Raw genomic sequence first — 72089 nt, 5'->3', positions numbered from 1 at the left:
ATCGAAGCATGTGGCGCTACAGAAGAATGGTCAAAATTAGGTGAACTGATAAAGTAAGAAACGAGGAGGCGCTCCACAAAATTGGCGAGAAAACATTGAAAAGAAGAAGCAACAGGATGAGTCACATCTGTTAAGACTTCAGGGAACAACTTACAGGGTATTAGAGGAAACTCTAAAAATTGTTGGGGAAGACAGAGATTAGAATACATTCAGCAAGTAATTCAGGAGGTAGGGATTAGTGTGCAATTGTTACTCTTAGATGAAGAAGATGATGCAGGACAGGAATTCATGGTGCGCCACATAGAAACAGTTATAAGACTGATCGCTCAGAAAAAAGGAAAAAAGCTGTAATTTATAATATTAGAAGGCAAGATCGGGTCATATAGATACAGACATACATAACGGTACGCTCGCATCTAGAGCAAAAGAAATTATTACGTTACATGATTGACTGCTAGTAAATCTAAACATATCAATATTGTTAAGTACTAAATACACATAAAGGTAGAAAAATGGGTTTTAGGGAATAGCAGCTCGTTATATAAAAATATATAACATTGTAATGTAACTTAACAGTAGAAGATAAGTTAATAAAAATATTTCTTCCACACAAAACAAGTACATAACCAGGCGTAGGGTCGTATCTAAGGATGCGCACTGTCGTAAGCTTTTTTTATGTATGTTACCATTTATTGGCTGTCAATTATTAACGTAATAATATCTTTTGCTCTAGATATGAGTCTGACATCACGTATATGTAATACATATATATAGAGACCTTTGGAGAAAAGAGAGCCACTTGTATGAATATCAAGAGCTCAGATGGAAACCCAGTTCTAAGCAAAGAAGGGAAAGCAGAAAGGTGGAAGGAGTATATAAAGGGTCTATACAAGGGTGATGTACTTGAGGACAATGTTACGGAAATGGAAGAGGATGTAGATGAAGATGAAATGGGAGATACGATACTGCGTAAAGAGTTTGACAGAGCACTCAAAGACCTGAGTCGAAACAAGGCCCCGGGAGTAGACAACATTCCATTAGAACTACTGACGGCCTTGGGAGAGCCAGTCGAGTACAGATGTAAGTGTCTGGAAGTCGTTTCTGAAAGTATTTGTATGGAGTGTAGCCATGTATGGAAGTGAAACATGGACGACAAATAGTTTGGACAAGAAGAGAATAGAAGCTTTCGAAATGTGGTGCTACAGAAAAATGCTGAAGATTAGATGGGTAGATCACATAACTAATGAGGAGGTATTGAATGAAATTGGGGAGGAGTTTGTGGCACAACTTGACAAGAAGAAGAGACCGGTTGGTAGGACATGTTTTAAGGCATGAGGGGATCACAAATTTAGCATTGGAGGCAGCGTGGAGGGTAAAAATCGTAGTGGGAGACCAAGAGATGAGTACACTAAGCAGATTCAGAAGGATGTAGATCGCAGTAAGTACTGGGAGATGAAGAAGCTTGCACAGGACAGAGTAGCATGGAGAGCTGCATCAAACCAATCTGAGGACTGAAGACCACAACAACAACAACATATATAGTAATCATCGATATCTGTACTCTATTCGACCCATTGCCTGGTTATGTACTTGTTTGATGCTGGGAGCTGTGGCAGTGTGTATTGTCCAGTTGGAACTACGTTCCCGTCTATTGATCTGTTATGTATCATGGTTCAAACTGTTTTTACGTTAAGAGTTGGTTAGTACAGTCTTCGAAGTAATCATATACGCATCGTGGCCTAAGTGCGTGGTGCTGCCTGGTTTGAAACCATTTAACATGGACTCTGAAGCGCATTGGCTCAGTCTTCCTTAGTTGCCGTCGACGCATCATCTTTACTGATGTATGCGTTTTTGCTCCTGTACTCCTTATTGCGCCGGCGGGAGTGGCCGTGCGGTTCCAGGCGCTGCAGTCTGGAGCCGAGCGACCGCTGCGGTCGCAGGTTCGAATCCTGCCTCGGGCATGGATGTGTGTGATGTCCTTAGGTTAGTTAGGTTTAAGTAGTTCTAAGTTTTAGGCGACTTATGTCCTCAGAAGTTGGGTCGCATAGTGCTCAGAACCATTTGAACTCCTTATTGTTGCTATGGATATTTTATTTAGCAAGTTTTATGCCTGTGACAAGCCAATGTGGAGCTGTCCCATTAAAAATGGAGCATGTTCTCAGCTTGTCAACGAGAGTGACATGCCGGAAGGCATGTAATGTTTTATTATTATTCAGGTAATCTAGTTCCTTGTGTATAACTGTTGTCCGTTCACGCAGATTACTACATTAACGTTATTCTATATGCACATTGTAGATTTGAGAATCTGAGGGTGACTGCTAGTTATTGTTGAAACTCGTCTTAAAAGAAGTTGTTTCACATCTAGCGATCTTGGTTTCTAATACGACAAAATGTGTAAATTACATAAAAATCTGTAAAGTCGCTTGTTTGAATCTCTCTAAGAGGTACTTCCCTTTACTTTTGTTTACGTTCTCCATATACAGGGTGTAAATTTTAAGTGGACAAACCAGAATAGCTCGAAAAATAAGTTTCACACGAAAAAATGTGCAGAATCCAAAGTTGATTATTTTCGAGGGGGACATCTTCTGGTGCTAAAATTATCCCACCATGCCAGCCCCCTGGGGGTGGGGCGGGAGGCAACTTTAAAATTTCAAATGGGAACCCCCATTTCTTTTATTGTAGAATGAGATTCTACAGAAAAAACTACGTACATTTTGTCATAAACATTTGTTTTGATTCTTGGTAGTTGGCACTGTAATTCAAGAAAATCCATGTTCTCATTTTTGCGTGGGAAATGGTCACTCATAAACAAAAAATACTTATTTACTTCGTAAATTTTCATTCGCTAAAACTAAAACTCTCCCTCTCTCCCTATAGGGTGGGCATTGAGAGAGAGAGGAATTAGAGTTTTACAAATGTTGACCCAAATATTTTGGTCAATATTTGTAAAACTCTAATTCCCACTCTAAAACGCAAATATTTGGGTCAACGTTTCAAAAATGGTTCAAATGGCTCTGAGCACTATGGGACTCAACTGCTGAGGTCATTAGTCCCCTAGAACTTAGAACTAGTTAAACCTAATGAACCTAAGGACATCACAAACATCCATGCCCGAGGCAGGATTCGAACCTGCGACCGTAGCGGTCTTGCGGTTCCAGGCTGCAGCGCCTTTAACCGCACGGCCACTTCGGCCGGCTGGGTCAACGTTTGTAAAACTCTATTTCCTCTCTCTCAAACCCCACCCCATGGGGAGAGAGGGGCAGTTTTACTTTTAGGGAATCAAAATTTACAAAGCAAATAAGTATTTTTTTTATCTGTAACCATTTTCCACGCAAAAATGAGAACATGGATTTTCTTGGATTACAGCGCCAACTACCAAGAATCAAAACAAATGTAGCTTTTTATGTGGAATCTGATTCTGCAATAAAAAGTGGGGGTTCCCATTTGAATTTTTAAAGTTGCCTCTTGCCGCACCCCCAGGGGGCTGGGGTGCCGAGCTAATTTTAGCACCAGCAGATGTCCCCTTCGAAAATAATCAACGTTGGATTCTACACATTTTTTCATGTGAAGCTTATTTTTCGAGTTATTGTCGTTTGTCAACTTAAAATTTACACCGTGTATACAAGTGGAAATGTTGATTAACAGATGTTGTATGTGCTGGCGTACGCTGGCACCAGCACACCGTGCGGAATAGAGGTTACTAGAGTATCAAAAGAGGCCCACGACAAGACTCGCTGGTAACGCGCCGCCAAAGCCCTCTCAGCTGCTAGTGTTTAGTCTTTGTACATCCATAGTTGAAATGGAGGACAGTGGGTCGCCACTGCGGACCGGAGGGCCAGTTAGCCAGTCAGTCAGTCAGTTAGTTCGAGCCTGTTACATCAGTTGGTTCGAGTGCATGCTCTGTGGAGTTCCAGCGTGTCACTGAGACTGAGTCGCAGACTTAGCCTCCAGCACGGAGACAGGCAGCACATAGTAAGGTTAGTAGTGAACATAGGGGACTTCTATGTCAACAGCAGTCTGGCTACGTGGACTATACAGAAGAGAGCTTGTACCACAGCACACGGAAACTTAAGTAGCTCTTTGTATATGAATAAAGAACCCAGTTATTAATCGTCTGCATTTTGTGTTACAAAACGAGTATACCGGCCACTAACCACATGCACTCCTTGATTCCCATGGTACAACTCTACAGAGAGAGCTTGTACCACAGCACATGGAAACTTAAGTAGCTCTTTGTTTATGAATAAAGAACCCAGTTATTAATTGTGTGCATTTTGTGTTACATAACGAGGATACCGGCCACTAACCAACATGCCCTCCTTGATTCCCATGGTACAGCTCTACAGAGAGAGCTTGTACCACAGCACATGGAAACTTAAGTAGCTCTTTGTTTATGAATAAAGAACCCAGTTATTAATTGTGTGCATTTTGTGTTACATAACGAGGATACCGGCCACTAACCAACATGCCCTCCTTGATACAGCTCTACAGAGGCAACGAGATGACATAAAAGCGGCTAAAGAGAATACAACATTGAATTACAATTGTTTAAACATAAATAACGTGCTTTTTAATTTTTACACTACTGGCCTTTAAAATTGCTACACCACGAAGATGACGTGCTGCAGACGCGAAATTTAACCGACAGGAAGAAGATGCTGTGATACGCAAATGATTAGCTTTTCAGAGCATTCACACAAGGTTGGCGCCGGTGGTGACACCTACAATGTGCTGACATGAGGAAAGTTTCCAACCGATTTCTCATAAACAAATAGCAGGTGACCGGCGTTGCTTGGTGAAACGTTGTTGTGATGCCTCGTGTAAGGAGGAGAAATGCGTACCATCACGTTTCCGACTTTGATAAAGGTCGGATTGTAGCCTATTGCGATTGCGGTTTATCGTATCGCCACATTGCTGACTGTTAGCAGAATATGGAATCGGTGGGTTCAGGAGGGTAATACGCCGGCCGGAGTGGCCGTGCGGTTCTAGGCGCTACAGTCAGGTTCGAATCCTGCCTCGGGCATGGATGTGTGTGATGTTCTTAGGTTAGTTAGGTTTAATTAGTTCTAAGTTCTAGGCGACTGATGACCTCAGAAGTTAAGTCGCATAGCGCTCAGAGCCATTTGAACCATTTGAGGGTAATACGGAATGCCGTGTTGGATCCCAACGGCCTCGTATCACTAGCAGTCGAGATGACAGGCATCTTATCCGCATGACTGTAACGGATCGTCCTGCCACGTCTCGATCCCTGAGTCAACAAATGGGGACGTTTGCAAGACAACAACCATCTGCACGAACAGTTCGGAGACCATGGCTGCGGTTACCCTTGACGCTGCATCACTGACAGGAGCGCCTGCGATGGTGTACTCAACGACGAACCTGGATGAACGAATGGCAAAACTTCATTTTTTTCGGATGAATCCAGGTTCTATTTACAGCATCATGATGGTCGCATCCGTGTTTGGCGACATCGTGGTGAACCCACATTGGAAGCGTGTATTCGTCATCGGCATACTGGCGTATCACCCGGCGTGAGGGTATGGGGTGCCATTGGTTACACGTCTCGGTCACCTCTTGTTCGCATTGACGGCACTTTGAACAGTGGACGTTACATTTCAGATGTGTTACGACACGTGGCTCTACCGTTCATTCGATCCCTGCGAAACCCTACATTTCAGCAGGATAATCCACGACCATATGTTGCAGGTCCTGTACGGGCCTTTCTGGATACAGGAAACATTCGACTGCTGCCCTGGCCAACACATTCTCCAGATCTCTCACCAGTTGAAATCGTCTGGTCAATGGTGGCCGAGCAACTGGCTCGTCACAATACGCCAGTCACTCCTCTTGATGAACTGTGGTATCGTGTTGAACCTGCATGGGTAGCTGTACCTGTACACGCCATCCAAGCTCTGTTTGACTCAATGCCCAGGCGTATCAAGGCCGTTATTACGGCTAGAGGTGGTTGTTGTGGGTACTGATTTCTCAGGATCTATGCACCCAAATTGCATGAAAATTCACATGTCAGTTCTAGTATAATATATTTGCCCAATGAATACCCGTTTATCATCTGCATTTCTTCTTGGTGTAGTAATTTTAATGGCCAGTAGTGTAATTACTGATAGTATCGAGATAATGAAAACTGATAAAAACATAGAGCATTAGAAATTTGGATGAAAAGAAGGGCCGGCCGCGGTGGTCTCGCGGTTCTAGGCGCGCAGTCAGGAACCGTGCGACTGCTACGGCCTCAGGTTCGAATCCTGCCTCGGGCTTGGATGTGTGTGAGGTCCTTAGGTTAGTTAGGTTTAAGTAGTTCTAAGTTCTAGGGGACTGATGACCACAGCAGTTGAGTCCCATAGTGCTCAGAGCCATTTGAACCATTTTTATGAAAAGAAGAACTGCTAAAGAGTGGAAATTAATGACTGCCAGATAAGGATCTGTCACCAGTGAACTAGTTCCTAAAGAAGAAAAACATTGCCCACATCCATAGGTTATTGGTGACTCATCGGTCAAGCGCGGAGAGCACGTCTGCACAGTCGTGCTCGGCATTTCGAAATGAGTGACGCAGTGTAGCAGGGGAAGGGGGTTGCTGGACCAGAGGTTGTATAATGGAGGCCGCAGCTGTCCGTGTTGACAGCTGGCAGCGCTGCTGTCGCGTCACGTGAAGGCGCAGCGCGGTCCCACAGGGGGAGGGAGCTCGCTCCACAGTCCACCCCGCGCCCGTAACTCGCAGCCTGCAGAAATATTGTGATACATATATTTCATCGGCGGACTGGACGCGCCTTTTGAAGTACGAAATGAAACCCGTAATTTAGCGGCGGCGCGAGGCAGTCTGAACGCGAGCGGTTTTGAGCGGAGCGGGGCTGCACGGTTTTATGACGCTGTCCCGTCCGGCAGGCCTGCACACGCGGCTCCCTAGGGGCGTCGGGCTAACGCGTCAAAACACGTGGCGCACCGCACGTGTCTGTGTGCAGGATGCGGGCTCCTCACTGGCGCCGATTGTCGAGGTTATCTAGCAGACAGACAAATACGCCCATCATTTTAAATAATTATGAAAAATCCGCCTCGATTGCACAAACTACCTGGTGTTTACTTAGGTTTCAGCGTGGGTAACCACGCCCTCATCAGAACAAATACAGGGTGTTACAGAAAGGTACGGCCAAACTTTCAGGAAACATTCCTCACACACAAAGAAAGAAAATATGTTATGTGGACATGTGTCCGGAAACGCTTACTTTCCATGTTAGAGCTCATTTTATTACTTCTCTTCAAATCACATTAATCATGGAATGGAAACACACAGCAACAGAACGTACCAGCGTGACTTCAAACACTTTGTTACAGGAAATGTTCAAAATGTCCTCCGTTAGTGAGGATACATGCAGCCACCCTCCGTCGCATGGAATCCCTGATGCGCTGATGCAGCCCTGGAGAATGGCGTATTGTATCACAGCCGTCCACAATACGAGCACGAAGAGTCTCTACATTTGGTACCGGGGTTGCGTAGACAAGAGCTTTCAGATCCCCCATAAATTAAAGTCAAGAGGGTTGAGGTCAGGAGAGCGTGGAGGCCATGGAATTGGTCCGCCTCTACCAATCCATCGGTCACCGAATCTGTTGTTGAGAAGCGTACGAACACTTCGAATGAAATGTGCAGGAGCTCCGTCGTGCATGAACCACATGCTGTGTCGTACTTGTAAAGGCACATGTTCTAGCAGCACAGGTAGAGTATTCTGTATGAAATCATGGCGGTGAATCGAGGAAGTACAGTACATACTGACGAAACTAAAATGAGCTCTAACATGGAAATTAAGCGTTTCCGGACACATGTCCACATAACATCTTTTCTTTATTTGTGTGTGAGGAATGTTTCCTGAAAGTTTGGCCGTACCTTTTTGTAACACCCTGTATAAAACAGCTTTGAGCTCTGTGGAGAGCCTGTGGCCATCGTACGTTAGCTGGGGCGAGGCAGCACACACAGGGTTGACATAAGTAATATTATTGACTTGGTACAAATGTACCGCGTATTTGTAAAAAAAAAAATGTTATAGGGTCTTGCCGCTGTAGGTATTGATTTTAGCCTTTGACTATGCCTATTTAGGCAAGATTTTTTATATTTGTTCTGAAGAAGGCGTGGTTACCCACGCTGAAACCTAGGTAAACACCAGGTAGTTTGTGCAGTCGAGGCGGATGTTTGATAGTTATTTCTATACCTACGATTGCTGACGCGCTGCAATGCTGAAAGTTCTTACGCCCATCATTTACCGAGAAAGAACTGACGTCTGGGCGCACCAGTCTGCAACACACGGCACTCAGTAACAGGCTGTTTCTATCGTCAGCATGGTTTTCGTGGTACAAACATGTTGGGGATTGTAGGGAGTGGACAAACTGTAGCAGAACACATACATATCTAACTTAAGGAATTTCCCATTTATACTGCGAAAGGAGATCGACAGGAAGTGCAAAATGGCTAAGCAGGGATGGCTAGAGGACAAATGTAAGGATGTAGAGGCTTGTCTCACTAGCGATAAGATAGATACTGCCTACCTTTGGAGAGAAGAGAACCACTTGCATGAATATCAAGAGCTCAGATGGAAACCCAGTTCTAACCAAAGAAGGGAAAGAAGAAAGGTGGAAGGAGTATATAGAGGGTCTATACAAGGGCGATGTACTTGAGGAAATGGAAGAGGATGTAGATGAAGATGAAATGGGAGATATGATACTGCGTGAAGAGTTTGACAGAGCACTGAAAGACCTGAGTCGAAACAAGGCCCCGGGAGTAGACAACATTCCATTAGAACTACTGATGGCCTTGGGAGAGCCAGTCATGACAAAACTCTACCATCTGGTGAGCAAGATGTATGAGACAGGCGAAATACCCTCAGACTTCAAGAAGAATATAATTATTCCAATCCCCTAGAAAGCAGGTGTTGACAGATGTGAAAATTACCGAACTGTCAGTTTAATAAGTCACAGCTGCAAAATACTAACGCGAATTCTTTACAGAAGAATGGAAAAACTAGTAGAAGCCGACCTCGGGGAAGATCAGTTTGGATTCCGTAGAAATGTTGGAACACGTGAGGCAATACTAACCTTATGACTTATCTTAGAAGAAAGATTAAGAAAAGGCAAACCTACGTTTCTAGCATTTGTAGACTTAGAGAAAACTTTTGACAATGTTGACTGGAATACTCTCTTTCAAATTCTGAAGGTGGCAGGCGTAAAATACAGGGAGCGAAAGGCTATTTACAATTTGTACAGAAACCAGATGGCAGTTATAAGAGTCGAGAGGCATGAAAGGGAAGCAGTGGTTGGGAAAGGTGTGAGACATGGTTGTAGCCTCTCCCAGATGTTATTCAATCTGTATATTGAGCAAGCAGTAAAGGAAACAAAAGAAAAATTCGGAGTAGGTATTAAAATTCATGGAGAAGAAGTAAAAACTTTGAGGTTCGCCGATGACATTGTAATTCTGTCAGAGACAGCAAAGGACTTGGAAGAGCAGTTTAACGGAATGGACAGTGTCTTGAAAGGAGGATATAAGATGAACATCAACAAAAGCAAAACGAGGATAATGGAATGTAGTCAAATTAAATCGGGTGATGCTGAGGGAATTAGATTAGGAAATGAGACACTTAAAGCAGTATTTAGGGAGTAAAATAACTGATGATGGTCGAAGTAGGGAGGATATAAAATGTAGACTGGCAATGGCAAGGAAATCGTTTCTGGAGAAGAGAAATTTGTTAATATCGAGTATAGATTAAAGTTTCAGGAAGTCGTTTCTGAAAGTATTTGTATGGAATGTAGCCATGTATGGAAGTGAAACATGGACGATAACTAGTTTGGACAAGAAGAGAATAGAAGCTTTCGAAATGTGGTGCTACAGAAGAATGCTGAAGATAAGGTGGGTAGATCACGTAACTAATGAGGAGGTATTGAATAGGATTGGGGAGAAGAGAAGTTTGTGGCACAACTTGACTAGAAGAAGGGATCGGTTGGTAGGACATGCTTTGAGGCATCAAGGGATCACAAATTTAGCATTGAAGGGCAGCGTGGAAGGTAAAAATCGTAGAGGGAGACCAAGAGATGAATACACTAAGCAGATTCAGAAGGATGTAGGTTGCAGTAGGTACTGGGAGATGAAGAAACTTGCACAGGATAGAGTGGCATGGAGAGCTGCATCAAACCAGTCTCAGGACTGAAGACCACAACAACAACAACAACTGCGAAACTTTAGTGAAAATTGCTTTTATCTGCAGTTCACGCAAGGAAACAATGGTCGTGTTAATGTTCCGATACTCTGCATGCAACGGAAATATTACAAGCTGTGAAATAACGCCTCCTATTAAATAATTAATTATTTATGTCAAAAGGAAGATATGTTTTGCGTTAACTGCAGCGATCATGTAACGGTGATTGTCTGAGTGTTAATGACAAGCTTACTGTGATCGGCGCGGCGTTAACATCTCTGTTACTACTATAAATTACGATGCGTGACGGATTTTGCGCTCTCTATTGTTCTAGCGCTTTTCTGTTAGCCCTTCGCCCATCTATCAGATTCTATATTGTCAGACATTTTAGCTGTAGTGAGCTCTATTTCTTAATATTGTAATTATTATTTTTATCTTAAGACGTATTATTCATCGTAATTACCGCGATATTATTATTTCCCACAACGTTTTGTTCTGCTGATGAAAATTCTAATTTCTAGACAGGAAATATTAAACTTTATTAACGATAACTAATTTTCGCCGTAAGTCGGCAGATCCCATTGCGTTTTCTTTACAGAAGATGTCTGCCATGAAACTTGCAACTGTACGAAATTTTTCTAAATAATAACCTGAATTGTTGTAAGAGAAGTGTTTTCACAAAATTATTTAGTAGTTAGATTTCCAGAATCTCAGATATTCTATATTTCATCATTAGTCGACCCCACTTCTGGACACTAATAAGAAAAAATACTTTTGTTTGCAAAGTTTTACCCTGATTTTTAAAAGCTAGCCATCATACAAACAAAAAAAGATATATTTACCGCTGAATGACTTCTTCCAGAACTTTGCTACTGAAATTACAAAAGATAAATCTCATTTTCATAACTTAACTTATAAAAGCTACATTTACTCTTAATAGAAGTCATCGCAATTCTCTTTGTTTAACAAGATTTTACATTCTTTCAAGTAATATAAATAGGAAGTTATATTTTAGAGCTGCTTTTGTGTCTCGAAAACTTAGTATCAGTGGGTACCAGTTCATGCAACACTTAACAACTTACCCACTCACCAGATTAAACTCTAAAGAACCAATCTGGGTTAACACTGGTCAACTCTCCACAGAATCTAGAGCGGCATTACACGACGCACCTAACGTGTACAAGTCAGGTGTAAATGGCCTTCCACCTAACGGCAGAATTGCTGAAGCAGCGATTTCAGCAGACTGTGTATCCGTCGTGGCCAAGTAAGACACATTCCACTCTGCCGTGGATCCGTGCAAGCGCAATAGAGGAGGTACGCGCGCACACGCAGAACGCAGCATTTCGAACGGACTTTCTGCTTGTTGTTATTTCCACTCGTGGTCAGCAGATGAGAAATACGTGAGCTCTTGAGGACTGTTTTGGCTGTTGAGCGAGATATTCTAAATTTTTTCAGGGAATTTTTCATACAGACAGTAATAAAAGAAATGCAAATTCTCTCTTTTGTATTGCCCTTGAAAAAAGCTTTATAACTAGACTAAGGATAGCTTCTTGCAGTAGAAATGAAATGAAAGCGTGCACCATGAGGCATACATCAACAAAAGATGTCAATATGATCCTCTAGTTATGTTGTGTGATCATAAGGAACGCCTACAAACGTTTTGTTCTAATCTTACGTGTGTATGTATCACCTTAAATGGTCTGAGTACCGCATGTGTTCGATTTGAGTGCCTCTTTTGCATTTTTTCAGCATGCCAGGATTCACAGAATAGCCCCAAGAGGCAGAGCAGTTGTGCCAGCCATGACCTGCGAGTACTGTAACAATCGTTTTCATCTCTGCGGTCGCACTATTGTGAAACAGCATCCATGATTACTGTGTCATTTGCGTGAATACCCTCATGAACGATCCACAACGCACATCCCTTCTGACGAAGTTCCTAAATTCCTTTGAATCTTCAGGCCTCAACTCCAGGAAGCATGTGTCAAAGTCTTCATTCCGTTTTCACAGCGCCGGTATCGAATCTAATTCCTGCTCCTGGGATTACGTCAGTAGTGGGACACTGACAGTGCTGACACACTTTTTATATAAAATTGATATCAAATTAATTATGAAAATTAATTAATTAATTACCCCCACCCTCTCATGACGTCATGGGTTTTCCCCAGCTGGCACGTTGGTCCCTTCCTCGTCCTTCCTCCCCTCCTGCTCCACCCCCACCCCTCCTGTCATGTAATCCAAGACAGCAGTGCAGGAAAAAATAAAGGACCACATATCCCCCTCGCCCCCCCCCCCCTTCCTAAAATTGTGGGAAATTGAAATTTTAGTGAAAAATTTAAAAAATGACTGCAAATTGAAATTTATTTGCAGGAATATCAAATGTTGTGTGTTCACCTTGAGGTCCAGAGATTAATTGACGTAGTTCACAACACCACCACTACCAGAGGGCGCTGATGGCCCTCCCACACTCCCCTCTCCCCTCCTCTATCTGGAAATTGGCAGTAAAAGGACTCAGTCTGTGCTGGTTTGCCAGATATGATGGCATAAGTCTTTATTATTTTGTATACAGTGTGGAATAATATTTATTTAAACAATTTGAGTTGCTATTGATCAAGCAACAGACAACAGCTCCATCCAGTTTCATCAACAACTGCTAGATGTGGATATTTTTCCTATGGGTCTAGGACTGGAGAATTGCTTCAGCCGTCTAGCCAATAGCCCTTTATGGGATAGATGGGTACTGGTAATAATAATAGGACAGCCAGTTATCACTGAAATACAGGACAGCAGTCCTGTCAATCTTCAAGTGCTGCTGGGAGGAACATAAAGACGGGTAATAATGATATTGGAACAGTGGCCAATTATCCCACTGCACCAGTTTTTTTCTTTATTTTAATTTCATTCCTTGGCCTCATATGGACAGGGGAGGGCTGGCAGTAGCACAGTCCACCACTCTTCAGCCAAGTGATACATTTAATAAGAAGTTGAAAACGAGTCATATAAAAGGTGATAAAAAGGGAGTCATAAGGAGGGGAGACAGTGGGGGTTAAAATATACACTTACATGGATGGAGACACTTATTGTGGGACAGTTAAAAATGTCGACATAAAGGTAAAACACGGTCGGCGATTCGTGGTGCATGTAAAATGCACTGAAGTCACACACACGTTAAAAGTTGGCCACAGTATTAAAACATTCCAGAACGAAGACACTTTAAAACCACTGCACAAGATGGAGCACACGTGAACAAGAATTAAAACTGCTGGTAGGGATCTGCCAAAGGAGGGGAGGCCTGAAAGGAGGGAAAAAGAGGGGAGGTCAAAGGGCAGGGGGGGAGGGGGCTGGAGGGGGTGGGATGGAAAGAAAGGTGGGGGGGAGGTGCACCAAGGGGCAGGAGATGGGCAGGGTGGTAGATGGAGAGGGAATGTCAGGAGGGAGTGCAGAGACATAAAGGGGTGCACTGGAAAGCGAGGGGGGCAGAGGTGGGAGGAAAACCGCTAAGGAAAAGGGAAGAGGAGAGGAGAGGAAGTCCTGCAGAGTGGGATGGGGGGAAGGTAGGGCTAGAGTAGGTAGGAGAGATAGATATCAGAGCAAAGCTGAGCACCCGGGAGGGATAGGTGCTGGAAGTTGCGTTGGAAGGGAGGTGGTGGGTGTGTATATGGAGAGAGGGCGGGACACCACAGTAATGGTGCAGCAATGGGCTGGGGTAGAGAGACAGAGGACAATAGGGGGTGGAGGGATCGAGTCTGCAGATGATCTACAAGGTACAGATATGTTTGAGAAAAATGAGAAAATGTGGGAAGGGAATGAGGTAATAGAGAACCCGTGTGGGGGACATGTGTCAGATACGGAAGGCGAGGCAGAGTGTATGGTGTTCAAGGAGTTGGAGGGCTTTATAGAATCTATGAGTGGCAGAAATCCAGACAGTGCTGGCATAACAAAGGATGGGCCGGATCAAGGATTTGTAGGGCACATTGGGACCATTGAAGGGTAGGATAAAGGGCTGTGACTGTAACATCCTGCCCCTATTTACATCATTTTGGAGTGAAATACACTTATACCTATTTACGATTAGCAAATCGCATCGTAGCCAACAGAAGTCTGGGAAATAGATCCTACAATAATTTTTACAAATGTACTGCTCCTTATCTTACCTGATCATGGTGTCACTCGACTAAAAAGAAAACTGGGCAGCCACCTTGAATCACCTTCACTCTAGTCCAGCACCATCTACTGAGTGTTTTGTGTTTCTTAAAAGGCGGTCAGATGCGAAACCGCGGCTCGCAATAGCCTTCTTAGTCTCTACTTGTGGCCGCCCGTCCACTCTCACCATCAGACTACCGGCAGCCACACCCCTGAAACAGGCTGCACAGTTTAAAAAATCCGTAACAGGGATGTTTTTTTGTCAATAAACCTCGAATTTCTTATATGAAATAGAGATTCCTCCAGCTTGTACGAGTTATTTTCGAAGATAGAAGAAAAGGGATCATACACTCGTTTTTACATCGCTAAATTATCGTTACTTGTGAAAATCATGTACAACACTATGGTTTGGCTGTATTTCCTCTAAGGAGTCTCTCACTAGGTAAAAAAATGTGTTCTTATCTGCCATGTCCTGCATCACAGTACTAGACTATTAAACTTGGGCCGGCCGGAGTGGCCGTGCGGTTCTAGGCGCTACAGTCTGGTGTAACGCCGGAAATGCATATCCTCCTATTTCCATCTATTGCACTGCAAATTTTTTTCCTTATTTTGTTACCTGAAGATGTGACATATCTGTGTCTTTATATATTGTAATTGTTTTACTGTTTGTATATATATATTTATGCATTTATGTTGGTTTGTTTTGTGAATATTACTTGGTCTGGCCTAGGGAAAACTATGCTATCGAACGAATACATCGATAGGTCGTATGGAGAACCAAAGTGTTTAGGATCTTTGGTAGTGTTAACTCTGTCGCGTGGAACGCGGGCAGAGGGGGAGTCTGGCTGGGGTGGTGCAGTGGAGCAGGTGTGTTGTGTGAAGCTCCCGCGAGTTGCCGCGCTTTCGGGGTTTGGCAGCATGTAATTGCGCTCGACTTGCGATGATAGTTTCTGACATGGTGTCGCGGACGGGAAGCATTAGCTGGCGCACATCAAGAGCCCGTTTCGCCTGGTGACCGTGTCGAGAAGAAGGCGCGCCAACATCCAGCTTCTGCAACAGCGACGGCCGACAATGACTGTCGCCACCTCCTCGATCGACGGCTTCAAACCTTCAATCAGCCAACAAGGAAGACTGGAAGCACGTAAAGTTTTAGAACTGTATGGCAGACCTCAGCTTTTCAAACTGTTCCATTTTCGTAACTATAATTACAGCAACTTAGCATGAACATTTGTTGCTCATTGTTCCAATTGCATTACCAAGCAAGGTCCATTCCTTTTCCGGAATGAACTCGAGTGTCGTTGAAATTCAAACGCCAGGATTAAAGTAAAAGCATTCTATTTCACTGCTTTAATTTCAAAGTTCAGTTAAGGTATTCATAGCTTGCTACAATATTTAGATTACACAAGCACAAATTAAGAGTGTGAGTTTTGTTTGCATATTTTAGCTTATCTGTGACTCCAGCTCAGCTTGGTACGTACTAAATTTTACTATTGTTAATTGTTCAGAATCATTTAATTCAAGTTCAAAGTTAAATCTCTTATTTCTAAATTGTGTAGATTCAAGTAGCTTTTGAAATGATTGTTAAGGTAGTCCAAGACTAACCGTATTTTACTGAATTTCGATGTGCTTCGGAAAGAAAGCTCACTATTAACTTCAGTCACTAAATTAACTTTCAATTTTTCGGTTTTATTAATTCTTTTGCTAAATTAAGTCAGAGTGTAGCGATATTTATTACTTCTGACAAACTTTCAGTTTTCACACTACACGTGTCAACCTTCAGTTGCCACACTTCTAGTGCTGATTATATGTGTAATAACCTTTCTTTTTTTCAGTTACTATAGTAATTATCGATAGGACTGGCGACCGTAATTTCCCCCAAATCTCAAATATGTAATTACTGCTAGTTAATTGTTAACGTAACGGCCGCACATTTACTTTCTTTATTAACTTTACCCCTTTTCAAAATTAATTTCCACCAGTTTCATTTGCATTTTTCCTTTCATTTAGATGTAACCCTTTCCTCCCTCTTTACCGAAAGATTAACTTCGATGACGATTGCTTTTCCCGAATTTCCATTAGGTACACTCGGTTTAATTTTTCACTGTCATTAAGGTCGATAAGTGAGGGGGAGGTTACACGTGGCGACCTGGTGACAGGACAATCTTCAGATTTGAGGTTGTTCTGGACACGAATTTTGTATGGTGCAAATGTCGTAACAAAGTATTGGTTACGAACAGGTATTTACGTCAGCGAGATTAAGTAGTGGGAGGAATCCTAATTAGATTTGAGATTTGGAATTTATATTGAAAATTATTAAAATGGGTGAAGGCAACAATTACCAAAATTTGGTAGACTTGGATACGGAACAATCGGTCGAACAGTGGGAAACGCGCACCGCGGTACCCATTGTTCATGGGCAGGCGGCTAGCATGAAAGACGCGACCGCCGAAACGCAACAAAGAGCAGAAATGGAATGCCAAACTTTAGAAAATGTTTCGGAATCGGAAGTGAAAATCAAATCTGAACCCCTTGATGGCGAATACGGGGGGGACAAAAGCTATTAATGTTGTTAACAACAATGTTGGAGTTGTTAACACAAAAGTTGATAAAATGAAAGAAGATATTGTTGTAATTAATACCGAAATCGGTAATCTTAAACAGGAAATGGTAAGCGTTCGGGCGGAAATTGCGAGCATAAATACTCGTTTTAATTCCGAAATTAACAGAATCGAGAAAAGTGTAGGAGACGCAGTTGCTCCGATCATCGAGAATAAGGTGACGGAACAAATTCAATTAGTGAAAAAAGAGGATCAACAGAAAGTGGAAACTTTAAAGGCTTTAGTGTCCGAGGTTGATGCTAAAGTGACGAAGCAGATGACACGGTTGTCTACAAGAAAGTAGCAACATCAGAAGACTCGTACGTACTCCAGGAAGACCTGCAGAGGATTAATGCATGGTGCGACAGCTGGCAGCTTTCCCTAAACGTAGATAAATGTAATATAATGCGCATACATAGGGGCAGAAATCCATTCCAGTACGATTATGCCATAGGTGGTAAATCATTGGAAGCGGTAACGACCGTAAAATACTTAGGAGTTACTATCCGGAGCGATCTGAAGTGGAATGATCACATAAAACAAATAGTGGGAAAAACAGGCGCCAGGTTGAGATTCATAGGAAGAATTCTAAGAAAATGTGACTCATCGACGAAAGAAGTAGCTTACAAAACGCTTGTTCGTCCGATTCTTGAGTATTGCTCATCAGTATGGGACCCTTACCAGGTTGGATTAATAGAAGAGATAGACATGATCCAGCGAAAAGCAGCGCGATTCGTCATGGGGACATTTAGTCAGCGCGAGAGCGTTACGGAGATGCTGAACAAGCTCCAGTGGCGGACACTTCAAGAAAGGCATTACGCAATACGGAGAGGTTTATTATCGAAATTACGAGAGAGCACATTCCGGGAAGAGATGGGCAACATATTACTACCGCCCACATATATCTTGCGTAATGATCACAACGAAAAGATCCGAGAAATTAGAGCAAATACGGAGACTTACAAGCAGTCGTTCTTCCCACGCACAATTCGTGAATGGAACAGGGAAGGGGGAATCAGAGAGTGGTACAATAAGTACCCTCCGCCACACACCGTAAGGTGGCTCGCGGAGTATAGATGTAGATGTAGATGTAGATAGCTGCGAAGAAAAAAAAAGGGAAGTAGAAACGCTTGCGACAACCACTTGCCAAGTAATTACGAGAGTTTCGGAATTAGAAAAGAAACTTGACGAAAAATAGAGCTATGTGCCAATCTGTGCACATAGTTCGGAATTGTTGACGAAAGAGGAGCGGTTCGACCCCCTGAAAAAAGGCGGTATACACCAGACGGATTTCATTAAAAATTGGGAAAGAGTTTTACCCAGATCATGCACTAATGAGAGAAAAATTAATGCGATTATTGATGTGTTGGCTGGTGATGCCAAGCGTTGGGGCTTAAACCTCAACATTACGAACCTGACTTTTGACGAGTTTAAAAATTTGTTTCTGGCTGAATACTGCTCAGAGCAAAAACAGCAAAGTGTCTGGCGCGAATTTGTCGTATCGGGGCCTTTCGATGCGAATTCGCACGGTTCGATGAAGGAGTTTTGTGAGGGCTGGATCCGCAAGTTGGAATATTTGCGTGATCGCCGCACGGAATCCGAAATGGTCTGGGAACTCTACAAGAAGCTTCCAGATGATACAAAACGCTACGTAGGCAGCAATTACAGGACAATCAATGATTTCCTGGAAAGAGTTGAGGACGAGGACAATTGGCGCAATAATCGCGACAGTGGTAGAGGCCGTGGTAACAACAACGGGTACCGCAGCAACCACAACAAAGATAACTACGGGAATAATGCATACCGCAATCTTGGCAGCAATAACAATAGTGGTTCGGGCCGTAATAACAATCGGTACAATGCAAATAATAACAGGAATAACGGAAACCAGTATCATACTAACGTGATACGGGCTTCACAGAATAGTAATAACGCCAGAGGGTGTGATCAGCCGCCTCAGCAGCATCGGGGGAGCGTATCTGCTGGGACGAGACAGGGAAACCATTAGCCGCGCCGGTGAGGGGCCGACCGGGCGTGGAGAAATTTTGGCGACCCAATAACAGGAGAAAACCCAGGTGTAGTCGTTATGAAAATTCCGTGTGAAATAATCAACGGCGGGAGAGTGTGCCAGTGTTAGGTGAAAGGAGTGCGCCCACAAGTAGTAGATCAGCTGTAGACACGGCAGTAGAAAATACATTCACTGTCAGTGAGAACAATTTAAGTAGTGTTCCGGAAATCGATTATAAAGTGGCAGCTGTAACACCCACAGTGGAAATGGAGATTGAGTTTAAGAATGATTCGCAATTGTTGAGAGAAGATCAGATGTCGGATAATACGTCCGTCATCGAGCGAGGGGATGCAGAGAAGGATGAGGTCTGGTTAAGGCAGTTCGGTCGCTTATACTACGAACTAAGAGATTATAGGGGCCTGTATGGGAGAAGTGTTTATGGGGAGCGCGGGCAGGATTTGCCGCGTCTCGTCCCGCAGGAAGATAGTGTTTGTGAAATGATAGAAAGTTCTGGCCGTAACAGGCAGACTTTACCAGAAACAGTTGATGTTAATGGGGAGCACGAGCAAGATTCGTCGTGTTTCGTCCCGCAGGAGTTAGATGTTGAAGTAGTAACGGAAAGTTCTGGCCCCAACCGGCAGACCTTACCGAAAGTTGTAGTGGTAGAAGTAGCCGACACATCCGACGCAAAACTCCAGTTTAAACATTGCGAGAGTATTAAGGAGAAAGATTATGAAAATTCTAGTGATAGCCGGACACGATTGGTAGAAAAACACGTAGATTACAGCGTGTATGAGGTTAGAGCTGACGTTATACGGTCAGACGGTAGCAGTGTGGGTTGCCCAGATCCAGAGGAAGTAATTGCAGATACTACTGGGTGCATTCCTCCAGGTAGATTGGCAGATGAGATCAATCTGACCAAAGAGGAATCAACGAAGGTGACAATTAGTGAATTGATAGCAAAGCAACACTCACTAGTTGACGAGTTACAGGCAAAGGTTTCGGTATTGGAGGCGAAGCTACAGACTAAGCCTCAGGACAAACGTGTTGAAATTAAAACTGTATGTGAACAGAGGCTGAAAAAGCCGCCAGATAAGCCGGATTTAGGATCAAAGCCGGATGGTTTTTTCTGGAATGACCTGGATATAGACGAGGATCTACTGTGGGAAAATAAAGAAACAGTCGAGGACAAGTGTAGATAGATAGTAGTGTCTGTTAATATGCACGACCTACAACTAAATGTGCTGATTGACACCGTGCAGAATTGAGTGCTGTATCTGGAAAAATATTTCAGTTACTGAAAGCCAGACCTGGCATCGTAGTTATGCCAGTAACAGGAGTGAAAATTATCGGTGCTACTGGGAAGGCCAGTAAACCGCTCACAAAACAGATTTTTGTCAACTTCGATATATGTGGGGCACGATTTGAACAAGAGTTTGTCGTCGTGCCAGACTTAACTACGGAAGTAATTATCGGGTTAGATTGGCTATTAAAGTACCGTGCAGTGATTAATTGCGAAAGCAAAGCTTTGACATGTACGTCACAAGATAAAGCATTAGTAGTTAGTTTTGACGAGGCAGGAGACGGTGTGCATAGGCAATACCAGCTTATACACATTGTTAACTGGCCGGATGACATTGACGTAGGAATGAATTTGAACTGCCGTAACGTGAGGAACCTCGGCATTGACAAAAGTGTAGAAAGTGAATTGGAAGAGATAATCAAATTCCCTCCACGGATTGACATTAGTATTGGTGTGAAAAAAGATCGTTTGCGATAAGTAATGAAGCTAAAAGCCGATGCTCGCATACGTCGTCATGACGCTAAAGCGCGTTTTGCTAAGTTTGCAATCGGAGACGTAGTACTTGTAAAAGCTCATGAGAAATCGAGCGAGATAGACAATGAAATCTCTAAATTTAAGTTTGGTTATAATGGACCATATAAAGTCATTGGTATACCTCACACAAATGCTTATTGCTTAGAGTATCCAAGCTCTGGAAAACTATTAGTATACGGAACATTGTAGACTTGAAATTGTACCAACCTAGGATCGATTAATACCACACAATGGGTAATTTGTACAGTATGTAAATATAGAGTGTAAGATATAAGGTTTGCTAGATTGCCATGCTTTTGCCTGACCAAGAGGACATTAAAGAAGTTGTAATTAAGAAGTAATTAATTTTGACTGAATGATTTAAGAGGAATTGATTAATAACCATTTAAAAAATCCAAGCTGCTCGTTTAAGTTTTCAGCTGAGTCACTATAGATTAAGGAATGTAAATATGATTTTGTAACTAGCTGTAAGATTTCATAAATATCTGATTTACTAGTCATTGCCGATGTACTTAGACCCTGTTTTAAATTTCAGGATAGTACATGCTTGTGATGATGGACAGTGTTGAGTTATCCACTGTGATAGTGTTAATGGACTCCTTGAGATTACTCGGGAGTGAGTTTTTCCGAAAGAATTCAGTGAAACGGACGTTCTGGAAGCGCCGTTACAAGGGCGAGTGAGATCAAGCGTGCCGTACAGGCGGGCGCAACAACACTGGCGAGGCGAAGCCGCTGTAGGCTCTTGTACCGCTGTCGGCTCTTGTGCCGCTGTCGGCTCTTGTGCCGCTCTCGGCATTCTTTGTACTTGCGAGTACGGAAGGCGGAGTTGTTTTTCTTCCCGGACAGCTGATGTGAAAGAATTCTGTTGTCAATATTTGTTTTTTTCGATCTGATGTGTATTATTTTCTTGTTTAGCGTATAGTGGACTCTCATGACGAGAATATTACTTATGAAAAGGTTATATAAAAATGTGTATTCTATGTGATTAATTATTAATTTGCGTATTTTGATATACCTGTTTATGACCATGTAGTCTGATTACTTTTGTAAATAGTATATCATTTCTTGGTACTGTTAGGAATTTTGATTTTTTGAATAGCTAAACCATTTTCTATGTTTTCTATGAATTTTAATATGTTGTCAACCTGTTTTATTTTGTGCAAGATGACAGAGTGGAATAAGATTAGGAGTGTCTCCACTCAATTATTATAGTCTACAAATTGATTTATGCTTAATTAGACGAATACTAAATTTTGTTGATGTTTTGAGCACATGAATTTCCGCTGTTTTTTTTTTTTTTGGACATTTTCTGAGTCTGTTTAGGTTACACGAACATCCTCAGACAATGAAGGGCACGTGTAACGCCGGAAATGCATATCCTCCTATTTCCATCTATTGCACTGCAATTTTTTTTCCTTATTTTGTTACCTGAAGATGTGACATTTCTGTGTCTTTATATATTGTAATTGTTTTACTGTTTGTATATATATATTTATGCATTTATGTTGGTTTGTTTTGTGAATATTACTTGTATTTATACGCTGGGTCTGGCCTAGGGAAAACTATGCTATCGAACGAATACATCGATAGGTCGTGTGGAGAACCAAAGTGTTTGGGATCTTTGGTAGTGTTAACTCTGTCGCGTGGAACGCGGGCAGAGGGGGAGTCTGGCTGGGGTGGTGCAGTGGAGCAGGTGTGTTGTGACGCTCCCGCGAGTTGCCGCGCTTTAGGGGTTGGACAGCATGTAATTGCGCTCGACTTGCGATGATAGTTTCTGACATGGTGTCGCGGACGGGAAGCATTAGCTGGCGCACATCAAGAGCCCGTTTCGTCTGGTGACCGTGTCGAGAAGAAGGCGCGCCAACATCCAGCTTCTGCAACAGCGACGGCCGACAATGACTGTCGCCACCTCCTCGATCGACGGCTTCAAACCTTCAATCAGCCAACAAGGAAGACTGGAAGCACGTAAAGTGTTAGAACCTCAGCTTTTCAACCTGTTCCATTTTCGTAACTATAATTACAGCAACTTAGCATGAACATTTGTTGCTCATTCTTCCAATTGCATTACCAAGCAGGGTCCCTTCCTTTTCCGGAATGAACTCGAGTGTCGTTGAAATTCAAACGCCAGCATTAAAGTAAAAGCATTCGATTTCACTGCTTTAATTTCAAAGTTCAGTTAAGGTATTCATAGCTTGCTACAATATTTAGATTGCACAAGCACAAATTAAGAGTGCGAGTTTTGTTTGCATATTTTAGCTTATCTGTGACTCCAGCTCAGCTTGGTACGTACTAAATTTTATTATTGTTAATTGTTCAGAATCATTTAATTCAAGTTCAAAGTTAAATCTCTTATTTCTAAATTGTGTAGATTCGAGTAGCTTTTGAAATGATTGTTGAGGTAGTCCAAGACTAACCGTATTTTACTGAATTTCGATGTGCTTCAGAAAGAAAGCTCACTATTAACTTCAGTCACTAAATTAACTTTCAATTTTCCGGTTTTATTAATTCTTTTGCTAAATTAAGTCAGAGTGTAGCGATATTTATTACTTCTGACAAACTTTCAGTTTTCACACTATACGTGTCAACCTTCAGTTGCCACGCTTCTGGTGCTGATTATATGTGTAATAACCTTTCTTTTTTTCAGTTACTATAGTAATTGTCCATAGGACTGGCGACCGTAATTTCCCCCAAATCTCAAATATCTAATTACCGCTAATTAATTGTTAACGTAACGGCCGCACATTTACTTTATTAACTTTACCCCTTTTCAAAATTAATTTCCGCCAGTTTCATTTGCATTTTTCCTTTCATTTAGATGTAACCCTTTCCTCCCTCTTTACCGACAGATTAACTTCGGTGACGATTGATTTTCCCAAATTTCCATTAGGTACACGCGGTTTAATTTTTCACTGTCATTAAGGTCGATAAGTGAGGGGGAGGTTACACTGGAACCGCGAGACCGCTACGGTCGCAGGTTCGAATCCTGCCTCGGGCTTGGATGTGTGTTATGTCCTTAGGTTTGTTAGGTTTAAGTAGTTCTAAGTTCTGGCGGACTGATGACCTCAGTAGTTAAGTCCCATAGTGCTCAGAGCCATTTGAACCATTTTATTAAACTTGAGGTTCATGATGGGGTGCTAAGATCATTCTCTACCTCTGTCACAGGATGCCTTCTCGCTTTTGAACTCTCTTGAAGTAAACAATTGCCTTGGCACAAACGAAGTTTCTCTAGGTAACAGAACAGAGAAGTAGTAAATGTCAGGTTCATACTATGTATCACTTTATAAATTCGAAAATACAGCTGATTATATTACGATAATCATGTCTCCCCATGTAGGTGTGAGATTGAAATTGCGTTAAAATATTTTGCCGCAACGAAAATGCTTCTGGTTACTGCTCCAAATCTTGAATGATATCAGTGGTACTCTCACCCTGTCTTCCATCTGCCCAGCAATGACAGACTGATATGGAACTGATTGGCTAATTAATTAAATTGATCATGAGAGTCCATTTGCATGGTGAGTAAATTTTTTCCTGTAGTCAGATTACACTTGCGAGGTAACTAATACAGACGCTTCCGTAACGTCTCTGTAGCCTTCCCTCAGGCTAGGTAACCCCTTCATCCGACACCAAAATGGGTGTAACCGTGGTCAAATAGCTGAAGACATCCACCGCTATTTGCGTTCTGTACCTCAGTTGAGTTGTCCTGCAGGTGGAAGTAAGTCACTTAGAATTCTGGTATACTGCTTCCGAACTAATCCGCCGAGACCTGTTGATCTACGGGGTGTTGCAAGGTATTTCAATCTCTTCTCCATCACCACGACGCCTCCGCCACCGGATTGCATGTGAGCAGCTGCCACCGGGCCGCGATCCTCCACACGCGAGTCAGGGCTGTACCGCTCCCGGCCGACAGCCCACCTCTCGCCGTGCCGGTCAGCTGTTAATGATTCCAGACCCGCAAAAGTTGTCCTATCCTTCTCAGAAGGACTGAGCACTTAAATGTTGTTGGGGTAAATATCCTACAAAACTGAAACATTCGGAGACGTGTTTTCTAAATATCCCAGAAACGCTGACGCCGTGAGCAATAACAGAATACCTGTTTACTGACTGCCACATCCCAAACGTGCACAAGTCTGCAGACCTAAGTTTCCCTCGGAATACAGCCTTATTGAAGCATTACTATTGGCTCTCGTCAAATTAGTGGACGGATACTTTGAGAACTCAAATTGGAATCCCTGGAGACAAGATGATGTTCTTTTCAAGGAACACTATTGAAAACTTGCATTTGAAGCTGCTGATTGTCTCTCTCTGTAGAAACCTTCGTATTAGCCCCTAATTTTCTCGTTGCAGCCATTTCGCGAGACGTATGTGAGAGGCTGTAATATGTTTGCCCACAATATTTAGAAGAAACGGTATAGAGCTCGCTTCGCACCTAATTTTCTCGTTGCAGCCATTTCGCGAGATGTATGGGAGAGGCTGTAATATGTTTGCCCACAATACTTAGAAGAAACGGTATAGAGCTCGCTTCGCGACTTCCATTTCATCAGGGTATCGCTTATCTGTCGTATTCTCATGAATCTTCCAGACTTCGATGTGCAGCACTTGTATACACCTGCTTTCGACAAGTTACAGGCGCCTGCTAATTCTCTCGAAATCCCATCGCGCTCCGACTGCACTGTTCCATTAGTTAGAAGGCTGGCAGATAGAGAGCTATCATATCGAAAAAGATAGCACACTAATGTGCAGGAGAAAATTCACAACCATGCAGCGTACACGTGGACTGTACACAGAAATTCAGAAGCATAACACCTAAAAGTCATCGATATCAAATGATGGTCTACAAATATCATTTTGTACATGCCCTAATCACCTTTATCGTGTTCGTATGATTACCACGACAGAAATACGATGGTGAAATCGTGACCGAGTCTTCATTGATAGCAGAGAGTCTCTCTCTACCTTTGTTATTTTTATAACATCCGAAGCTTCGCTAACGTTACCTTGTAGAGAATTCAATAAGATTTTACCGCATCTCTCTCTTCCAATATATCAGGGAATCAAACACCGTCTGCGTGTTGACATCGGGTATATGTGATGATCCCATAAAATATGTTTGTATGGGTCTACTGGAGCTTCCGAGCAATGATAGACGTCGCTTCCATGTACCGGAGGAAGCCACATTGACTATCAGTTACAGGGAAAGGGTTTTTGTGATGTTGTTTCATAAGCAGTTTGATACGTTCTGGAGTTTGATACATTGTTTTTACTGTAACATATCGAAGTAGTGTATGACTGCAGCTGCGTATACAGCAATAGGTTTTGTTTTTCTACCATCTGTGTCAGGTGCTAAACCTGCATTAACATGCCTTGATCCACTGGCTCACACAGAAAGCTGTACATCACATAGTGTAACCTATCTGCTCTCACATCACTCAGGATGGCTGAAATAAGACTGAGGCGATGTTTGTTATTGACAAAAATCTGAAACTCATCACAACATATGTAAACTGGAAGATTTTGTGGCATTGTGGAGCGTTTCCAAACAGCTGCCTGAAGGTGATGACCTTTGCATTTAATCTCATTTTCCACAGATGTTTCGTTTCTAAGAGACCAAGAGCGTTGATTGCTCATATTGCAGTCATGATCAATGTTTCGGTGCTGCCCACCCCCGGAAGATGTTGCTCCCACCATGACTGTATCCATCTCAACCAAGTGGTGTCAGTCAATCATTATACGACAGTCAACAGCGTACCAGTGGGCAGATGGGATGGAAAAGACACCGTCGATATGGGGAGGTATACTGTAATAAGCACCACAGCTGATAAGGCTATCAATTTTAGCAAATTTACCAGCTTTCCGTAGTTTCAAACGCCAACCACCGAAACAGCTTCATGCTTCCCAGTTTCTGTATCATCGCTAAACCACATCTCCATTACTTTGCAAGTACCATATACTAGATTGCGAATGTAGATAGATGACTATGCAGTACGTCCATTCAGTCATATACACCAAAGTATACCAGACAGTGTCCTATACTACACAGTCGGGTTATCTACATATTTCTGATACTTCGATTATAGTGCATAATTCATGATTACGATTGGCCATCTTTCCGTATGAGGATGGGAGTCACAGAGAATTCTCACATTCATAGGATAAAGTTGGATATCGAAAGAACTCCTCCAATAATCTTTGACCAACCCTCCCTGCAACACTATCGTCGATTTAATTTGCAGCTGACCTAAAATACGATGGTACTATATAGTCGCTACTTTCCACGTCTCGTGAAGGAACAAAGCGAGCTGAGTCCATAACTGCTGTTCAGCGATAAATCAACTTTGCTAACAATTCTGAGGTATTGTTCTAGTGTCTGGGGTCAGTACCAAAAGAGAATTGCTCATAGAACACGATTCTGCACTTACTCACGCTATAATGTTTAAGTCATGTGGTTTCCGAAATTTTAGTAATCCAGAGTGCAACGCTCTTAATACTCTAATGCAGGTCATATATGTCCAACATCTGACATTCATCCACCCTGCAAGTTTTCTCTCTCACTCACTACAGTGACATACTTTAGGATGATAAAACAACTTCCTTCTACACCAAAGAAAACCATAGATTCTTTGTGATACATACACAACATACTTTGAGGAGCCTAGTGTTCACACCCGATAACGGTTCAGAAATTATGCTATGCTCGAATCAGTCCTATAAAATGATCACAAGCAGTGGAAAATGCACCTTATGCGGAAACAGACAGATGCATAGCAGCGGTGTCTGACACGTCAAATTACACACCATGCTGCACTAACCCTGTAAACAGGACAACTGTTGTGACTGACAATTCGCAACTTTTCACAAACACAAATTTTTTTGATATAAGTTCACAAGGTTGATGACTGAACAACAAAGGAAAGGTAACAATAACAATGCCAGTAAAAGTCTCATAACTGAGGGAAACAGAAGTTCAGTTCTAAATTTCCACAAAGGTTCGTAGTAACACACACGCGCACACACGCGCACACACACACACACACACACACACACACACACACACACACACACACACATTAGTAAGAGTCCAGATCGGAGACGAAGACGTAATCTTCAGCAGTCGAAGTACACGAGGTCGACATCCGGAGTGAACGGAACTTCGGGGCTGGTTCTAGCCCCTAAATAGCTGTCTCCAACCAGTCAGGTTTTGGCGTAGTGATACTTCCTACATGCCGTGGCTCGAGCTCCCCCTGCAGGAAGTAGTGCTCGGAATGCCTGTTTCCATTATCTTGTATGTACCAGGTGATCAAAAAGTCAGTATAAATTTGAAAACTGAATAAATCACGGAATAATGTAGATAGAGAGGTACAAATTGACGCACATGCTTGGAATGACAAGGGGTTTTATTAGAACCGAAAAAAATACAAAAGTTCAAAACATGTCCGACAGATGGCGCTTCATCTGATCAGAATAGCAATAATTAGCAGAGCAACGTAAGACAAAGCAAAGATGATGTTCTTTACAGGAAACGCTCAATATGTCCACCATCATTCCTCAACAATAGCTGTAGTCGAGGAATAATGTTGTGAACAGCACTGTAAAGCATGTCCGGAGTTATGGTGAGGTATTGGCGTCGGATGTTGTCTTTCAGCAGCCCTAGAGATGTCGGTCGATCACGATACACTTGCAACTTCAAGTAACCCCAAAGCCAATAATCGCACGGACTGAGGTCTGAGGACCTGGGAGGCCAAGCATGACGAAAGTGGCGGCTGAGCACACAATCATCACCAAATGACGCGCATAAGAGATCTTTCACGAGTCTAGCAATATGGGGGGGGAGTGCCATCCTGCATAAACATCGTGCAATATGGGGCGGAGTGCCATCCTGCATAAACATCGTACGTTCCAGCGGGTGTTTATCAGCCAGGCTGGGGATGATGCGATTCTGTAACATATCGGCGTACCTCTCACCTGTCACGGTAGCAGTTTTGCTGTCCAGCGCCATCTGTCGGACATTTTGTGAACTTTTTTTTTTTTTGTTCTAATAAAACCCCATGTCATTCCAAGCATGTGTGTCAATTTTTACCTCTCTGTCTACATTATTGCGTGGTTTATTCAGTTTTCAAATTTATACTGACTTTTTGATCACCCGGTACATAGCCGGTGTTTACCATGGTGCTTTTGGTGCGCCTTAGACAACGCCGTCCTCTGTGGTGTAATATGGGTTGCCGGCCCTCAGGGGCTACCATAGCTCCGGCACAACAACAACTGTCAAGCAGATGTACACACACAGGGTTTGCAGTACCTTACAGGCCTCTATCAATGACTTAGAAAAGGAGTTTGAAACATTTTACGTAAATCGTGTTAACAACTCTGAAGTATTATTCCGGTGTTTGGAGTCCATACCAAGAAGATATTAGAAAGAGAGAAATGGTCGTGGAACATAAACACATTCCAAATACGCTATACTGCTTGAGCTATGCCGTTTCCAACCTATAAGTTGTGTGGAATGCAACGCTGCTAATATTTCAATATAAGAAATATATTTCCATCGCATGACATACATTCTCGTATTTCACCTCAATTTTTCGTGATTATACCAGGTTTTCATGGAATGTTATTGATTTTACGTCATTTTTCATATTTTTCGACAGTTTTCCATATGTATATGGTCATATTGCTGACATAGTCTACCCATGTGTTGTTTGATTTTCTATTAGAATATTTGCGCGTCTTATACACAAACCTACTAAACATCCTAAGACTTGCCCTCTCCCCGATGATCCACAAGCATACGTTTTGGATAGGACGATCATCAAAAGTGTAGTAACAGCCGCTTCGTACCTATGTGAGACTCAGTGAGTGGTGTAGCTGATGGATGTATTGGAAACTGCGTCCGGAGACAGTTCCGTGTAGTGCTCTGACCCATCACAGAGCCTGTCTGCAGACTCATGTAGTGCTGCACTTGATGCAAACAGTTCTGCATATTCATTTGACTTCCACTCCATCTTGTAGGGGTGTGCAACAGCGGTCTGACATGTGTACAGAGTGCTGTCGCTGCTCAGATTTTGTTCCATAAGTGCATGCTCTTATTACTTATCAGATTGCTTCGTTGTTTCTGCTTATAGCTTCCAACTATAATTTATACCCACAACCCTGTCACGCCATCTACAAACTATAGCTTTCGGGTATTTATTTTTATTACCCCAGTAATAATCGTTATTTGACAGTGTGTCGACTGTAGGTAACATTTTGGGCCATAAGAGTTTCCCTTCTGTAACTACAGAATGCGTCTGCCTGGCAGAGTTATTTATAGACGACCAGTTAGCGAGTTATGCGTCCCACCACTGACATCTCTACATACATACACGTAGAGACTCTGCAGGCATATTAATAATCATGAAGTCTCAATTTCAACCATTTGTCTGTAAGGGCAACTAAATACAACAGTTCGTCTATGAAGTTAAATTTATCACGATTATCACGGACGCCTCTAACGAAGTAGCTAACTGCGCAGTACCTGAAATGTGACCACTATCAGGAACAGATAATAAATAATGTACCAACCTGTGCTCTTTTACATTCATGTGGCATGTCCCTCTGTTTCAGAGGTCGACGGTATGACGATATTACAAAATAGGTCACCTCCCCTTCATATTTGATATAAATTATAAAGGACACCCCATAAAAGAGGAAAGATGTTCTTGGTGGAGAATCGTGCTGATACGGTATGAATCAGGGGATGCACACGCCTAAATAGAAAAAGATTTTCCCCTACAGACAGAAAAACACACTGCTCCGTTTTCCTTGTTATCGCTATGTTATTATATTGTCAACGAGAGCGCTAGAGCTGACTGACTCCTCCAGTTCCGCACTCACTGCACCGTTTATGTAGAAAACAATGCAGTCCACAGTTCTCACCTGACATCACGCGAACTAAGGGCTTACTCTTCATTCCGACAAGTTACGTTCCCTCTACTCTAAAGAGAGCTATATCCTCACAAGGACCCACCTTCCCAGCGGATGTTTTCCTGCCTTGTCGAGACGCTTCAGGAAACGGGAAGTTTCAACCGAAGGCAACACAAGCGTGATAGAACTCGCACAGACGAAGCTGCTTCCTTCTGCTGCAATGAATCCACATATGAATAGTGCACTGTGATACGTTTATGAACAGCTTTTGAAGATAGGAAGCGCAATCTGCTATTTGAGAAAGACGTATTGCTGTTCTTGTCTTCGTAGCGTACACAAGTTACAAGAAAGGCAGTCATGCTGGGTATTGTCCAGCTAGTAGCTAAATGGAGGATCAGCGACGTTCATGTTGGCAGCATAGAACGTTGCCAGAGCGCAGCTCCTAAGTCAGCCGATTGCAATATCTCTAGGCTGGCCACCAGAGGGCGCTGCTCTCACTCCTTATCCTCAAACACTCGCCGCAAGACCATGGCTACATATGATAACAGATGTGGCCGCTATTACCTCGTCCGCAATGGAGTACACTGTGTCTTTCCACGCCTCTTTATAAGTAAATGGACTCAGGCGTCCAGCGGATGATGCGGGGGTGAAACTTATATAGGGAGTCCAATAACAGCACTGTGGTTCACTGTCAGGCCACTTGGAGCGCTGCAAGTTTATCATTCCTTCTTCATCTCATTTTCTTACTAGGTGATTTAAGGCCCTCAATTTAAAATCCTCCGTACTTCCTCGCAGTTCATGCAGAACTCCATGTTATCAGCTTTTGACAGATGTTTGTATTCAACTTTATTACTTTTTGTCACGGAATGAGTATGTAATTCTGCTTTGAACGGTGGTGCTTCTTGCCACCGAGTGCCATGCGTTTCACAGTGACTTGCAGAGTATGGATGAAGATGTAGGTAAGAATGCTTTGTAATCTTGGTGACCAGAGCACTCTTTGGTGCAAATGCTAAAACTGCAACAGTAGTTAAGCAAATGTGTTCACACAGTTGAAAAGGTGCTACGAACAATACATTTTAGCAGAAATCAATGTACTAAAATCATCCTCTCACTCCAACGAAAATTTCAGAGTTCTCTATTAAACACCTGGGAGTACGAAAAACGGATCCAGCCCCCTCCCCAGCCGCACCTTGATCTCCCCTCTTTTTCAATCCTCTCAGGCTTCTCCCTCGGCACATCCCTCCTGGCAGATTTTATTCTTTGTTGTGTGTGCTTCATCTCTTAAAGTGGTTTTAAGATATCTTTGTTCTGGAGTGTTTTAATACTGTGGTCAACTTTTAACCTGTGCATGTGACTTCAGTGTCTTTTTTTTGTGCTCTATGAATCACCAACTGTGTTTTTTAACTTTTGTAGACTTTTTTAATTCCTCCCCCCCCCCCCCCCCACCCACATGAACGTCTCCATGTCGGTGTATATTTTACCTCCATTGTCTCCCCTTAATCTGTTTTTATGTCCCACTCTTATCGCCTTTATACGCACAATTTTCTCCTTTTATTAACTGTCATGTCACTCGGCTGAAGAGTGGCGGATTGTGCCGCTGCCAGCCCTCCCCTGCCCATATGGGGCGAGGGAATGAAATCACAGTAAAGGAAAAAAAGAAGAAGAAGCGGAAACGAATGCGAAGAAATAATAACGTAGAATACAAGTAATATACTTATAATTTACTTAAATAGAGCTGTTCACACAATTATTCGATGAGTTCACAGAATATCATGTGAGGAAACCAGCTTATGTATTTTACGAAACAGAAACAACAGAATCATTTACACCACCCAGTAGTGTAATATGAATGAGAGCAAAACTTATGCATAATACGAACAATGCATTTCAAAGAGTGCAAAACACACATGGTCGTAATCAGAAACAGCATGCAATGAAACCAACATGTTATGTCAAATGATTTTTACCATGATGAATAAGACCGGCTCAGTAGTATGACAAATGTTTATTTATCATCAAACTAGGGTAGCAGCGTTACAGTCACATCTTCAGGGATATATATTTATTCCATAATTTATGTATTTATTTATTTCATAATTTATTTCAAACGATAACAAGTAGATGACCCAACAGTCTTTGTTCAATTTTGATAAAAATGTTTAACCGTCAAGAGGAAGTCCAGTTTAAAATCGGGCAGAAGGTAGGGAACATTTTCCCGATACGGGAGTTCCTCTAGGTGGTCACTGAGAACCTCATATTGTCACGATGGTGTTGTGCCTTAGATTCCCCTGCATCTGGTTGGTTTTAATTTGGACTGTCAACCTCTTGACGGTTAAACATTTTTATCACAACTGGACAAAGAACGTTAGGTCATCTACTGGTTATCGTTTGAAATAAATTATAAAATAAATACGTATCCCTGAAGATGTGGTTCTAACGCCACGAAGATAGTTCGCTCATAAGCATTTATCACACAGTTGAAGCGGTCTTATTCATGGTGGTACAATTCTGCAGCTGTGGATGCTCACAACACGAAATTTGCTGAAGATGATTTTTAGCTTTTGACAAGTGCTACAGCGCAACTATTTCCACTTTATAGTTGTTAAACTGTCAAAACTGTAATATTGTGTTTCACAAATAAATACTTTTATAGTCAAGTTGGGACAATGTCATTTAGAAAACCTTACGTGACTGAACAACAGCTGCTATAAGTTAATCTTAGTTTTTAATAGAGATTTGTGGAATATATTACTTTGCAAGGTCACAAAACTTTTCCAAATGCACACCAGACTAAGATCCACCCATAAAATATAAATAAAAAATATGATAGTTTGACACTCGTATTCCGCAAAGCAAGAATACGGACTTTCGCACCATGTTCTCTCGTATTCGAAGTTCAGTGCCATGCCAGTAGGAGCGCTGTTTTTACAGCCTAAAACGGGCCTTGCACTTATTACGAGTACAATTTGGTGATCCGTACGGGGAAGACACGACGGATCTCGGAATCCCGCCATCAACACCGATGCCACAATTATCAGTCAACAGAAGAAAAAGCTCAGCTCCAAGAACAGTGAGAGAAACTATTGTAAACCCGACGGAAGAAGTTAAGTATCACTTATTGTTTTCACTAGCTTGCCTACATGTAAATATTGTACATAATAATGTGTGAATTTTGCATATACGTCTGTATGTCTATGTGTTTGCAGTATAAATATTTACCTCATATCGCCACCTACAGCTGCAGACACAACACTAAATAACATTCAATTGATACATTTTTTAAATTTACTTCTGGGCAAAAATTTCTTTGGATTGGTCAAGCGAAAAGGGACACGCAGTAGTGCAGTGCAGCTACGCACATCTAATTCTACTTCCCTCTGATAAGGAGACTTGTTTTCGTAATTGACTCTTAATGAGACTGGTTGTGGCCTGTGCTATAACAGACGACGTCGGAGTCGTGCCGTATTAAAACCTCACTTTATTTTCAAGTATTACGTGATTCCAGCATGGTAGAACAGCAGTTTACTTTTCACATCTTGCCAGAGATCACACACACAGATGTTCACTGAAAAACAAAAAGAAACGGTCCTGCCTCATGGCCAGCCAGGTCACCTGATGTGATCGCACTTTATTCCTTCATGTAGGTTCATGCGAAAAATCTTATGTAGAGATGCTTGTCGAGAATTAGAAAGATATCTTAAAAGTATTGTTTTTGCGTGTGTTAATTTTGGGACGGCACAGAATTGTGCTCCAATGAGTACGACAGATATTTGTGCAGACATATCATACCTGAGTAGAAAATGGGAAACGTCACTTTGGATAAATATTTTCATCGATAAAATCTTCTTAGGTGATCAGTCGAGTGATAGCGTCGTCTTGTCGCAACGTTTCAGTGAGCTTCGTACCCACCATCTTTGGGTGAAGTTACTTCGTCTGAAGATGAATTTTACGAAACTCATTGAAACGTTGTGATAATACGACGCCACCACTCAGTTGATCACCCGAGAAGATTTTGTCACTGGAATATGCCAATAAAGCCTGCACTCACAAAAACGTTTTCGTTATATCATCATGCGATATGTGAAAATAAATTCAATCACAAATTGCTGCAGATGTCAATGCTGGGCCATCAACAAGTGTCAGTGTGCCAACCATTCAACGAAACATCATCGATATGGGCTTTCGGAGCCGAAGACCGACTCGTGTACCCTTGATGACTGCACGATACAAAGCTTTACGCCTCGCCTGGACCCATCAACACCGACATTGAACTGTTGATTTCTGACTCTTCGGACGTGTCTCGTTTCAAATTGTATCGAGCGGATGGACGTGGACGGGTATGGAGACAACCTCATGAATCCATGGTTCAAGCTGGTGGAGGCTCCGTAATGGTGTGGGGCGTGTACAGATGGAGTTATATAGGACCTCTGATACGTCTAGACATGACTCTGACAGGTGACACGTACGTAACCGTTCTGTCTGATCACCTGCATCCATTGATGTACATTCTGCCTTCCGACGGACTTGGGCAATTGCAGCAGGACAATGCGACACCCCACACGTCCAGAATTATTACACAGTGGCTCCAGGAACACTATTCTGAGTTTAAACACTTCCGCTGGCCACCAAACTCCGCACACACGTACGTTGTTGAGGGTATCTGGGATGCCTTGCAACGTACTGTGCAGAAGAGATCTTCACTCCCTCGTACCCTTACGGATTTACGGACAGCCCCTCAGGATTCATGGTGTCACTGCCGTCCAGGCATTATTCGAGACCATGTCACGTTGTGTTGCGGCACATCTGCGGGTTCGCGGGGGCCCCACACGATATTAGGCAGATGTAACAGTTTCTTTGGCTCTTCAGTATATATATATATATATATATATATATATATATATATATATATATATATATATATATTACTTTCATCATTCTCTTCTTTGCTTGGTACTTACTTGACGACTGAGCTCTTGATTTTATACCATTGCTTCATGAATGGTTCTTTTCGTTTTTCCGTGCGAAGTATTTGCCTACTCTACAGTATTGAGTATAATTCCATAATTATATAAGAAATCTGGGTCTGATGTTGGTTCTACACTTTCGTGAGTCAGTCTTGCAACCCTTGTTATTGACTGAAACGACTTGTACTCTTTTGAAGTCGCCTGGCATGTCCTTTTGTTCTAGTGGCCTACAGCAGACCAATATTACAAAACAGGCCACATGCATGCTTGATATGAAATATAACAAGCAACCCTTGCGGTCCAGTGATCTTTCACTTACTGAGCAATATGAATTTATTGTTAACTACCCTCTCACTTACTTCTCTTCCCACTATTTCCACATGTTGACGGTCGAAAGGCGAACTTCGTTGTGATCTCAGTGAAACAGTTTAGAAAGAGAAAAATTTATACTTCATTCTTCATTTCATGATCTTTCATTGCAGTCCGTCATGGTCTGCCAGCATTGGAAACCAAATTACTTTTTCTTGATCTATTTATATTTTTGTAAATCTTCACTACATTATGGAAAACAGTGCGCTATGAAATGTACGAATACTTCATGACGTTTAATATATAGGGTGTCCCATTTAGCATTACCATCCTCGATAGCTTTTTGTCCAGAATCAAAATAGGAGGAGGAATCGAGCAAACGTTTATCCGACATGGAGACATTAATCAGAGTGATAGTTTTTCTTCTAATTTTTTTTCGTTACGAAGATACGAACAGCATTATGCCTTCATTTAAACAGCATTCTATGTCTTTTAGTCGATAATTCATTTCACCTCCTCAGGACCCGCTCGAAAACATATCACAGTGTACCAGTCACGTGAAAATGTCATTATTAGAAACGTAGCACATAACTGACATTGGATCTCCTGTACTAGCACACACTGTCGTCTCATCTTTAAGAACTGTATAACCGACGTTGCGAACAAAGCACCTCTTTGCCTTAATGAACAGAAGATACTCTCTAAACAGCAAAAACAATATCCTATTTTCTAAATTGGTTATACGACCAGTCATGTCGTATGCCTGCCCCATATGGGTATATGCCGCGTCTATGGATCTCCACAAACTTCATATTGCTGAAATAAGTTACTCCGTATCGTTTTGAACACGCCATGGTTCGTTAGGAATGCCACGATTGACAATGAATTACAAATAAACACTGTACCAGAGGAGATCCGATCCCTGTATGAAAGCTTTTATGTCCAACCTCCTTCCTCCGGCAACTCACTTTTCGTCAATTATCCACGTATGATCTCAATGGCCAGCACAAAAATAAATGTCCTAACCCGGTGCTGTTATCGTGTTGGTGATCCAGGCTAAGCCTGAAATGCGGCACTACATGACCTAGCCATTGTTCTCATATACTTGTGTATGTAGCCAGCCACGCATCATCGTAAATAATATTTTGTAGTATTGTAAACTGTAATGTTGTAATTTTAATACTGTGCATTGTAAATTATGTTTTGCTCTTGTATTTCACAATGTATGTTGTTCAGTAGATATGTGCAATGCTATTTGTAAATCTTCCATTATATATAGTTACTAATGATCTAGTCCTTGTAATGCAAAGCTCGAATCCATGTTCTATACGCATTTGTGTTTTGTGACGTCGGGTTTTTATTGCTTTCTTGGCAAATGTTTCTCCCTATTGCTGTCATGTTCTGTTAGATACACGAAATGTAATTTAGTTGGTTGTAAGGACCCCCGGGTCGGAACCCTATAAAATAAAAAAGTAAAACAAAGGTACGCAGTGCGGCTACCTGCGTAAATGTAACTCGTCCGGTTGCTACAACTGATAGCAAACAAATGGAAACAAGAAAAATGCACAAGGGGTATTTAGTCTACTGTCTTAAGTCGAAGGTTTCTGTGAGTAAAATGTACACAAGAACGGAGAGAAGGTAGAAAGCTACTCATCCATGGAGAACGTAAGTTAGGAGAACACTGCTCTGCACAGCTTGTCTTGTGAAAGTGGTACAGTACTGTACTAAATGCACCCATATTGTCAATAAGGACACATTCTTTGAAGTAGAACTAAACTCCATCAGAGTAGGACTCCGAAGGCCTAACAGTACCGACCGACCGCCGTGTCATCCTCAGGTGTTAAGCGTCACTGGATGAGGATATGGAGGCGTATGTGGTCAGCACACTGGCGTCCTGGCTATTGTCAGTTTTCATGATCGGAGCCACCACTTGCCAATCAGGTAACTCTGGCCTTACAAGGGCTGAGAGACCCTGCTTGCCAACAGTACTTGGCAAACCCGGACAGTCAACCATCCAAAAAAGTGCTAGCCAACCAGACAACACTTAAGTCTTGTGATCTAATTCAATTTTGTTTTGCACTTTCGATTACGTCATGATTACGTTGTAAGTAGGCTGTTTAGGTTTTTTTATTGGTAACGCCACCTCTGTATAAAAATCGCTGGCTGTGCTGTGTGCAGTCTGTGGCTGGTTTGCATTGTTGTCTGCCATTGTAGTGTTGGGCAGCGGCAGCTGGATGTGAACAGCGCGTAGCGTTGCGCAGTTGGAGGTGAGCCGCCAGCAGTGGTGGATGTGGGGAGAGAGATGGCGGAGTTTTGTAATTTGTCATGAACTGCTATATATATTCTGACTATTAAGGTAAATACATTGTTTGTTCTCTATTAAAATCTTTCATTTGCTAACTATGCCTATCAGTAGTTAGTGCCTTCCGTAGTTTGAATCGTTTATTTAGCTGGCAGTAGTGGCGCTCGCTGTATTGCAGTAGTTCCAGTAACGAAGATTTTTGTGAGGTAAGTGATTTGTGAAACGTATAGGTTAATCTTAGTCAGGGCCATTCTTTTGTAGAGATTTTTGAAAGTCAGATTGTGTTGCGCTAAAAAATATTGTGTGTCAGTTTCAGCACAGTCTTGTATAATTTTTATAAGGGGACGTTTCATATGTCGACCCTTAGCCGAGGATACCTCACTGGAATCTTCTGATTTTTTCTTGTAGTTTGTGTAATTAGTGTAGCTTTTGTTTATTGCTAGCGCGTAATTGTAGAGAGAATCTCCTTTGTAGTTGCAGTCTTTCATTGTTGTTGTGGCATGCATGTTAATTTGCACCAAGTATTTCGCAGCTGCGCTTGCAATTAACTAGATATTATTTTCAGTGCTATGTTAATGTGTTCTCTTATTTTTGCTCTTCAAATTGTGTTTTTCTCTGTTATCATGTGAAATATTGTGACAATAATGGCGTGTGAAAAACGTAACACTAGGTTCCAAAGTAAACTGAGAAATAATAGTGACGACGAGCGTAGCTTGCCAGCACCACTGTGTAATGAATTAACAGACGTTCTAAGTAGTAATTTGGTAACTGTGCATAAGGAAATGGAGCGGGCTGCAAACAATGGCGTAGACAGTGAAACAGGTAGTGAACAGGGAAGCATTATCGATCGATCGCTCGGCAACAGCTCGCCTCAGGAATCCGAAATGACAGGACACAATTTTGCAAATACTGTAGATTCAGGTTTTGCGTACTCACCGTTTTCTCAAATGAGTCAAGACACATTTTCCGCTTGTCAAAATGTGAATGTTGCCGGTGCAAATTCACTGCCGAAAAGCACTGAGGAACATGTTTCAGACACCAGTGCATTGTTATTACAATTAATGCAACAAATGGGACAAAAGCTTGAAAAGTTAGACACAATGGAACAAAATCAGAGACAAACACAGCAACAGTTAGACACAATGGAACAAAATCAGAGACAAACACAGCAAAAGCTTCAAAAGTTAGACACAGTGGAACAAAATCTTAAAAAGTTAGACACAGTGGAACAAAATCTTAAAAAGTTAGACACCACGCTTGAACAAACACGTGAAGATTTAACTACTGAGATACATAACATTGAATCGAAATGTCAAAAAGTCTGTAATGATGTAAAAACTCAAATTTGTGAGCATTTTCAACCTATTTTTTCGCGGCATGAAAATGCATTACAGAATCACGAAGCAGCCATAAAAGAACTGCAAACTATTGTTCATGAAAATCATGAGACCTTGCAAGTTAAATCTGACTCAGTTGCATCTACCGATTCAGTTACGCAACTTGCAAAAACTCAGGAAAACTTAAAGGACACAGTAGATACTCTGAAACTTGGTTCAGAAAAACACACTGAGGAAATAAGTACACTATCGGAGAAAGTATCCGAACTTTCGGATCAGTTCACTAATTTATCTACGAAGGTAGATGATAATCTGAATGACACAAAACCGGTAGTCTTTAATGACACAGAAGAGTGCGAACAAATTAGGAAATTCAATCAAAATCAAATCAATATACAGTACAAAAGAGAAATCCGGGAAGTACAAGATCAGTTGGCAGAAGTAATACAAAAATTACAAATTTCAGAGGACACTCGCACTCCAACATGGGAAGAGGGACTTAGAAATACGGAAAAGACGCAAAATTATAACACAGGGCATTTCGGAAGTTATGAAAGAAACTGTCAATGTGCACAGAATTTTGAGATGGAACCGCCGACACGACCTAACAATGACCGATATGCGACTCGCCGACGCGATGATTTTGACTATAAGCTGTTCATTACTACACGTAAATTCAAAACATTTAAGAATTCTGGCAACGACATTCATCCACAAGCGTGGCTTCATCAATTCTCTCATTGTTTTCCTCCCAACTGGTCATTGGAGCACAGGTTAGAATTTATGTGTGGCTACTTGGAGAATGAACCAGCTGTAAGAATGCGATCGGTCATTCACGATTGTCACAGTGAAGGAGATTTTTATCATGCCTTCCTCTCAGTAAATTGGTCTCAAGCTACACAAGACCGAGTAAAACATAGCATCATAATGATGAAACATTTCAAACAATCTGAATTTTCCAGTCTTGTGACATATTTTGAAGACATGTTGCACAAGAATCAGTACCTGTCAAACCCATACAGCCCCTCAGAACTCATCCGCATTTGCTTAATCAAACTGCCTGAACATTTACGACATATTATTTTAGCAGGACGTTGCAAAGACGACATTGAAGCTTTTCAGGGACTGTTACAAGAACTGGAAATTGACACTGACAATCGAGGAACCCGAAAACAGGAGCACAACAATTACAGATCACATTCGTCACAATTCCGCGATGACAGAAATAATACACGACAAGGCTATTCTTTCAACGTAAATAGTGACCAAAACAGACACCACCCATATGACAAACGTTGGCAGAGTAGTAATAATTAAAGGGGAAGATCATCTCTCCGTGGTAATGACTATCACAGAGATAATCAGAGAAACAGACAATATGGGAACCAAAACAATTATTACTACGGGAGACAGAATAACTTTAGATGCAACGGTCCAGTGCGCAATTACGATTCAGGGAGAAATTCTCCACCACTGAACTGACAAGAAAGAAACTACAGGAACTACCGACATGACAACAGACCTGAATTGCATCAGAACTGGCGGGATTCAAACAGAGCAGGGCCCTCTCGACAAAGTGAATTTGTAGAAGTTAGGTCTCCAAACCCCAATAACGACGCGCGCCAACAAAGAGACAATAGGCAATGACTCATACCGCTGGCAGGCACAAAACGTACGTATGAAACTAACGACGCAGCTGCCGTAGCTAGTAATTACGTAAAAATGGAAGACATTAGGGACATCTTACTCCAGGAACACGACATAAAACATAACAACATTGCATATCCTGTGATTCACATTACTGTAAATGACGTAAAATTTACGGCAGTACTTGACTCTGTCAGTCCCATTTCAGTAATTAGTGAAACAGCTTTTAGCAAATGCAACAAATCGAACGATTGCCCCACACTTCCGTTACGTAAGATTAAATTACAAGGTGCAATCTTTGGAAAAAGTGTAGATGTACGCCAACAAACCAATTTAGAATTCTTTTGCCAAAGCCACAGCTTCTCTATGAACTTTCTTATTGTTCCATTATCGTCGACGGAAATTATATTGGGAGTAGACTTTTTGAATGAATACAAAGCAATCTTAAACTTTCACGATGCGGAAATAAGTTTAGAGAAGGAAGGTAAGTCAATAGCTTTGAAATTTGAAGATTGGCTCTCAAACCATGACGAGGAAATTAATCGGCTTTACCTTCTGTTAGACAACAGTTCGGAATTTTCTACGGAACTAGACACTAACAATCACTCTGCAAGTACTGACAGGGATGATATCGACGGCATATTTGAAATTAATGAGTTAATTCAGAATAAAATTCAAACAATTGAGAATTGTAATGACACTGATAGGCAGGACCTTTTTGAGATTTTACAAGCACATTCCACAGTTTTTACTCATAAAACAGGAACAATCAAGGGATTTCAATACCAATTTCGTGTTCGTGAGCATACTAAATTTTGTGTTAGACCATATGTAATTCCAGCACATTATAGGGACCGTGTTAGAACAGAAATACAATCTATGCTTGACGAGGGCATTATTGAGCCTGCAGTAAGCTCATACAACAATCCATTACATGTTGTTGAGAAGAAAAATGGATCGATCAGGCTTGTCTTAGATTCGAGACAAATCAATACTATCATTATTCCTGAAACAGACAGGCCGCAAACGGTGGAAGAACTTCTTCAAAATTTTAATGGTGTAAAAGTGTTGTCTTCCATTGATCTCAGATCCAGCTTTTATCAGATCGAACTTCATCCAGAATGTAGAAAATACACAGCTTTCCTTTGTTTCGGCGTTTGTTATCAGTTTCGGAAACTTCCCTTTGGTTTGAACATTTCTTCAGCAGCATTCATTCGCGGGCTAAATTCCATATTACCTGAGTTCTTAAAACGTCACATCACCTTATATGTGGACGATATTCTAATAGCAGAAGCTTCATGGGAACAACATAATCGCATCCTCAACAGTTTGTTACGTATTTTTGCAGAATCTGGAATTACTGTTAACTTGGAAAAGTCTGAATTCGGTAGGTCAAAGGTGAGGTTTTTGGGACATATTATTTCTTCTGAAGGGATTCAGCCGGATCCTGAAAAGTTAGAAGCAATCAAAGCCATTCCAGTTCCATCCACAAAAAAACAAGTCCGCAGTTTTCTAGGTCTCGTAAATTTTTACCGTCGTTTTATGAATATGCAAATTCTTGTTACACCAAAACTTTGTTCTCTCACTGGAAAAAATACTATTTGGAACTGGGACGAACAAGCACAGTTGGAATTCAATTCTTTGAAAGAATCGCTACTTAACGCGCCAATACTAGCTCATCCAGATCTATCACAAGATTTCTGCCTTAGCACGGATTCTTCTAAAGTCGGTCTTGGTGCCCATTTATTTCAAGAAGCCACAGAAAATGACACTACTGTTCAGAAAACCATTGCTTTTGCTAGCCGAGTGCTAACAAAATCTGAAAAAAATTATTCCGTTACTGAATTAGAATCTTTAGCTATCGTTTGGGCATTTAACGAATTCCGTTTCTTTCTTTCTGGTAAGCACGTAAAAGTATACAGTGATCATCGTGCATTACAATTTCTTATGTCTTCAAAATTAAATCATGACAGGCTAAAACGTTGGGCATTGTTTCTGCAAGAATTCCGCTTCACAATAGTCTACATTCCCGGCAAGGAGAACATTGTTGCGGACGCACTGTCACATGCACCGGCTGGGCTTGAGAAAAGTAACACAGAAGGCAACCTCGGGAAAAATTTCAGTATTCTTTACATTCAGACAGTCGCCTTTGAAAACTTCATCACCACATCTTTAAAGGCCATTGCTCATGAACAAGATAAAGATCCGATTTGGGAAGGCATCAAGAGCAAATGGCATGAAAAGACACACACTCAGATTCGGCATTATTATCTGGTTAGAAACAACATACTGTTCAAACGCTGCACTGTTGATGACAAGCTATGGGTACTTTGCATTCCTGACGATTTTGTTAATAAGCTCATTTGGTACATTCATTTCAGGTATGCACATTTTGGCCCACGAAAATGTTATCATATTCTTCGAACGACTTGTTATTTTAACAATATGGAAAAGAGAATTCGAAGAGTCTTGTCTATTTGTAAACTTTGTCAAAAGGCGAAACCATCTACTATCTCCCATCGTGCTCCGCTGTTTCCTATCATTCCTTCTAAATTAAAAGAATTTGCTGCTGTTGATCTCTTGGGACCGCTTGTCAGAACATCTAATGGATTTTCGTACGTTCTAGTCGCTGTTGAACTTACTTCAAAATTTGTTTCTTTAACTCCGTTACGTAAAGCCACTGGACGGTCTGTATCCAACGCCTTTGTTAAAAATTTCTTACGTGAAGTTGGACACGTTAGTAAAGTCATTTCAGATAACGGACCGCAATTCAGATCTGCTGTTTGGTCACGCATGCTTCGCAATCATAAAATAAAACCTGTTTTTATTTCATTGTTCTCACCACATTGTAACCCCTCCGAACAGATTATGAAAGAAATCAATAAGCTTTGCAGACTTTATTGTCACAGAAAGCATCAGCATTGGGACAGATATTTACACTTATTTCGAAACGTGCTGAATGAAATGCCTCATGATTCCACTGCTTTACCACCTACTCTTGTACTGAAGAATGAAGAACCACCGAACAGAATCAGAGAGCTTGTACCTTTCCCGAGTACACGTAAACTTCGACACAAAGACATAATTGATTTGGCTCTTAAAAATATAAAATCTGCAGCAGACAAAAGGAGAGAACTACACGGTAAAGCAAATGCAAAGAAATTGTATATTGGTCAGAAAGTTCTCATTAAAGCTCATTCATTGTCACATAAGAAGAAACACTTGAGTCACAAATTCTTTCTAGTTTACAATGGACCTTACAGAATCCGACGTATACCACATGATAATTGCGTTGAAGTTGAAACTCTGCGTACTAGGAAGAGTAAAGGTTTACACCACATTTCACATGTAAAACCGTTTATTGAAAGATAATCTGCTTTTTAACTTTGTCTTTGCCACAAAATTTTTCACTTCACATTTCTAGTATGCTTTGTCAGACTTAGAATCTGTTAACATGCAACAATGTTTGAAGTTAAATATCCAGTCAAGAACCAAGAGAACTTATTTAAGCAGAAATTATGAATGCATTGTTATAGTGAACAGACGACACAGTGTTGTTATTTGTACATTCTTGCTTGTTAGTTGCACGATTACGTAACGACTATCAGGCTTACATACATAGAACATGTACTGGTACTGCTAATGAGATTTTAGTGCAACATTTTGGTTTACTTGAAAATACATTATGGATTCAAGGTGCTTTCTGAGAGATACCAGATGACACAGTGGTTAGTTTATTTGACAGCTACACGACTATATCACGATGCTACTAATGTGTGACACAATTTACAATGTTGCTTTTGCGCTGTATCTGTTTTATATCTGCACAGTTTTTCTGTATTATTCTGGAAAGTAAAACAAGTTTTAGTAGTAACTTTTGTGGTATAGCTACAATGAGACAGCTTTTTTCGTAGCACAACAATACGTTACATTATAGTACTTTCTTGATCACGGTAAGGTACGTAATAACTACGGTATATACGCACAACATTTCATTTTCGTTTATGATGAGGTAAGTACATTGACATCAGCAGAACTTACAGAGGACGATAACTACGACAGTTCCACAGAATTATCTTACAGCAAGACGCACATTTAGCGCTACAGGACACGCATTTGAGTGATTAATTTTGCACTTATATCATTTATTTTTAAAGATATTTGAAGTACAATGATACAAAGGTTTTCCGTGATACATTTCATTCCACTGCTGTAATCTGTAACACCTGAGGGTATAATTACATTAATCCTCGGGGGGGTACACGCTTCCTTTGTGTACCATGTGTTTGCCAAGCACAAGAAGCCCTAGCTAATATGCTATTTGCTTATACAACTTTACACATTAGTACCATATTTCTCTAACACAGAATTACACAGCTATCTGATTATTTACCTGAGAGAGACAAACATTTATTTTACTACATCAGTGACAGACGTTTACGTAATTACACCATTGGATAACTTCACACTTACGAAATTGTATGTTGTTTGTACTTGGTGAACTGTTCATATTTTTTCAGAACCATTGTGATACTATGAGAGCTTTGAATGATGTATTTGGTATGGGATCATAATTTTTAAAGTATGTTTGAGGTAGATGACACTATTGAAATGAGCAGAGAATTTTGTTTTTAGGTTTTGAAATTATTGGAGGAAGCTACGACGATTTTGAGAATTGACTGAGATGTTATGATATTATTACGACGACCATGTGTATTACGCTGTTGAGGTATGTTTATGATCAATAAGATGATGTTACCGTATATGAGGAATTTGATTATGTTATGTATTTATTATGATGAAATATTGAAGTGTCGTCGCAAGATTGACGTGTCGACGAATATGTATATGTGTAATAAGGTAAGGAATAATGAGTAGTGGTTAGGGACTCTGATTTGTGGAGAAGGATGTTGGAAACCAAGAATCGTACTTTAAGAGTTATGAAATGTGTGTAAATGTGTGAATGTATCACAATGCCGACGAAAACTTTTTGAACACTGTTATATTCATAGGATTTTGTTTCTACACATTTGAACGCAAATTCTCGACCTGTGAAATATTTTTATATGAGACTGTCACTGTAGCAGAAACTGGTGTCGTAAATATTTTGGTAAGAAAGTTAAGTGACCACTTGCACCTAATGCGTCGTGGGCACCCAGCTGGGCGACAGTCGCCTTGAAAAAAGCCATTAGCGTGTGCCTTCCAGAGGCACAGGTGGAAAAAAAAAGGGAGGCCATCATCCTCGCTATTGATGTTCCTTTGTAGAAAGCATCGGTAAAACGACAAGGTCGAACTTGATAACATTAGATTACACTGTGGAGCTCTTAATTTATGATATTTACTAAATTGCCTAATGAAATGATGAGAAACATTTTACATCCATTGTATTTCTAGTTGAGAGATTCCTCATTTTGTTTAATATCTAGTTTCTAGCTGCACTGCAGCATTGGTTAAAATAAAATTTAATATATGTACTAATATAGTTATTTTATGCCTACAGATCCAGTCAATAAGAAATTTATGATCTACTTCCAAGAAAACGAGGGCACATAAATAATTTCCCTTCACAGGAATTGCATAAATAATTTCTTTACGATTTGGTAACTTATCTGCTAGTGTAAGTTCTCGTGATGCATCATTCTAGTGTTAAGATGTGACATAGGTATTAGACATGGCCATTTTTAATGTACTATTTTTTCTGCTTGAGCTTTGTCATGTTTAGGTATAAGTTATTTCATTTTCTGGTGCTGTTTGCCAGGCATAGTGTTACTGAATTTGACTTTGTATTGCGCTGTTAAGCCAGTTTACTACGCATTTATTTTTTTTGTTTGCTGCACAGTGCCCTATATTAGTTGTAATATTGCAATTGCTTTGCCAGTTTGAACTTTTTGTCATTGATGTCTGTGTTACTTGTTTTGTGCTGCTGCATTGCCTCGTCCCTTAGTTTAGCATATAAGCTCAGTAGATTTAAGTTAGCTTAAGAGGGGGTAGACTATATAAGAAACTGATTATGGACAATAGGGAAAAAATGCATTGAGAAGTTATATGAAAAAGATTTGGTCCAAAATGAGTATTGTATAATGAGCCATAATTATTTTGAAAGAAATATGGTTAGAATACAGAAAAGAGGTATAGATAGGACTTTTTGGGAATAATGATGAACGAAGGGAGATCTCCAAGAACAAAGAAAGTTTTCAGAATGAGATATTCACTCTGCAGCGGAGTGTGCGCTGATATGAAACTTCCTGGCAGATTAAAACTGTGTGCCCGTCCGAGACTCGAACTCGGGACCTCTGCCTTTCGCGGGCAAGTGCTCTACCAACTGAGCTACCGAAGCACGACTCACGTCCGGTACTCACAGCTTTACTTCTGCCAGTAAAGAAAGTTTTGTTTGCAAGATACTGCAGTAAAACAAACCCTGTCCTTTCCCTTTCTGTTATTCCGCTATGTGTTTGTGTACTCTGGTATATTTGTGTTCTTCCTGTCTTTATGTGTTTAGCTAATACGATTTATGTTGTGGAATTTTTTTAGTACTAAGGTACATTCACTATGATGAGGAATACTGTTATCCTCAAATATAATTTGCATTAATAATATGTTATTTACTTTGTAAAGATGTTAGACATTATTAATTCTGTTTTGTTTTAATGCTCATGTTGATGTTTCGAAAGTCATTCTGATCTTTTATGTATGTACTTATGTCATTATTTTTGTAACACTGATGTATATGTTTATTTATATTCTTTTGTAAAGCCTGCATTACCACAAATGTTATCTGTATTGTTATGCTCTTTAATGATGTACTTTGTACCTTTGTTATTGTATTCTTATGTTATAACATTGTAATGGACACCAGTTCATCAGATTAAGTAACTTGTACGTTACATTTCACTGCACACGTTTCTGTTGGTCATAGTATATGGACAATATGTGAGAAGTAGGGACTGATAGTGTTTGCACGTGTGTTAATGATTCAGCAAGGGACTGGATAACAGCATTGCTGGTTCTAAGGACAATTCCAAAAACTTTGTGAGTGCACAAGTGGTGGTTATGGACTTGCTACATTATCCGCAAGACTCTTCAATGGTGATTGTGCACCTGCACAGTCACAACAGATGGCTGCTGGCCATTTCTACAAGGACTACAGTGGGTCTACACCTTTGCTGACTCACCAGTACCATTATTTCTACAAGGACTGCAGTGGGTCTGCACCTCTGGTGGCCTACCAGTATCGTATTCTCTACCAGGACTACAGTGGGTCTGCTCTGTGATGACCTACCAATACTCTTCAAAACTTCGATTGACTCTGCTGTGGGTTTGCTCTGTTGTGGCCCATTACTTGTCTGCATGTCAAGAGTTTAGCTTTTGACCAACATTGTATCAATAAGTGTGTGCATTTGATATCTTCGTTATTGTAATTATGAAAAATTTTATCAAATATTATTGGCCACTGCCCAAAACAATTTGTAAAATTTTTTGTGGGGAGCATGGGGGCTATGTAAGTAGGCTGTTTAGGTTTTTTTATTGGTAACGCCACCTCTGTATAAAAATCACTGGCTGTGCTGTGTGCAGTCTGTGGCTGGTTTGCATTGTTGTCTGCCATTGTAGTGTTGGGCAGCGGCAGCTAGATGTGAACAGCGCATAGCGTTGCGCAGTTGGAGGTGAGCCGCCAGCAGTGGTGGATGTGGGGAGAGAGATGGCGGAGTTTTGTAATTTGTCATGAACTGCTAGATATATTATGACTATTAAGATAAATACATTGTTTGTTCTCTATTAAAATCTTTCATTTGCTAACTATGACTATCAGTAGTTAGTGCCTTCCATAGTTTGAATCTTTTATTTAGCTGGCAGTAGTGGCGCTCGCTGTATTGCAGTAGTTCCAGTAACGAAGATTTTTGTGAGGTGATTTGTGAAACGTATAGGTTAATCTTAGTCAGGGCCATTCTTTTGTAGAGATTTTTGAAAGTCAGATTGTGTTGCGCTAAAAAATATTGTGTGTCAGTTTCAGAACAGTCTTGTATAATTTTAATAAGGGGACGTTTCACATGTAATAAGTAGGCAGTGCAGAACGTCTATGGTACACTGTGATACGTTTTTGAAGAGGCCTTGAGAGGACGAAGAGGAAGTGGATTGCTGGCATTTAAAATTGCCACACCAAGAAGAAATGCAGATGATAAACGGGTATTCATTAGACAAATATATTATACTAGAACTGACATGTGATTACATTTTCACGCAATTTTGGTGCATAGATCCTGAGAAATCAGTACCCAGAACAACCACCTCTGGCCGTAATAACGGCCTTGATACGCCTGGGCATTGAGTCAAACAGAGCTTGGATGGCGTGCACAGGTACAGCTGGCCATGCAGCTTCAACGCGATACCATAGTTCATCAAGAGAAGTGACTGGCGTATTGTGACGAGCCAGTTGCTCGGCCACCATTGACCAAACGTTTTCAGTTGGTGAGAGATCTGGAGAATGTGCCGACCATGGCAGCAGTCGAACATTTTCTGTATCCAGAAAGGCACGTACAGGACCTGCAACGTGCGGTCGTGCATTATCCCGCTGAAATGTACGGTTTCACAGGGATCGAATGAAGGGTAGGGCCACGGGTCGTAACACATTTGAAATGTAACGTCCACTGTTCAAAGTGACGTCAATGCGAACAAGAGATGACCGAGACGTGAAGCCGATGGCACCCCATACCATCACGCCGGGTGATACACCAGTATGCCGATGACGAATACATGCTTCCAATGTGCGTTCACCGCGATGTCGCCAAACACGGATGAGACCATCATGATGCTGGATTCACCCGAAAAAATGACGTTTTAGCATTCGTGCACCCAGGTTCGTCATTGAGTGCACCATCGCAGGCGCTCCTGTCTGTGATGCAGCATCAAGGGAACCGCAGCCATGGTCTCCGAGCTGATAGTCCATGCTGCTGCAAACGCCATCGAACTGTTCGTGCAGATGGTTGTTGTCTTGCAAATGTCCCAATCTGTTGACTCAGGGATCGAGACGTGGCTGCATGATCCGTTACAGCCATGCGGATAAGATGCCTGTCATCTCGACTGCTAATGATATGAGGCCGCTGGGATCCAGCACGGCGTTCCGTATTACCCCCCTGAACCAAATCAAAAATGGTTCAAATGGTTATGAGCACTATGGGACTTAACATCTGAGGTCATCAGTCCCCAAGACTTAGAACTACTGAACCCTATGGACATCACACACATCCATGCCCGAGGCAGGATTCTAACCTGCGACCGTAGCAGTCGCGCGGTTCCAGACTGAAGGGCCTAGAACCGCTCGGCCACCACGGCCGGCTCCCCCTGAACCCAACGATTCCATATTCTGCTAACAGTCATTGGATCTTGACCAACCAGCGATGTCGCGTTACGATAAACCGCAATCGCGATAGGCTACAATCCGACATTTATCAAAGTCGGAAACGTGATGGTACGCATCACAACAACGTTTCACCAGGTAACGCCGGTCAACTGCTGTTTGTGTATGAGAAGTCGCTTGGATACTTTCCTCATGTCAGCACGTTGTAGGTGTCGCCACAGGCGCCAACCTTGTGTGAATGCTCTGAAAAGCTAATCATTTGCATATCACAGCATCGTCTTCCTGTCGGTTAAATTTCGCGTCTGTAGCACGTCATTTTCGTGGTGTAGCAATTTTAATGGCCAGTAGTGTATATAGGGTGGTGTTTATAAGACTTACTACTTTTCATATCTTCCTAGAGAACAAAGTTATAAGAAACACAGTCATGCAAGTTAACATCTCCTCTGTTTACTAAAAAACATTTGCATTATTCTCTTGTTACTTTTCTTCTGAAAAAATAGTTATTTGGTGTGGTCGAGATAAATGGGACACACTGTATACCTGTCAGTGGTCTCCACGCTTCAACTGTGCAGTCGGTCACTTTGAATCATTTTTTCGTTTGGCTGGAATTTGACATGACTCCACGAGTCAGTGGGATGATATTGTTGGATTGGAAAGGGGGTAGAGATTCTAAAACGAACCTGTTGGCAATTACCATGGTTGAATTATGAAGCTCATATTAGTTTATCCAGAGGGACTTCTCACTTACAATTCTCTCTGAGTTTCGTTGGAGAAACTGATTCCGTGAACCGTAAACCGCCATAATAACTAACGATGAACTGCAGTTTCCGTTATATCCCACCTTCGCACAACTACCACTAAGACCAGGCGACTTGTCTGGGGATAGAGGTGAGTTTGTTTACGAGTCTCTGCGTAGAGCTATGTTTAAAATTCAGAGAACAACGTTAGGTTACTGACTATTAACTCCGAAGTATAGTATGACATTAACGAGTTAAGGGGAGGTTTACTATCTTTTGGTTCAAAAAATAGATTTTTTTAAAATTGCATTTTTGGATCCATAAAAGTGTTAAGAATCCACCCCTGAAACGGTTTTTCTGAATACGGAACGGAAATGTCTGTTATTGGCCGTTGAACAAAAAAATGGCATCTGCCTGAAATCGGTCTTTTTCACACACCAGTTTTTTTCGGGGATTTCGAAGAATTATTCTATGTGCTTGCCCATGACTAAAACTGATGAAGTGATCAAGGAGCTTACGACTTACTACGGGTTGGCAATCCGACGGCATTCCAATTCGGTGGAACAGATGAAGAATGCAATTTGGGCAACGTATTACGACAAGTGTTCGGCGGATGACCACACACAACACCAAAATTGTCCGGCTGGGGAAACTAGATTGTGCAAGTGGCGCATTACAGAGGCTACCGGACATCTGGACGATTATCAACACGACCAGCCACTCTCCAAAGAAATTCAAATAGTGGTTTAACCGATCTACGAGGCCCTTTCAGAGGACGAGTTATTGTACCGGTGCTTGGGAGGAAACACACAAAATTCAAATGAAAGTTTGAACGCGTGTGTTTGGAAGTTATCCGCCAAGCATTTGCATTCTGGTGCGAGATTGCAACTTTCCTGGCAGTGAGCAGCTTCAACGACAATTCTTAAGACCATGACAACGATGGACGTCACCCTGAGACTCTACTCGACGCAGTTCGCCAAGCATTCGGACGACCACCGGTTTCAAGCAGCCGAAAACCGCTTGTCACCGGCCGTACGAGCGGCTCTGGAGCAGCGCAGGATGGCCCAGATCGAGCAGAACGTCATCTATGAGGCAGAGGAAGGACTTCTTTATGGACCCGGAATAGCAGATTGAATTTAAGTTGCATAATATTGCATTTATATATAGTCAAAACTTCAAACGCGTTTTTCTACAAAGAATTTTTTTTAATTTATTTATCGTGCGGATTTGTAACTTCAAATCTACTGAACCGATTGGCATGATTCTTTGTTTATGATGAAGCTAACTAAACTGTTTAGGAGTTGTACCACTTTTATTCCGATCCATAAACTATAAATATTTTTACTTGGCCGACGAAGTCGAAAAAGCGATGAAAAACAAACGTCAACTCAATTTTGATTTCAGATGAGCCGGCTGACCTGTGATGAACCGCGCGTGGAGTTCTACATCGAAATTTTGTTTCGTTCCGACGGCACTTCAGCCTTTGCTCTTCAACATTTCCGGTCGAAAAAATTCCAGTTTGTAGAGGAAATATAAATAAACATTTTGACCTAACTTGACATTGATAAACACATATCGAGAAAAAAATTTCAAAAAACATGCTTTTTTCGAGCGAAAGATTGTAAACCTCCCCTTAAGCAGCGCGCGCCAGAGAGTTTCTCAGAAGGTACGACTTCATCGACAACGATCATCATAGCTCCGTCAAAAATTGCAGGATATTTTTATAAAAACCATACACACAACTATCTCGTGAGCCAGATAGTGAGAACTGTACGAAAATCCCTACAGTAGTTCCTGAGATTGGGCTTCACAGAGGCAGAAAATCCGGCGCGGGACTTTGATTTATAATTTGTGGTAGATCTTTGGATTTTTGAGAGAAAGAAAAACCTAACTACGCACGTACCTCAGCAGTTATTATCCTTGATATCCGGTTTTCGACTCACTTGGCCGTTACTAGATTGTAGCTGATTATTGTGCTACGAATAACTTTAAAGTAGATATGACAATCGCAAACAATTATAACAACACTTATGCGTTGCGGTGCAGCTGTGAGACAGAATATCAGAACTAGTCACTAAGTTACATGTGGAGTAATTGGCAATCGAGAAACGCTTGCCACAAAATAGGTCCTACTATTTTTACCTCTTCCACAGTCACAGGCGTAGATTATATCACACTGTTTATCCCCCTGTGCTTTCAACTGGAGTATCCGCATGTGAGAGTTCATCTTAATGACCTGCACGTATAGTAGTTATGATTCTCTTTCACAATAGTTTAGGGAACAGTGTAACTCAACTGTCTAGTGGCTGACTGTTACAGTTGTCTTTTAAGGAAACTCCGCGTCTCGCAGCCCTGGGCTTTAACTTCTGATGAGCCATGTTTCTTGTACGTTTCATTACAGTGCCAGAAAAGTCGTCACATACGTTGTGGTTGCCGCTCAAGGGATTCAGCCGCCTCATTGCTCCTCGTAATGACGCCATTTCTTCATTTTATCGTATGTGGATGCGGCTTAATGCCGTAATTGCGCTCCCAAATATACATTTGGTTTTAAAAGGCCTACAGACAATCTCTCTCCTTTGTTTTATGAGTCTTTGTTTTCATATTCTGTAATTACTTTCACGTGGGTTAACTTTATCCTCTTATGGCCCTGTGTGCTTTTTATGTTCTGTTATTTCGTGAGATCATGCAGCTTACTGTTGAACTCTTTCGAAAATAATACTTATTTAGTACTCTTCCAATTTAATTCCTGTTAAATGTTTGTATAGTAGATAATCTCAAAACTGTACCGCAAATACTGTTTTGTTGTAAAAAAATTATGACGTTGTCGTAATCAGCCTTTAATCACCAGAAAGCTGGCGGCAAACGGCTGGACACAATTGAGAAAAGATTTTTATGATTGTGTTCAAATAATGAGATCATGCGGTAATAAGTTTGAGCGTAAAATTGAATTTTCGTGCTAAATACGATGAAGCTGCGACTCTCCGATGAATAAATTTTTCCAACGAATTTCTTATGGTACAAACACAATGGAGACTTAAATAATAAAATATGCGTATGATATCAGGAAGCAGCTATACGAGAAGCAGGGGCTGTGTGGCGTGGACTGGGCGGTTTTTTAAGTTAGAAGGTCTCGGGAAGACACAAGAAGGGCTTCAGCCACAAAAGGTGCAGGCCGAACACAGGAAAAACGTAGATACAGGAACTATCGGTATAACAGTTGTAAATTGTCGTAGGTGTGTTGGGAAAGTACCAGAGATCCAAGCGCTTATAGAAAGCACTGATGCTCAAATCGTTCGTTATAGGCACTGAAAGCTGGCTAAAGGCGGAGATAAGCTCAGTCGAAATTTCTGCGAAGAACCTAACGGTTTTCCGAAGGGAAAGGCTAAACACAGTTGGCGGTGGTGTGTTTGTTGCTGTTAGAAGTAGTTTATCTTGTCGCGAAATTGAAGTACACTATTGGCAATTAAAATTGATACACCACGAAGATGACGTGCTACAGACGCGAAATTTAACCGACACGAAGGAGATGCTGTGTTATGCAAATGATTAGCTTTTCAGAGCATTCACACAAGGTTGGCGCCGGTGGCGACACCTACAACTCGCTGACATGAGGAAAGTTTCCAAGCTCGAAATTTAGGGAGGACTTAAATGCGAGGTGCTTATAACAGTTTTCACAACGAAACTTTGTGTCGAAACGTGGCAGAAAATCCAAAGAGATTCTGGTCGTATGTGAAGTATGTTAGCGGCAAGAAACAATCAATGCCTTATCTGCGCGATAGTAATGGAGATACCATCGAAGACAGTGCTGCCAAAGCACAGTTACTGAACACAGCCTTCCGAAATGCCTTCACTAAAGAAGACGCTGTAAATATTCCAGAATTCGAATCAAGAACAGCTGCCAACACAAGCAAAGTAGAAGCAAATATCCTCGGGATAGTGATGCAACTTTAAATCACTTAATAAAAGCAAGTCTTCTGGCCCACACTGTATACCAATTAGGTTTCTTTCAGAGTATGCTGATGCATTAGCTCCATACTTATCAATCATTCACTCTACGAAAGATCCCTACCCAAGGACCGGAAAGTTGCACAGGTTACACCAATATTCAAGAAAGATAGTAGGGGTAATCCACTTAATTACAGGCCCATATCATTAACGTCAATATGCAGCAGGATTCTGGAACATATATTGTGTTCGAACGTTATGAATTACCTCGAAGAAAACCGTCTATTGACACATAGTCGCCGCGCGGGATTAGCCGAGCGGTCTTAGGCGCTGCAGTCATGGACTGTACGGCTGGTCCCGGCGGAGGTTCGAGTCCTCCCTCGGGCATGGGTGTGTGTGTTTGTTCTTAGGATAATTTAGGTTAAGTAGTGTGTAAGCTTAGGGACTGATGACCTTAGCAGTTAAGTCCCATAGGATTTCACACACATTTGAACATTTTTTTGACACATAGTCAACATTGATTTAGAAATCATCGTTCTTGTGAAACACAATTAGCTCTTTATCCGCATGAAGTGTTGAATGCTACGGACAAGGGATTTCAGATCGATTCCGTATTTCTGGATTTCCGAAAGGCTTTTGACACTGTACCACACAACCGGCTTATAGTGAAATTGCGTGCTTATGGAATATCGTCTTAGTTATGTGACTGGATTTGTGATTTCCTGTCAGAGAGTTCACAGTTCGTAGTAATTGACGGAAAGTCATCGAGTAAAACTGAAGTGATTTCTGGCGTTCCCCAAGGTAGTGTTATAGGCCCTTTGCTGTTCCTTATCTATACAAACGATTTGGGAGACAATCTGAACAGCCGTCTTAGGTTGCTTGCAGATGACTCTGCCGTTTGTCGACTAATAAAGTCATCAGAAGATCAAAACAAATTGCAAAACGATTTAGAAAAGATAGCTGAATGGTGCGGAAATTGGCAGTTGACCCTGAATAACGAAAAGTGTGAGGTCATCCACATGAGAACTAAATGGAATCCGTTAAGCTTCGGTTACACGATAAATTAGTTAAACATAAGGGCCTTAAATTCAACTAAATACCTAGGAATTACAACTACGAACAAAATAAATCGGAAGGAACACATAGAAAATGTTGTGGGGAAGGCTAACCAAAGACTCCTTTTTACTGGCGGGACACTTAAAAAATGTAACAGAACTACTAAGGAGACTGCCAACACTACGCTTGTCCGTCCTCATTTAGAATACTGCTGCGCGGTGTGAGATCTTTACCAGATAGGCCTGACGGAGTACATCGAAAAAGTTCAAAGAAGGGCAGCACGTTTTGTATTATCGCGAAATATGGGAGGGAGTGTCACTGAAATGATACAGGATTTGGGCTGGGCATCATTAAAAGATAGGCGTTTTTCGTTGCAACGGAATCTTCTGACGAAAATCAAGTCACCAACTTTCTCCTCCGAACGCGAAAATATTTTGTTGAAACCGACCTACATAGGGAAAAACGATCACCACGATAAAATAAGGGAAATCAGAGCTTGTTCTTTCCGTGTGCTATACGAGATTGGAATAATAGAGAATTGTGAAGGTGGTTCGATGAACCCTCTGCTAGACACTTAAATGTAATTTGCAGAGGATCCATGTAGATGTAGATGTAGATGTGTGTTTTACATGTACATGTATGTATTGTACTTACGTGAGGTCTTACTCCAAAGGCATACAAATCTGCATAATTAGCGTTAAAAAATTATCTTGTCGATCTTTGGCTATTTCTGGCAAAATAAAGTAATAAGGTCAATACAGATATGTATTACACAAAAAACAACATAACACATAGTAGACAACACACGCCCTCAGTCAAATACATATACATATTCAAAATTTTAATTTTTGGTTTGGACAATGTACAACATAGGCCCGGAAATAAATTTCAAGACTTCCAGATCCCCAGCGCGACTAAAATTTTCGGGACAGTTTTGTTCATCAGGCGAATGTCACAATTGAAAGTCATCTCCCAAAGATTCCAAATTGGGATCCCCTCTGCCCCACTCGCAGCGTGTTGTTATATTTTTCTGAAAAAGACAAAGACATGTAACAGCCTGGCCTGTTCAGGTAGGCTAAAAACAAAAGATTAGGGAAAAATGACAGCTCAGATTCAAGATTAGAAATATTTTGTTTTAATGTGTTGCACCTCATTATCGCTTGAAGGGCTTCAGCCATCTGAACAAAGAGGCGCAGAAAAAGATTGTTTTCGACGTATCTACCTTTGCGTCTCATCTTACGGAAATACGTTTAGAGGTAAATATTCCAGACAGATGGGTAGCATCTGGCAAAAGTTGAAGTACATTTTCGTTTATAAATCTTACGTTGCTTCTGAGACATAGGCCTCTGTTTGGCCTTCCAACCTCGGCCTCTGTCGCCAACGGATGCATCACAGCAAGGGGAAACGGTCTAAAAGTATAACAATAATATTACAACACAAATAGGCTTAATAATGAAAAGAAATGGTCGCCACTGAAGTAACCAACCGAAAATAAAACAATGCGTTTGTTGTCAATATATGTACAGTCGATACCGACACGCTATCTCATCCGGTGGAATGCGAATTATCATACCAATACGCTTCTGCTAGATTTTTTTAAAGATTCTTAATCCCTAGGAATGAAGACTGATGAACACACAATAAATTTACATAAGCCTCGTTGAAAAAGAAATAATACTAGTTATACCGATACGAGATATACCAAAGTGGAATACATCTGTTCAGTTGAGCTGAACCTCAGTGGGTGTGTAAGAGAGCAGCTAGCGCGTATTCTGCTGTATTCGGACTTAGTAAGAAATGAAGGCCCATCATAGGACGACATTCATCTCTCGCTGCTCAGGTTTAATATAGCCCTAGTGTTGCTTCTGATATTAAGTTCCTAATCAGATATATCAGCCAGGTTCTCGTTTTCAGGTAACTTTAAAGATATTATCGTAACTGCTACTTAATTTGTAGCTGATAGCTAATTCGCTGGGGTGGTTCAGCGCTCAGATTTGGCGCTTATTCCATTTCTTCATACGTCGGAGAACATCAGTTAATTTTGCGCGCGCTAGAAATAACGAACGCCATTGTCCCTCAGACCTCTTACAGTACGCTTTTGGAATATTATTAGCGCCCGCTACAGCTGTTTCGCTTACCGTCCAAGAAACTTTTGGCTGGCAACTCCAGCCCAAGAAACCAGCTCCCTGCTGATACTAAAGTATGGATTCCTATCAAAGCACCCCTACCGCAGCATCTCTTACACGTGAGGATCGGTGTCGAAATCCTCTTACTTGTTGCCTATGTTTCACGTGCTCTTACCCAAACGAGCAATCGTCGTTTCCGTGGCAGATGCAGTACTTCTAGGTACGAGCTAATGTTCTGACACTAAGAACCTTCATAACGATGCGTCGTTAAGAAATATATAGTCTTCTTTCCCTTCTGAAAATTATTTTACTAACTGCAACTGTTTTTTGATTGTGGGGAAGAAAATAAATCATAATCAACAGTTGACTTGACCAGTCGAAAAAACTTCCCGAGTCTGAAATTCTACTGCTGCACTGTGGATAACAGGATGCATACGCCTCATTAGGGTTGTCGTCGTAAGTGCTATACAGGATATCCCAGGAGAAATGGTCAATATTCTTCCCTGCATTGTCAGATGTGGTAGTATGGACCGAAAGAAGAAAAAAAGTTGAGTATACATGGGCTTTAAAGTGCATCCATTGAGAGCAATGAATACTTGTTCATCTTTGCTACTGTGAAACCTGTCTATTCTGCTGGACAAGTGCTCATAGCTGTTAAGGTAAACATTTTAGAGTTCATGTTTACCCGAATATTGTCATTTCTCCTCGGTGACCCTGCATACATTCAGTACTTTAGATACAGTCGGCGTGACAGCTATAGTGGTGGACCTCTACGGTGGTTGGTAGAACCGAGTGTCAGGGATTGCGAGGCCAGAAGTATTAACACCCCGGGGAGGGTAGCAGTGAAGCGGTGACTGGATGGCTGGTAGTCGTTCGACGTATCGTCACGGAAAATCATTGTTAAAACATTCTTTTATTGTTGGCCAACTATAGCAATCGTGAAGATAGCTAGGAGAGGCCAACTCCCTCTGGACGTAAGCGGTAAACTGCTTGCGGAGAGGTTCGGCCGTCATCACTGAACAGGCGGTTCGGTAGCGTGCGGCGTCGTACTGCCGGTGGAGTGATGATGGCAGCGTCACGACAAGGGGTCCCCAGCAGCAAGAGGCGCTACACAATGCAGACTAGAGGCTGCTCCGCTGCACAGGATGGGGCGCGCTGAGTCGCTCAGATTCACGACGTGGACCCAATGTTGGTGAGACGTTTCACAGCAGCAGCAGTGTCTGATCACTCGAGCAGAGGCAGGCAGCAAGGACTTTGCCCGCACAAGCAAAGGCAGCTGAGCCGCTGCACCATGCTGGACTCGAACTGTAAACCACATGGTAGGCCGCTGCTTGGAGGGCGCTAAGTCCACACCATTGGTGTCAGTGAGTGCAGCAGGTCCTCAGCTAGCAGCGGCAAGGTCCGGAGGTGGAGACTAGTTGACCTGTGTGGATCTGTACACTTGCAGACCATCGAAGGTTGTCCATTAGAGGTGGTATGTGCGAGACTGCAATACCTCTGACTAGAAATGGGAAGTATTTCTTTGGATTCGGCACATCCTTGGTTTGCTAAATCGTCGTTTTATATCATGCAAGCCATAACAGATCCGTGGCTTGGATATGAAGCAATCAGTTCACCCACGCCACAGTGACGTTAAGCGTGTTATGTGTCTGGGCCCTCGGCTCGGCCGTAGCATGTGGTAACGCCTGAGACGCAGCCCTTGTGATACATTAGACATCCCATGACGTCACTTCACCTGTGTGGCCCGAACTGGCTGCCTTTTGTGGTCTCCTGCATTAGCCATGGAAGGTGTCTGAATTTTAGTAAGCCCTGCTCAGTAAATTATTTGCGGCGTAGCAACACGTACATAACATAGCAGCTGTTTTACTAACATGTCTATTTCACAAAGTGAAGGAACACCGAGGTACACTTCCACTTTAAGCTAACCGCTTCAAAATGTTGTTTACCTCAAGGACGCAAAAAAATTGTCAGAGTGATGAATTCATTTCTACATACCATCGAAATGATGATTTATTACGTAAGAGATTGAAAGACATTTGACATGTCTTGTATTTCAACATTGAACAGTGGATTTAATTTCAAAGAATATCCTTAAAATTTTATTTTATTTACTAGCGATTCATCAAGAACATTAACTCATTTAATCACACTATGTGAGCGTGGAAGTAGTTACCAGGGAGTAACTGATGAAATCATAATCAAATTGCTTTTAACAAATGGGAATTTTATTTCTAAAAGCGTTTTTTTTTTAAAGGAAACAGATTTAAAATTATAAGCAGAAAGCACCCTCTAACTATCAAGTTACAATTTATTCAGAGACAGTAAGAAACAAATTTTTGAGTGCATGAGCTTTCGGGCTGAGAACCGTGCCGCTCCCTTTTGACACGGCTGTAGTCATGACCGCTCACTACAACCTCTGAAAGACTACACTGGTGCAAATCTGCATCACACCAGATCACTTTAAACTAAAAGTTTTAACAATTCACACAAACACACAAACTATGCACCCCGTAGGAGGGATGGAAATGGTACAAAACACTAGAATTAAAAGATTAATTTGCCACAGAAGGTGTAACTTGATTTTAACTTCTAAGAAAAGTCTTACGCTGGAAGGGTGTCAACTTTATACACTAAAATGACCATTTAAATAAAAACCCATGAAATGCAATCTTATATAAAATTATACAAGGTTGGCGAAACTAGTTAACATGCTCTACAGTACACATATACCGCCTCTCAAGATGATAGGCAAGATAAAGCATATTTCGGGAATTAGGCCGTTACACCCCAAGCAATGAATTCGTTAACACACCGGAGTGGCCGTGCGGTTCTAGGCGCTACAGTCTGGAGCCGAGCGGCCGCTACGGTCGCAGGTTCGAATCCTGCCTCGGGCATGGATGTGTGTGATGTCCTTAGGTTAGTTAGGTTTAATTAGTTCTAAGTTCTAGGCGACTGATGACCTCAGAAGTTAAGTCGCATAGTGCTCAGAGCCATTTGAGCCCTTAACATACCGGATCCGACAAACATGACAGAAGCAGCTACTAACGTACGGCAGATTGATAGGGAGATTACCGAACAACCCGAACCGCCAGTTGCTCTAACCCGCCCCTACTCCACAAGGGAAAAACGGACCACCAAATTCAAAAATAACCACCTTCCCGACGGTGGGAAAACGGAGAAGAATGGCGGGACGACCCCAAAACAAAGCGGCTGGTGACCTCACCAAGAAAACAAGTAGAATTTAACAAGTAAATGAAACAACATATCACCAATCACTTAACTTCTAATAAACTGTGATTTCTGGAGAAGACCTGGCGCAGCACCCCTAAATCGCTCTCCCGAACCGTCCGCTGCCAGCCGCTTCAACGGACGCAGGAAGGTGCGCCGATATCCCGGCTCACGGCGTCACAGCTCCAACCGGCCAGCCCGATGTCGTGGGTTGACTCCTGTTGCTCTCGTGTCGGCTGCGAAGCCACTACCCCTCGCTATACGGCGCTGCCCACTGGACTCACGTGGGGACCTCACATGCGCCGACGCTCAAGGCGGACAAGTCATCTTGTGTCTCAGAGCGCGACCGACCAACCGATCGATCCAACCGCCAATGACCATTGCCTGAGCAACTCGAGCAGACTGGCGGCCTAACGCGCAGACTCAGGTGCAGGAACTAACCCCGACCGGGAGACCACTCGTTGAGTTCTCTAACTGGCAGAGTGGAAAGAATCATTTTGCCGGCTTTAAAGGTTGATCCGAACGACAGATATACTAGCACTCCGACCGAGAGACAGACACTAACTGCCTAACAAATGCGGACGCGGGACAGACTAGCAAGCTGGGGACGAGAGACTGACCCAAGACTGACCCCAGACTGAGCCCGACTGACCCCGACTGACTGACTGGCGAGCTCATAGCGCCCCTTAAATGCACGTGAACAGGCAACCTTTCCCCTTTCCCACCAGAGGGAGACACCAAAGCAGCGATTGCCACAGCGGCGCCACCGCCAGAAACGGAGGGCTACTGCTTCACACTACGCGCTGCTGCGCGCCCTTCAAAACAGCAATTTCTACCATGGCTCAAACATGTCACCCCATGAGTCCTAGACATTCTTCAGTAACTTCTAGCACCTTATTTCCTGTCCGCACCTGTGTGCTTTTACTGTGTCTACTGCCTATAACAGAACTGGCTTCTGGAGGAGGGAGGCTCTCTTTCCTGCAGTTGATTGACACTTCTTTCCGCAGTCCTAAACTGGTAGAGGTCGGGGCATGAGAGACCGGCTCAAGGCCGAGTTATACCCCTAGGATTGCCAGTATCCCAACAGTTATTGCAAAGAAATTCATAGAAGTTCTCATAGAAAGCAGTACCTTACAGAAGCGCTGACTGGCAGGAAGGCCTGAACTTTAAATAATTTGGTGAAGCGGTCTGGAGCTCATGAATTCGAGGCCTCGGCCGGTAGCCTTCGTCGGTGTAGACGTCTTGGACCCTCTGGAGTGGAGCTAGTAATTTCGTTGTGTATTTCTGAAGTGGCAAGTAAGTGACCCCTGGCGATCAACCAAGTTACTTAGTGCAGCGCGGAGGATTGAGAGAATACAAACTGCGTTCCAGGACGCAGGCGTACATTCATCCTTCGACATTTTCCCCGGGAGGTCTGTGGATTAGTGAGCGAGGACACGTTCGGTGAAAAGAGAGAATTCAGAACAGACCCTTGAAGCCATTACCTAGTTGGCGGTGGTGTTGCGTAAACGTGTCGACCTTGGCTGGGTTTAATTCATGCCAGTATATTTAATTTGTTTCTGCGCAACTGTGAAAGTTGTGTTTTTGTGTTTTCTTATGCTATTAGCTTTCAATTCTATTTGCAAGACTGCACTTACATGTCTGTCTGACAGAACAGACAGTGCCGTAGCTAGCGATGAGCTGGAAGTGGTAAGTGCCTGACCACAAAAATAACACTTTATCCAGTTACCTGTAAAATTTTTATGAATTTCTTTCTGAGGCCTGAAATTGGACAAATTGAAGTAAATGTACGCGGATCATCAATTAATCATTAATATACGAAGATTAAACCATTTTCATTTAATGTTTTAAAGCGTGAATTTGCATCCGAATGTCTGTCAAAATTACTTCAACAAGACACATTCTGAAAAGTCAGCTGTTGCTAGAATACAAAGAAAAACTTCAGTGAACACATGGTCCAAAGGAAAATACATCAATAATCAACACAATTGAGATCTGTAAGCCCAGAAAATCAAATAACCAACGGGGAATCATAACATATATGCCTTAGCTAAATCGTACAACCAGTACTCGAACTCTTTAAATACAAATGACTGAGGCTGATCGTATGAAAGGTTGTATATACAAAACTGAAACAACAACGTCCGCAATGCTTCCAGTAAAACTACAACCAACTACCTGAGTCCTTAGTATCAAATTAAATGACACTAAGGCAGCACAAATATTGATAAAGTAAAAACCGGGCTCGAACGCGCTAAACAAGAATGTAACACATGATTGCCAATACTTCCCCTTGGACGGCCATCATCCAGCTATCGGTGATAAACGATTGAGAGCGAACTTATGCGGGCCGCCACGCTTATGCCCCTTGGAGAGAAGCGAAACAGGCCGTTGCTTAGCTACAGACTATCGCCTTTTCGAGCACACATCTCGAAAAAGTGCACAGGTCAGTATTCCTATTTTGTTGTTGTGGTGATCATAGGCAAGAACTGGTAGTAGTCAGTTGTAGGTGATGTGTGAACTGTTTACAAGTGAACACATTCAGTTCCATTGGTGGGATGAAGGAATATTTCTTGAAACTACTTAGACAGCTTTTAGCTGTTGAATTTGGAGTTGTAAGAATTTTAACCCTGACAAAGCGCTGCTGGCAATCCTTATTGAGAAAGACTGGTAGTGCAGCACAGCGGGGAATTAATTCGGGCCCACCAACAAACGTTTTCAATTAAACCTGTGGAGCCGTACAACGCGTAATTTGTCTCGCGCGCTGCACATCGCCAAGAGTGAGCGGATTCTGGGGTCTGGAGGAATGTTCGACACTAGCAGTCGGCTTTGACCTGTGACGTAATGGATGCTGTCACGTTATTTTTCTTGCGTATTTTGAAGACCTACTTTTTGTTTATCGTAATATAGCTGGTTTGTATAGGAAGTAATTTGTTAATCTTTGCACGGAATATGACATTGTTTTACAGCATCGCGAAATATGGAGGTAAGTGCGAGGCCAAGTTCCACTCCTGATTTTGATGTGCAAAATAGTGGGAATGAGGAACAACATATGTCTCAAGTTCATTTCACTGTTGTGAAATTAGCTGATGAATTGAGGCAACCAATTAATCTCATCAGCTTTGCTAGGCAATACAATTTAATTGCTTGCTGTTGCAAGGGTTGTGTTTGTGGCGACGAGATGACATTATCCAAGGTTTCGAAGAAACGCAGGGGCGATTTGTATATGTGGCGCTGTGCAAAGGATCGTGCGTGGAGGACTTTTCGTAGAGGGACGTGGTTTGGGAAATCAAGGCTTCCTATGAAAAGTACTTTTTTACTTTATTTTGTTTGTTTGAGATCTATTTGGCTTGCTCTTCATGAGACAGAAACAGACCGTAAAATTGAGTGAATCACTCTTCTCCAGATATGATTTTTAAGATAATTAAAGATAGGACATATTTTACGGTGTTTCAGTTAGTAAAACGTTATATAGCAGACGGGTCAGTCATCATGTCAGATGGGTGGGCTAGTTATAAGGGATCAGTCGAAATTGGGTACATGCGTTTGGCTCTGAGTCATTGAATTTAGGGAAAAAAACAACAAGGGCATGCAGAAACGCAATTGAAGAGTATTGGGGCAATAAAAAATATTATTGTGCCGGGAAGAGGAAAGTTTCAGTACTACAGAGCTATTTAGGTGACTATGTTAGGAGGAAGAATGTTCCACAAAAGCGGTTCTTGTTTGAGGTTGTTTTTGGAAAGTGTGGGGAGGACGTATGTGCTAAAGAAAGAGAGTTAAGTTTCTTTTTTGGAATGGAGGCGCATTTTTAGATTTTTGTTCTAATTTTTGCAATTAACTTTCTTTTGTTAATTTTCTCTCATGTTTGCTTTTTAATTATTAGGATGTTTTTCTTCTAAAATAGTTCATAGATAGTCTTCGTTTGTTGGATGTCAACCTATCGCAGATACTAATCTACTGTTGGTAAGTAATGATGCCCATTCTATTACTGTAATTCTCATTTCTATACTAGTTTTGTCCAAGAGAGACTTGCTATGTGGTGTGCTGATGTTGGCGATTGTTTGACGTTGGTGTTAGCGAATTTGTAGATAGCAATTATTCCGAATTTTCGAGAATGTGGTTACCTCGTGAATCAATACAATAATGGATTTGTTTAGCCGGAGGTCTAGGTTAGGATAGATTGTGACGGTTTGGATGTGAGTTGGCAAAGCCAACGAATCTTACAGTGAAAAAGGTGTCTGGTGACTCACTGATCTGTAACATAACCTGAGGTCTAGGTTAGGCTGGAATGCAACAGTTATTTTCTGAGTTATCGAAGCCAACGGATCGGCGGCGGAAAAGATTTCTGTGATGACAGACTGATCTGTAGCGTAACCTGAGGTCTAGGTTAGGTTCGAATGCAACAGTTTGGTTGTGAGTTGCCAACGAATCTGAGAGCGGGAAAGCTTTCTGGGGTGACAGACTGATCTGTAGCATAGCCCGAGGTCTAAGTTAGGCTGGAATGCAACAGTTTCGTTGTGAGTTGGCGAAGCTAACGAATCTGACAGCGGAAAGGATATCTGTGGTGACGCACTGATCTGTAGCGTAACCTGACGTCTAGGTTACGCTGGAATGCAAATTTAATTGCGAGATGGCCAGTACAACGAATGGCAGCGGAAAACCTTTCTGCTGTGACAGACCGGTCTGTAGCGTAACTCGAGGTCTAAGTTAAGTTGGAATGCAAGAGTTAGTTTGCAAGTTGGCGGAGGCAACAAATCTGACAGCGGAAAATACTTCTATGGTGACAGACTGGTCTGTTTGTTAGGTTATGATTCAACCATTTTCTGATTAAAGCCAAAGGTTTCTTAGATTTAACGAGAAAATGGTCAAGAGACTCGCCTGTAGTGTAGCAAGCGATCTGTGTTAGATGTAATGTGCAAATTTCATTCAGGTGTCTAAGGAAACGAATACCAACATGAATGTATGGGGCCTTGTTGATATATATCGTATGTCGTGATAAATGATGCTCTTCGCAATAAACTACTTGTATTTACGACTTTGCCAAATATTAAGGCTATGTGGTTCAGTTACAAATCATCATTAGAAAACTACAGTTGATATTACCTACGAATGAGTACTGTCATTGGCTGACAGCATACCAACAATTTAACGTTATTAGTTTATTCGTTGTGATGCTTGTTAGAATTGGTTCCGAATATGATTCGATTTATGAGGAATGATTTGTTAGAGATATTTCGCTGGTTCCGAGTATAATACGAGTTACGGCTACTCGCGAAACAAATATTTTTTCCGAGATTCATGGAGTCATTATCTACAGTAGCAGACTTCGGAAAAGTAGCTGAGCCTTTAAGTGTATTTCTAGTTTACTTTTTTGTATGAGAGTTTTGAGTCTTTCGTTTAATAGCATGGTTTTTTCAGTTGCAATGGATTGTATTTTGAGAAGCTAAATGCGTTTTTCTTACTTTTGGTAGTTTCGGGGGTTTTCAACGGATACTGGTAATTACAGTTCTCGGTTATGATTCGATTTAATGCCCAACAATTCATCTACAGTATTTGGGATTTCATTTTACCGGAATCATTTCTTTCCACTTCATAGTTTAAGTTCTGGCGTCAATTATAGCGATAGAATGTGTTTTTGCGATAGGGCCTACTCGATTACTTTTTTGTTCTATGGACAATTTCTATCATTACATTATTCGTAATCCGAAGTGTTTATTGTGCAACGTTCTTTGTTTTTCTTTACACACTGTTTCTGTCTATTATGATGAAGAAATCCACATTGATGTGACGTCACATTGGGCTTACATAATATTTACGACGCTTGTCGTGTGTTGTTTATATCACTCGCCAAAGCCAACGGCTCGTATCGAAGACTTCCCTTTATCCGATTCTGGTCATAGCCACGACGATGAATTCGTTTGACGCATGGGAGCTCAGAGGCACTGATGGAAGGGACGTTTCAAGCTAAGCCATCGAATTCTTATTTTTTCTTTTCTCTTGTCCATTTCATTCACCACACACTGGGCGGAAGCAGTCATATTGCTTCTCCTCAGCCAAACAGTATTAAAAATGATCATTTTTACTGTTAGAACGAATAAAAGAATGGGATCCAAATACCATAAAAGATGATTCCTTTTGGTAGTATTACTATAAAGGAATAGATGAGAGGTGTGATAAAAAAGTAATGGAATTTTTTTTTCTTATTTTGTGGGTTTTATGCATCCGATTTTTAAAATTTTGTTTTATCTTGTTGGTATACACATTTCTGATGTATGCAAGCATTTTCAGCTGTTATGAATATTTAGTTTACTCTTGACAGTCGAAAACGTTAATGGACTTTCGAGTACTCGGCATATTCTTATTTTCGTAAAAGATGGATCAAATAATTCACAACAAATTTTACTTGAACAGTGGAATAAAGTGCAACACAGCATTCCAAATGTTGACTGTAAGTTTTGGCGAATCTACTATGTGTAAGACATTTCGAAGAGGATCATGAAGACATTGAAGACGACGACTGCCCTGACACCCTAACACGTAAGTTATTGCTGACAATGTGGAAGAAGTAACGAAAACGGTTCTTGAAATTCGCAGAATGAGCATCGGAGATCTTTCTGACGTTATCGGAATATCCTGTGGCTATTTCTTCAAATGTTTTGGGCACTAAACTCGCAGCAGCTACGTTTAGTCCGAAATCGGTGAATTTCCACCAAAAACGACATCGTGTAGACATCGCTCAGGAATTGCTGAATGAAACAATCTAGAACTTCTAAAGAAGGATATATCAGGTGTCAAAACATGTGTTTATGGGTGTGACGTCGAAATAAACGTCCAACTGTCGGAATGGAAGCTGCCTGAAGAGTCGACACCGAAAACAAATTCGACATGTTCTATCACATGTGAAGGTACTTCTCACTGTTTATTTCGATTACAATGGGATAGTGCATCATGAGTTCCTGTCTTACTGTCGTACAGTCAATAAGAAACACCATCTGGAAGTTACACGCCGTTTGCGTGAAGTTATCCGAAGAGAACGACTAGAATTGCACCGAAACCACTCACGGAAATTGCATCACGATTATGCTCCCGCTCACTCCTCAATGCCCATTCGTGAACAAAATCGTTATGTTGCCTCAGCCACCAAATTCGCCGGACAAGTCCCCCTGATACTTGTTTCTATGCCCGAGGCTGGATAGAACCATGAAACGATCTCCTTTTTTCACCGTTGATGAGAGAAAATCAGAATCGATGAAGGAGCTGAACACCATGACGAAAAGTGTGTTCCAGACGTGCTTCCAAGACAGGAAAAAGTGCTGGTTCAAGTGTATTATGTCTGAGGTGGATTACTTTGAAGATGATGAAGTTGATTTTAATGAATAAATAAGAAAAACAAAATTTCCCATTACTTTCTGGTCACACATCGTATATTGTGGCTGATGTAGTGTAGAGGAAGCTGCTGCTTTTTGTAAGTTTAGGGAGGTGATCTCCTATTAAGGGACATTAGGGTAAGAAAGGAAACTGGAGGGATGAGGGGAAATAATATTGGAGTGCTATGACTGAAAAGTTGCGAATAGGGAATTGATTTTGGCCTGAGTTATATGCGATAGGTGGAGGCTGGATTAAGATGGAGCTAGAATGTGGTGGTCTGAAGGCTGAGATGGGTTTTGGAGCCTTGATACAAGGAGGATATATGTGGGATAAGGGCTACAACTGGCAGTGTGGCTAGAAATCGACATGGAATACTGGATCAGGAAAATGAAAACTGTTGAAGTTTCATCAGGGTAGGGCAAGGAGGGATGAAGGAACATGTTGGTGTAGGTGCGGTAGGAACCCAGGTTAGGAGATGATATATATTTATTAAAACTCTGAATTCGAATTATCAATAATTTTGTAACGTTCCAAGAAAGCTGTAAATTGTGTTTCATGATTTTTTTTCATTCAGACGTAAAGCCTCCTCTAAAAAACCGTAGAGGGGTGTGCAATGTGATGCAATCTCGTGGATGTAAAGCCCCATCTAGCACTACCTAATGCTTAGGGGGCAGATAATAAATATTACGACTACCACTTGTGGGACAGAAATACCCCAAGGACAAAGTGACCACATCTACCAAGTTCCAGCTGACATTAATGCGAATGAACGAGTAGGAGAAAGGACAATTTATTATTCTTAGGATGACAAATTGTCCTTTGCAGCTGAGGAATCACAATTTGGTTAGTGTAATGAAGAGAATGGGAAGACAAAACCAGAATTCCGAAATTCCAGAAAATACTCTGGAGTAAATTCGTCCCTAGTTGGATCTCCTTCGAAAGTAGACATAAAAAGAATAAATCAACCCATTAGAACTAACATGTACAAAAAATCTCCGAAAATTCTTAAAAATTAGTTAACCTACATGGAATTTCTTTGATGCACACTGACTCACTCAACTATTTGGCTTTCAGTCTCACTCAGATGCACTTCAGACATCACCTTCATTCCAGCTGTTCATACCATCACACAACACACATTGACATAATTACATATAAAACCCCTCAAAATACTTATAACTACACTGGATGACAACCAAACAACTTATCATCGTAGCCATCCTCTAAATCAGCCATCATTTCACCACCTATTAATTCCTTTTTAAATTTAACTCTCTTTTTTCGCCCTCCAGCATTAAGTTCCAGAATACTGCCTGTCATGATAATGTTACAGTCGTACTCACACATGATCCCTGTTTTCTAGATTATGGTGATTGCCAACAAAATGTTTGTTTTATAACAGTCTCCATCAATTTTAAATTTTAACAAAATTCTTTCATAATTGGTGTGCTACATGACCCAGCAGCTATTTTAATTTTAACGACGGTTTCAGGTAGTTCCGCCAACTCCCTGCAGCTAATTTTCTGTCAGAATGATTTAAATACAGCTGACACATTAGAGTCAGAATCTTTTAACGCAACCCTATATATTTTCCTCATTTTCACAGCAGTAATAGGTTCAAATTTTATACTTAATATCCTCTACAACTCCGATTTTTCTGACAAATCAGCCTCAGTTTCTCCTCTACTTTCTTTGTTACTGTACAAATATTTTTATATACCTTTGCACACTAAATCTGTGCACCTTCCTTAAGAAAATCACTGAATATTTTGTCAATAGTCTTCTCTCCATTGCATTCCTTCAATTTCCTGGGAACCTTAAACTTTAAATTATCCCATTCTTCAGAAATTAACATTTAATCACCTTACCATGCGATACCCAATTATTAATGATATATATTCTTCTTCCTCCTCCTCAATCCATTCACTTCTGATTCCATTATCCAGAACCGTGAAGTCTTCCTCAACTAAAAAAATCTCTCCACTTCTTCTCCAGGACAGTTTTCACTAATATCATTTTCATTGCTGCAACTCACTCCTACTTCACTCACCAATTCATCATCATTGTGATACATTCCAATATAATAAATGATGGGATCATTGTTATCAACAGTTTTATTCCATCTCTTTGCTCTACGCTGCTTATTTCTTATACTTTAATCATTATAGACTTCACTACACAAAACTGCGCCTATTGTGCGTATCGCAGTTTCATTTCATTCCTTAGTGTATTCATTGTTCAGCCAACTGAAACAATATCTGATCACTATTCATAGCTTTGTGACTTTATTTTGGTATAGTGAACAACGTTAAATATATAGGTAGCCCCTAACCCCTGGCATGCAGTCGCTAAGCTCACTTTCCGAGTTGATGTGTCAAAAACTAAAAGCAAAGTCAATGCTAAGCTTTAAATTGATCCAAACTGCGGCCAGCAGAGGCAAGATTGCCCGCTATGTACAGCAATTTTAGAGAATAACAACAAACAAGGCTCAAGGTCAGGGGAGGAAATGAGATGGAAAGAGGGGTGGTAGGAGGAGGTGATGGACAGATGAGGAGGAAGGACGAGCAAATGGACAAAGAGAATGGGAGGAGGAGATGAATACAGGCAGGGGGAGATGGAAATGGGGAGATATATCGCGTACTATTAGAAATACGTGCTTCCTATTTTATTTCTTTTCCATTCAACTAGACTGAGGCACAATGAGGAACAAGAAAGCAAGACCAGGTAGCCTACAGGTGGAATCACTCTAAAAAATCAGTGTGACAATAAATCAAAAATCAAGTAAGTGTTGTCAATATAATAGGATTACACATGGAAAAGACGAATTTATTTTTATTGAAAAGATACCCAACATCTCGGAAGAATATCGCTGCAGTGTAGCCAAGTATTACTCTGCAATCGTTAGTTGATGATCTTTGGCCGCATTTCCAGTTTCATGTTTATCCAGCAATGTTCGTGTTTATTCCAGTGCACTCCAGTGGAGTTGCATCACACTTCCTCCATATTATGTCGTAGCTCATCAACCTACCACGATTGTAATTAACGCTCC

Source organism: Schistocerca piceifrons, chromosome 2 (genome assembly GCF_021461385.2).
Source record: "Schistocerca piceifrons isolate TAMUIC-IGC-003096 chromosome 2, iqSchPice1.1, whole genome shotgun sequence".
Classification (NCBI taxonomy): Eukaryota; Metazoa; Arthropoda; class Insecta; order Orthoptera; family Acrididae; genus Schistocerca; species Schistocerca piceifrons.
Note: the sequence above shows the minus strand (reverse complement) of the source record.